Below are 72,089 nucleotides of genomic sequence, written 5' to 3' on the forward strand. Positions count from 1 at the left end.
AAATTAATAAATAATAATAATAATAATAATAATAATAATAATAATAATAATACTCTAAAGTGCTGTGAGGAGGAGGCAGAAAATTGGAACCCTCTTCTGATGGCAGCGGCATGCGGGGGGGGGGGGGAATTTGAGAAGTGCAGGTTTGGAAACAGCACTAATTTTTGTTACTACTCCAGAAGAGAGCCTGATGGGATTTGCATTCTGAGTATCGAGAACCAGTGTGGTGTAGTGCTTAGAGTCTCAGATTAGGACCTGGGAGATCTGGGTTCAAATCCCCACTCGGCCACGAAGCTCACTGGCTGACCGTGGGCCAGTTGCATTCTCTCAGCCTAGCCTACCTCCCAGGGCTGTTGTGCGGATTAAATGTCATCCTATATGCTTCTCTCTCTTCTTGAGTAGCTCCATGCACAGCTAGCCAAGCACTGCAGAGGTGGCTCTGGTGCCAGGTTTGCCATTTCCTCTGTTCCTGTGGACCTAGGGAAGATGCTGGAAGTACGGGTCACAGACTTTGGGCTTTCAAATTTCAGCAGCGCCTTGGGCGATGCCAATGTTTGGTGCCCCCCACCTCTCACCTTCCGTTCTAAGTCCTTGTTGTGCCCCCCCCCCGTGTCACCTACTTGGATTGGCGCTTAGTCCAGGCTCATTGTTGTTTAGTTGTTTAGTCGTTTAGTCGTGTCTGACTCTTCGTGACCCCATGGACCAGAGCACGCCAGGCACTTCTGTCTTCCACTGCCTCCCGCAGTTTGGTCAAACTCATGCTGGTAGCTTCGAGAACACTGTCCAACCATCTCGTCCTCTGTCGTCCCCTTCTCCTTGTGCCCTCCATCTTTCCCAACATCAAGGTCTTTTCCAGGGAGTCTTCTCTTCTCATGAGGTGGCCAAAGTATTGGAGCCTCAGCTTCAGGATCTGTCCTTCCAGTGAGCACTCAGGGCTGATTTCCTTCAGAATGGATAGGTTTGATCTTCTTGCAGTCCATGGGACTCTCAAGTGTCTCCTCCCCTAAATCCACCTCTGAAAACTGGGGTGGTGAGCTCCTGGTGTGGGGCAGGGATATGTGGTTCCATCAACCTTTCAGGGTCACTGCCAGTGTAGAGATCTGCTTTCCTTTCTGAGCAGATCTCTGGTTTGAGGTGCAGACAAGACTGAATCCTGACACCTATCTTTATGGAAAAATAAGCAGACAGAAGTAGCAATTAAAGCTCGTCTCCATCTCTTGACAGGCATGTTTTTGTAGCTTAAGCAGACTGCAAAGTGATTTGCATTCCAGCGGCTGAGTCACCAGAATGGCATTGTATCCTTAGTCAACAAGAAACATGGCTTGAATATTGGAGAAAACCCCTTCCATTCCCTCTGCCTCTCCCCACCCTCCACCCCACACTTCCTCTCTCCTGGAAGATAAATCCTAGTGGGTAGAAGAAGAGTTTGGATTTGATATCCTGCTTTATCATTACCCGAAGGAGTCTCAAAGCGGCTAACATTCTCCTTTCCCTTCCTCCCCCACAACAAACACTCTGTGGGGTGAGTGGGGCTGAGAGACTTCAAAGAAGTGTGACTGGCCCAAAGTCACCCAGCAGCTGCATGTGGAGGAGCGGAGACGCAAACCCGGTTCCCCAGATTACAAGTCTACCACTCTTAACCACTACACCACACTGGGTAAAAAGAGGCACCCACCCATCCCATGATCTACATCAACATAGTACAGGTTCCCACATATACAGTGGTACCTCAGGTTAAGTATTTAATTTGTTCCGGAGGTCCGTTCTTAACCTGAAACTGTTCTTAACCTGAAGCACCACTTTAGCTAATGGGGCCTTCCGCTGCTGCTGCACCGCTGGAGCACGATTACTGTTATCATCCTGAAGCAAAGTTCTTAACCTGGGTTAGCGGAGTCTGTAACCTGAAGCGTATGTAACCTGAAGCGTATATAACCCGAGGTACCACTGTACACACATCGTGGGGGACCTTTGTGAAGGAGGTATCACAAATCAAATACAGCACCTCCCATCACCTCAGATGGGGGCTAGGAACCAAAATGGCAAGCTATATGGTTGCAGCAGTGTCTCAGGGCATATCTGTGATGGGGAAAATAGCACTTAATAGCAGCTCTTAAAGGTATAGGAGCTTCTCAGAGTTTGGACTGGCATCCCCGTAGCCCAATGATGGAAGCAGCATATTGGTTCCCCTCCCAGGGATAGCTTTGCGGAGCTCACCATGAAAAGGGAGACAAGAGGAATCCACGTTGCCTTTCTCAAACAGAACCCAGAATAAATTTGCAAGCCCTCCTGCCGGGCAGCTCACCTGGCGCTCAGATATTTTCTTAATCAGTTCAGGTGCCACTCACTGGGGAGCAGTTTCAAGCAGAGAAGCAGCAGGGTGTTTGTTCGTGTGTGTGTGTGTGTGTGTGTGTGTGTGTGTGTGTGTGCAGGCGTGTGCTTAACCCTTTCATCACCAGTTGCTCTAGACATATGTCTATCCTCAGAAACAGAGAAGTCCTTCTGGAAACTTGTAGGGAGAAATCAAGGAGGGGAGCTGCAGATAGAGACGGGTGAATCTGCCAGCTCAGTTCTCTCGGTTTCTGATTTTTCCAATCATAAATTCGGTTTTCCACATTTACACAGCAATCTGCATTTTCCCCCCTGTTCTCGTGAAAATCCACCAACATTTTAGTACAAATGTCTCCTAATAAAATACATTTTGTATGCAGTTTTGACTAATTTATGCAAGCCATTTTCCCTGATATAATGCATTTTGTATACTGTTTTAATGCGGCTTCATGCATATTTCCCCCAAATACAAACGTTTCTTGTACTTTCTGTTTGGTTGGAGAACTGCATCACAAAATTAGGAGCGGTGCAAATTTTAAAGGAGGGCTGGGTTTCAGATCACATACTGTTTTGAAAAGCGCATCGTTTGCATTTCGCAATGAAATGCAAACAAAATTCGTTTTTGCCTCCTTCCTTTGCTGCAGTAGAAAAGCAATGTGCAGGGAAAGGGTTAAACCCTTCCCTTCCACCACTCCCAGAGCAACTTTTCTCTAACAAAATTTTGCCCTAGGGCTTTGCAATGTGTGTTTTCCTGGACTTTGGGGGAAACTGTGTCATGGGCTGTGGGGACGCCGGTGGCGCTGTGGGTTAAACCACAGAGCCCAGGACTTGTAGATCAGAAGGTTGGTGGTTCGAATCCCCGTGATGGGGTGAGCTCCCGTTGTTCAGTCCCTGCTCCTGCCAACCTAGCAGTTTGAAAGCACACCAGTGCGAGTAGATAAATAGGTACCACTCTGGCAGGAAGGTAAACGGCATTTCCGTGCACTGCTCTGGTTCGCTAGAAGCGGCTTAGTCATGCTGGCCACATGACCCGGAAGCTGTACGCTGGCTCCCTCGGCCAATAAAGCGAGATGAGCGCCGCAACCCCAGAGTCGGTCATGACTGGACCTAATGGTCAGGGGTGTCATGGGCTTCTTTCTCCATGGAGACTCTCCTGGCACCAACTCTGTTTGTATTTTGTTTTACAGTGCTGGGTGAGGATCCTTCTTACTTTCCAAGTTTTTAAAATACAGACCACCCCCTGATTTGCACGGGGGTTCCTGGCCCCCGTGTGCGTCGTAAGAGTGTGCATATGGACCCCCACCTGTTATGCCCCATTATACCCCCAATTACACCCTCAGCCCACTCTCTTTCAGGTCCAAAAAGACCCACACATCAGCCGCTGTGTGTCGCTTGAAAGCACACAAAAATGTTCGACGCTCGTAGTTTCTCACAACCATTTAAATTCATGTTGTGATTTTTTAATTATGGCTGCCGGTTTGTACCAATAAAAGATTTTCAGTCCACTTGTTGTTATTTTAATATTGATTTATTGATTTATTATTTGACTTATACACTGCCCTATACCCGGAGGTCTCAGGGCGGTTCACAATAAGACTACGACATATAAAATCAAACCAAAAGCATTAACCCAATAACCCGCCCCCCCCAAAAAGAAAATTCTAAAAGGGTGTTGGTTGTCAATAAGATCAACCAAAGGCCTGGATAAAAAGGAACATTTTTGCTTGGTGCCTAAAGATGTATAATGAAGGCGCCAGGCGAACTTCCCTGGGGAGAGCATTCCACAGACAAGGAGCCACTGCAGAGAAGGCCCTGTTCTTGTCTTGCCAACCTCCGGACTTCTCCAGGAGGAGACACACGAAGGAGGGCCTCAGAAGATGATCTCAGGAACTGGGTAGGTTCATATGGGAAGTGACGGTCCTTGAGGCATTGTGGTCCTGATTTGACTGGGTGAAATGACATGAGAATATTCACCACAAAGGGAGAGACAGAAATGAGAACGACAATAATCAACAACATTAATAGTGGCTGAGAATGCAGGGTATTTCTTATTTTGCTGGGACAGTTTCTTGTTGTAAAGTGAAAGGTCCTGTTGAAGAAAATTCTTGTTTTGTGTATGAGAATGATGACAGGGAGGACATGTCCTTTAGGAAGGGGTATGTATTGCATTGTTACAGTAGACCTCAACTCTTTTGTTTCAGAACACACCAGCATTGCCATTGTTGGCATTTATGAACAAATGATCACTCTGCCGGTGTTCAGGAATCCAACTTTCATCAGGCCCTGAGAGAATTTCCAGGTTAGTGTACTTCTATAGGTTTGTGTGTTTCAAAATGGAAAAATGTGGTAGAAGGAACATAAGCCTCTTTCATTTTAACTCCTGTTTCTGCAGCTTCCCACTTCTGAGAGCTGTTTTTCTTTGGCTTTTAGTCACTTGAAATTCAAATTCTAGCAATGATCTAGTCTGAGGACAAGTTCTGCATGACTTGAAAATTTACATGCCACATTGGCTGGTCCTAATTAGAGTTGGGTCAAAGTTGCTAATAGGATTTATTTGTTTTTGCAAACATTTTTGTTTATGCTGAACAGTTTTTCCCCTTTTGAGGATTCTTTTTTGCATTCCTGACTAAAACGTTATCACCATCGTCATCATCAGCATTGCTAAATTTAGGGTTGCCATATGTCCAGGTTGACAGCAGTGTCCGGGTAGAAATCTGTTAAATGTCTGGGAAAAACTGGATGTATAGCAGCCCAGGTCAATAACTTTGGCCAAAAAGTTGTCTGGATTTTCACTGTTTGAAATATGGCAACCCTAGCTAAATCACTCTTCCTTGGCCTCTCAGTGGTGTCAAACAGTCAAATCCAATTGGCAGTATAATGTCACAACCATACACAATGTCATCCAACCAGGAAGAAGTACGAGCCAGGGCACTGAACTTGGTCCAATGGGAACACAGAGAATGGCTCAAAGGGTGCTTATATGTTTTTACTGCTATCCATAGGGGATTTTTTTTCAGCTGGAGCTCACAAGAACTCATTCCCGGCAGCTCTCAGATGTGCGCCATTGCTGTTCTAAGTTCTGCCAGGAAGAGTTGCTGTGCTCACTAGGACTGACCGCTTGAGCTGTCTTGTTTCTTCGAATAAAGAGTTAACTTCACTGACGCCACGTGAGTTCTTGCTAACCTGCTGCTGACAGGGCTGTGGCTGAGGAGAGTCCAGAGGAAAGAGAGTTTCAGAGGGCTGCATTTGACCCCTAAATCTGAGCTTCCCAACCCCAGAATCTGGTGTTCATCATGTAATGGCAATGGCCAAAGTTCTTCCATCTTGACTTTGTTAAAATGAATTATTCCCCACCAAAATTCGAAAACAAGCCCCCAAGCCCAGTTCTAAAATGTGGATACTGTTGCACCTACAATGATGAGACTGTCATTTTATTATCTCATGCTCCATCATTTTTGTGAGTTTCGTTGTCAATGCAAGTATCCAACCAAGTGGTTTCCAAATGCCCCTTCTAGCTGGCTGTGGTCCCCTGCCCTGTTGTTGCTCCCCTCCCTTTCCCAAAACTTACCTAGCAGTGGCAGGAATAGCAGTATCAGAGAGACTTCCATTCTTCCCTCCTTCCCTGATGTTTGGAATGTTGCTACAACATCAATGCCCCAGGGTGTAAGGAAATACGGAGACACAAGGGACATGAATCCTCAATATGGCCATCAGATACCCAGAAAACAACATCTCCCAGAATCCTCGGTGTCTAGACTGCTGCCATTGCCAAGCGGAAATGGAAGGGGGTTGTGGTATCCACCAGTTGATTACAAGTTACGCTTGAACTTCCTTGGGGTTTGGTCTTTGCTCATAATTAGTTGAGAAGCAAACTTCGACCTCAAACTTTATGATGCCCCCCCCCCAATTTCTGAACTTAGGCACCATGACTAAGGCCACAATAGATACATATAATAGAAACTAGAGCAACTGGCATTTCTTGACTCGATTGATCCTACAAAGAGATTGCTGCTCTTTCTCTGCACAATGGCCACCTTGCCCTGCCTGAGCAGGGGGAAGCATATTGCTGTTGCTAGGCAACCTCAGGACTCATCCTCCAATCATCAACAATGGGAAGTTGCTGGATGCTGTGGGCTCTGCAGTTGCCTAGCAGCAGCAACAACTTGTTTTTCTTCATCCCCTGGACCTGACAGTAGCCAAGAAGATTGAAAGTGCCGGTCTACCAGAGGCGATATCTGTAGCATGCTGGGTAAGTAATGAGAAAGGGGGCAGTGAATGCTCTGAGACGAGTTGGTGCTGCAGAGTGCTCTTTTTAAAAGTAAGGAGGAAGGGGCAGTGGCAACACTGGATCATGCTCAGGAGACGGTGCAGAATAATGGCATGTGGTGTGCAGAGCATCCCTAATGGGTAAGGTTGGACTTGGCACTGTAAAGAATTGCAATTAAGGCATTCAGCTGATCTTTCCCTCCTATCATCTTACAGAACTGACTCCCAGAGTAATTCCTCTATCTTTCTCTTCTCTTCTCTCTCTTTTAAATATAGAAACACAAATAAAACCTTATTCAATCAGGAAAGTATTCAAAACTCATAACAAATAATTGCTGCATGACAAAGTGAAATTGTTCTCCAAAGTGAGTCCCTCAACAGCAGTCTGTCTCCCCTCCTCCAACTTTCTTTCTTTTTTTACAGCCAAATAAAAGGAACAGATGTTAACATACTTCTGCCAAAATTTCCATGAGCCCCATAGGCAGAGGGAGCAACTGAGTTGAGATGTCGCCATGGCAGAGTTTAATTCCAAAACTAATAAACAAACACAGGAAAACAATTAAAAAATGAAGTCCACAGGATGAATGCTGTGAAAATTGGCAGAGGGGATTTTTTTTTACATCTTTTTTTTTTGTTTCAGCAATACCTTCCAAGGTCCTCTCTGTTATAATGCTTTGAAAAGAGAAATAATTATCGCCCCCCCCCCCAATGAAATTCACTCTTACCTTTAGTGGAGATTTATAATTATTTCAAGGTGTTCTTTGCATAGCCAGTGGCTACTCAGCCTGATTGCTATGTTCTACCTCCACTGTTGGAGACTGTATGCTTCTGAATGCCAGTTTCTGGAAACCAGAGAAGGGGGAGCATTCTTGGGCCTAGGTCCTGCTTGTGGGCTCCCCACACACATCTGGTTGGCCACTGTGCAAACAGGAAGCTGGACTAGATGGGCTACTAGCTAGATCCAGCATGACTCTTCTTGACGCTCTTACGTTTTTAGAAATAACAAGGCAGGGCTGGCCCAAGACATTTTAGCACCCGAGGTGGACCAGGGAAGAAGGGGTGAGGGAAGAGCTACATGTGACTCATGTGAGTGAAAAGCTGCATAGAAATATAATAAATGAACATGAATGAATTGGGAACAAGGTGGTGAAGGAAGATTGACCTTGGAATCTGCTACCCCAGTGAATCACGCTGCCTGAGGCAGTTACCTCACCTTGCCTCATAGGTGGGCTGGCCCTTCACCACCCCCTGTCCTCTCTCTGTTGTGTGTGCACATGTGTATGGTGTCTCTAGAATAAAAAGCTGCACAGGATAAAAGCCCCAAATGAATAAATAGAGTGGATGGTGACCATAGCTGTCAACCGTCCCTTATTTGGTGGGAAACTCCCTTATCCCAGCGCCATTTCCTGCTGCTGTCCCAGATTGATGATGTCCCGTAAATTTCCCAGGTTTCAAAGGAAGCAGCTCCTCTCCCTCCCTCCCTGCCGGCCAGGGAGGAGGGAGGCTCCAACTGTGTTGCTTGGCTGCGTTGCTCACCCAATAAGGAGTCTAAGAACGACTGGGGGCTGGAGCTTGCATACCTTGTGCCCGGCCGCGTTGCCTGGGGACTCACCTTTGCTCCGCGCTTCCCAGCGTAGAGGTGACGGTGGTTTTCCTTGCTGCATCCCCTTTGCCGGGTTGCTGCGCTGTGGGAACCACCGCTTGAGGCTTCGTTTGGCTGCTGGCTGGGCTTTCTGCCTTTGGCTTGGAGGGGCTCAGAAGTTAAACATACCTGTGCTCGGAGTCGGATGGATACGTCATTGACGGCCCACTCAGCCTTGCCGGGGAAAAGGTTTGTCTGGAGCAGGGGCACATGGTGGAGGGAAAGGAAAGGCGATCTCGTGGGGGAAAGGAAAGGAGCTGGTAGCTGGTTAACTAAAATGGTGGGTGACGATCTCATGGCGAGGGGGGGAGGCTGTGTGTGTGTGGCTATGCAAACTGATCCCTTATTTTTGAGGCTGCTGGTCCCTTATTTTCAAATCTGTAAGTTGACAGCTATGTTGGTGACCCTTAGAATTGGTGGTGCTACCGGCCACTCCCACCAGGAAGACCTGCTGCTTTACTACAAGAGAAGTGGCCTTCACAGCTAGTAATACTCCTGAAATGTGGCAAAGGACTGTAAGAAGGGCTATGGCAATGAGGGAACTTGCCTCTAATTGCCCCAGGCTGTGCTTTCCAACCTATTCCTAGTCACTCCCTCCCTGTGTTTCCTTCCTTCCTTCCAGCTCTCGGTACAACACACAGCGAATGGAAACCAGTAAACCGTTCCCTTTATGATTTCCTTCTCCATGTCTCTCCCCTGCCCCTCCAACCCCAGGTCACTTTTACTTGCCAAACAGCACCCACTTTCTGTCCAATAGCGCTCTTGAGAGAAAATGGCCAAGTTGACTTGTAGGAAGCAGAACTGACCATCAGACAGTGAGCGAGAATGGTGTTGAGCAAGGAAAGGATGAAGCAGATACAAAACACTGCCCCATGATGCTGCCATTATTTCACATGCATGTGCGCTGAAGATCGGGCATTAAAGTTCATTCCTTCGGCCAGTAAAGGGTTGCAGAAATCAACAAATGAGCCTGTGCAAAAATGAATGTGTTTGGTGCTTGGCGCATTCAAATTGAGATTCCCCTTCCCCTTTATGCAGTCATTCCCCTCCATACCAGCTTCCTCACTTATCCCTTAATTCCTTTTTCTCTTTGCACACACAGACATTTGTGTACACATTTCATTCTCTTTCCTTTTTCTCGATATACACACCCACATTAATCTCTTTACACAATTAATGTTGTAATCTTCCTTTCTGTCCCTTCCAGCATAATCCTATGCATGTTTACTCAGAAGTATGTACTTTTAAGTTCAACGATAATCTCTCCGGAGCAAGAATATATAGTACTGGGGGCAAACAGGGACAGTATCTCACATGTCTTTATTTTATTACATTTACATTCCAGCTAGGGTTAGAGGATAAGCAAACTGCTCAAATTCATACCTCTTGGTCTGGGACATAACTATCATTCAGATATTGCGTTTCTTTAAATTTTACAAAACTGTATTCAGCTTAAATATATATATATATCTCAATGCCAAAATGCATTAGAAGTGTGTATATTAGGATAAAATACATTAAGAAATGCATACGTTGCTATTAAATAGGAAGTTAAATGTGAATTTTCATGTAGGTTTTTCAAGTTAACATATTACCTGGTTAATACAGAAACATGGTAGAATTGATTTATGAATGAATTCATGCAAAACTGACACAGGCTTGAAATAAACTGGTCCATTCATCCCTAATCCTATCTCCCCCCCCCCCAAGAAAGTGGTATACATGATGTGTGCCCCCTTTCCCCAATTTATCCTCAGAACAATGCATTGAGGTAGGTTAGGCTAGGATATATTACATAGACTTGAGGTGGGTGAGTCTCACTATTTAGCCACCATAGCTGAATGGCATGATAGGGAAGGGGCAGAGAAGAGAAACTGGTACCCACTCTTGCCCACAAGTTATGACAGGGCTCCTGAGACTGTGCAGTGGAGGCAGGAGACTGGGGAGTGACCCAGGATAGGGGACCAGTAATTGATGGGGTTTGGCACTGCCTGCAAAGGTGGGGGAGGGAGGGAGAGTTGGGGCAGGGGGAGGGAGGGAGAGTTGGGGCAGTCCGAGACAGAGGGAGGCACACAGGATGTGGCAGAGGAAGAAGGGATGGCTCAGGTGGGGAATGGGTCCGTAGCTTCCCCACTTTTCCCTAGAACCAGGAGGGGCTTGAAACGTGAAGAGCAGTGTCGACTTTTGTGTAGGAGAAGTCTCAGCTTGTGGGGGAAGGTATATAAAGTACATAAGCCGGCAGAGAGGGGAGGTCTCCCTGTTGCTGCATGTACTCCACAGGGTGGAGGACTAAGGGACAGCTGCCTAGTGCCTAAAAGTGCATACCCTCCAATATTTCCATGGACCAGCACAAAGCATTTCTCCAATGAAAATAAGGTAAAGGTAAAGGGACCCCTGACCATTAGATCCAGTCGTGGCCAACTCTGGGGTTGTGGCGCTCATCTCGCTTTATTGGCCAAGGGAGCCGGCGTACAGCTTCCGGGTCATGTGGCCAGCATGACTAAGCCGCTTCTGGCAAACCAGAGCAGTGCACAGAAATGCCGTTTACCTTTCCGCCAGAGTGGTACCTATTTATCTACTTACACTTTGACATACTTTCGGACTGCTAGGTTGGCAGGAGCAGGGACCCAACAATGGGAGCTCACCCCGTTGCGTGGATTCGAACCACCGACCTTCTGATCGGCAAGTCCTAGGCTCTGTGGTTTAACCCACAGCGCCACCCGCGTCCCTCTTAATGAAAATAGGGACATCCTAAGAAATAGTGGGACATTCTGGGATCAAGTCAGAAACTGGCACAGCTTTTCTACATCAGGGACTTCCCGGAGGGGCGGGGTCATGCAAAGTAACACAGGAGTTGCCGCAAGTGCTTCTTTTGTCAATAAAGACTTTGCTATCCTTCCTAAGCTGGGGTGGCTCAGCGCATGCATGGAAACAGTCCGTAATAACCAGTCAAGCTTCCCCACAACACCCACTCAAACGAAAAGAAAGAGAACTATTCATCATCTCTAATGGGAACTGTATAAGTACAGCTTCATTTCATTCACGGATCTGTAGACAAGCCTGGAAATCTAACAATGGCACAGACGGTTCTCGGTGTCTGCAGAGACAGCCTTTACATGCAGACATTTGACGCACTTGAAGGGAGTCTATGCGAGAAATGAAGTGGTTGCGCCCTCGAGCTCTGTGCCCGCTCCTTCCCATTCCCCTCGACACGCACACACCTCAAACCAGATGTTCTCCACCCTCACTGATACCCTTTTTCCTCCCCTTCCCGCAAACTACATCCTGTTTCAGTGTTTACTATCCATATGGGCAAAACACACACACACATAAATACTAGGCATAAATCTTTATATATACAGCATAATATCGAGATCTCTCCAAGGAAGGCATCCTGTTAGCCTCTAAATCTATTTCTTTTAATCTAATCTTCATCTGTAATGGTTTTTCTGGCTGCAACCCGAACGGAAACATCTTGGCAGGTGGGAAAGAATGAAAATATTCGAGGTTTGTTTCGAAAGGTTTTCCCAGGGAAGGCTGGCGTTTCTAGTTTCCACCAGCATGGCAGCACCTGCAAAGCCCATGAAATACGGCAGGCGCCTGGGACTTGACCCCGCGATGCGAGCCAAGAATCATACAGATGGGAACTCACTAAAACCCGAACATAAAGATGTCAGGAGCACCTTAAAACCATTTAAAATGGCAGGATTGAGAGCTGGATTAGATACAATAGCAGGCAATCAGATGGGGGAAGGGACAGCAAGCTTTTTAAAAGCAAAAATGGGGTGTGCAGAAGTAGGGAGATGCACCCTTTTCACCCCCAAGAGAAAATGCATGGAGCTATTTATACCCTATGCATCTGACTGGGTTTTCCCAGCCACTCTGGGTGGCTTACAGCACATAAAAAATTGTAAAACATTAGACATTTAAATTTTTTCAATACAGGGTTGCCTTCAGATGTCTTCTAAAAGTCAGATAGTTGTTTATTTCCTTGACATCTGATCATGTCAGTGGTCAAAAAGAACTATGAAACATTTAGTAGTCAGCACATACTTCACCGCTTCATAGTTCTCCTTCAGTGTACTCGAGTGAGCCAGGGGTATAGAGGCAAACTGGTTGCCGTTGTGTAGCAGAACACATTTCAGTGATCGCTTGCTGCTGTCAATGAATAGTCTCCAATCTTTGGGTTTGTACTGTGGCACTCCAAGCTTGAGCAGAAGCTGCGCAATATCTGCACAGTACACCAAGTCCTTCTCTTCCGAGAAAAAACGGAGGTACTCTTGATGCCTGTTGCGGAAGAAGCTGATGTGAGCACTGTCAGAGAGGAGGTTTTTTCCCCTTCAATCTGGATGCCAACAGTTCGGCAGAGTCCTTTGACAACCTGAGGTCATGAACTAGATCATTCAACTCCTTTTGGGAAAATGGATGTGGAGCATCATCTTCAAGAACCACTTCTTCTTCATGTCCTTCAACACTGGAGGCATCTCCATCACTAATGTCAGGAAGTTCTCCGAAGATTGGCACTGGAATTTCATCACAATGAGCAACAGGATGATGTGCTGATTGAAGATCAGGATACTTTGTGGGGCGGCTGCCCCATTAACTTAGTTTTGATCCCCCAACTTTATGCTTTGCTGCACCAATTTATGGAAGATTTTGAGGTTTTATGACTTCAAACCGATCTCTTTTCGATATAATCACCCAGAACTATCTGAATACTTCTTCTCATTAAAATAATCATTTCCAAACAAAACAATTATTCGACATGGCATTTTACCCCCCCCCCAACTTCTTCTAAAATGCTCCACACAAGCGTACATGTGAACAAAAACGTAAAAAATGGGGGGGGGGGGAAACACATTTGGCCATAGCTCAAAAACTTGACCTGATTGAGCAAAACCAATGTGATTTTGGGATTCAGCGCATCAGATTAGTCCTAAATCAACTGAAAAAAATGCAGACAACAAATTTGTTGTTGACTAGTGTAATTCACTCCCACCAAATGCCAGTGTCACTCCACACAGAGGAAGGTCATGGTGATGGGGTAGATGTAAACATGCTGTTTTCCTCCCCACTTTGCATTAGCTGGATCCATAAGAGAAGCAGCATCTACACATCTGCAAGTATTGGAAAAAATTGTTTAGGGTCTGCATTGGCTCCAAACATCCATTTCCCACGTGTCCCAATGCTCTTACTCAGTGCTTTTTCGGGGGGGCGCAGGGGGAAGCATACCCTTAAACATTTTGTGAATCTAAGTTTGGCCTCATTGAGGGGCAATATTTCAATATGAGTAGGAAAATGAGAGTACCCCTAAACATTTTTTTTGGGGGGGAGCACTGTTCTTTCTGCTTCACAGGGTTGCTCTGAGAAGAAACTAGGTGCACAGGTCAAAAGTAGTTTGCATGCTAACATGCGGCATCAATGGAGCAAGGCAGATCCAGCACCCAGTGGCCTTACTAAATGTTAAATAAGCTACAGTGAAATTGATGTTTCCCATGAATAAGTAATCCTTCATAGAAAAACGGTCCCCCCCCCTGCATTAAAAGCTCTAGCAGGCCAACTCCACCGTTCTCTCCCCGCCATCTAGCACCCTTGACTTCCCATCAATTCTGGAAGTTAGAGAGCAATAGTCCTTGTGGGGCCATTTTGTTGGTTTTTAGTAGTTTTAGTTAAAGAATAAAAGCAGAATTCCCTGGATGACTTGATTCACGTTTGGGGGGACTTGATTCACTTTTTTGTTGAGAGAGACCCACCAGAGATTTAAGATTACAAAACATAGAGCAAAGTAAAGCATGGGAATATAGACTGATAGGGCTTTAAAATATTCCCTTCTAAGTTTCTTCCAAAGTTTTCCACTTCACTTAGCGTGGAAAGAGAAGAACTCTTCAAAGGTCAGATTGGTGTGCTTTTCCATACAGTAGCCAAAAAGACAGGCAGTATAACTTAGTTTCAAAAATGGTAAGAGTTTCTAAATTATTTGCATAGAAACACAAAGATGGCTTGCTAAAACCATGCAGTCTGGGCTTGGAGCAACCAACACAGACAGCCTTACTGGTTGGTTCACATGGTGGGAAAGTGGGAGAACAAAGAGTTTGGAAACTGTTCCTCCCACGGTGAGGGTGTGTGACTTAGCTACGCCTGGCAGGACAACTTACTCTATGGTCTTAACCCCTTCATGCATTAAATAGAAGCAAGCATGTTGGTTATATGATGCCCAAAGAATCCTGGGAACTGTAATTTATTCCTTGCAGCGCTATCAGCACACTTCATAAACTACCATTCCTAGGATTCTTGAGGTCCATGCTTTAAATGCATGGTGTCTATACAGCTTCTTACTAAATGTTTCATAGTTCTTTTTGACCACTGCACATGATCAGTTCTTGATGGGCTGCTTGGAGAAGGGTTGCAAATTTTGATATTTTGGGGAGGGTGGCATTCACCATCTGAATTCATTATCGCAGGGTGTTGTTGGTTAGATTATAATTCAGGGTGTGTGTTCTGTAACTGTACATCCCTTCTTGCTTGATGGTCCCAACTGTATTATAGAGCTCAACCATTCAGAATAAGTTCGGTTTTGCAGCAAAACACATTGGTCCATGAAACATGGATGTTGATTGTCCTCAATATTAAAGATTAACCTTTTTTTATTGAAAAATTGGGCACAATCTAGCTAAAGGGAAGCAATTTCCAGTCTCATTGTTTTCATTGCACGAAATATATGTATTTGCTGAACTTTCCACTTGAAAACATTCAGCCTACATAACTCCAGCAGAATTGTGCCTGGAATTTTCTTTTAAGGTTGGAAAGTTGGGACATAATGTGTTAAATGACGTGTGATGACCGGACATAAAGCAGCATCCCAGTCCAAGGATTTTCAGTCAAGCTTCTCTAATTGCGAGTGACAGAGATAAATTTTGCTGTTGTTCTCCTCTCCGCCACTGAAGCATATTCTCCCTCTAGGTATGAACATTGTGGTCAGTGTCAGAATCATCCACCTCTGCTTGCGAGATGACTTCTAGCTTTCCCTCTGAATCAGGGACACAGCAATTAAGTGGGGAGCTGTGCTAGTTTTCTCGTGGAAATAGAACAGAGCTTTTTACAACCGGCTTTTTGCCGGCATTTATTGCTGTTGTCGTTTAGTCCTTTAGTCGTGTCCGACTCTTCGTGACCCCATGGACCAGAGCACGCCAGGCACTCCTGTCTTCCACTGCCTCCCGCATTTTGGTCAGACTCATGCTGGTAGCTTCAAGAACACTGTCCAACCATCTCGTCCTCTGTCGTCCCCTTCTCCTTGTGCCCTCCATCTTTCCCAGCATCAGGGTCTTTCCCAGGGAGACTTCTCTTCTCAGGAGGTGGCTAAAGTATTGGAGCCTCAGCTTCAGGATCTGTCCTTCCAGTGAGCACTCAGGGCTGATTTCCTTCAGAATGGATAGGTTTGATCTCCTTGCAGTCCATGGGACTCTCAAGAGTTTCCTCCAGGACCATAATTCAAGAGTATCAATTCTTCAGCGATCAGCCTTCTTTATGGTCCAGTTCTCACTTCCATACATCACTACTGGGAAAACCATAGCTTTAACTATACGGACCTTTGTTGGCAAGGTGATGTCTCTCCTTTTTAAGATGCTGTCTCCATGGACAAAGACAACAGGCTGGCATTTATACCAGCATTCTAATATAAGCCTGGTTTGTATGTTCCCTTCAAAGTTTAATCAGAGACAAAGTTCATCTCTCCCCAGCTCACTAAACGAAAAAGGAGATGTCAACACATTGACATGGATGTTCACTTTCTGGTGCACTGCTGGAGAACCTGTGGTCCCCCAGAAGTGTAGGTCATTCAGGACCAGTGTTACTTGGTCCTGGTGGCCTCTCCCAGTCACCAGTCTTGCTGCCGCATTCTGGATAAGTTGTAGTTTCCAAGTCACCTTCAGAGGTAGCCCCTGTTGGAATCAGGCTTCGTCAGAGGAATGTGCCACTCTTCAGGCACCCGGCTGATTTCCTTGTTGACCTCCCCGTCTGCGACTCCCGGCAGGAAACAGGCGAGGTCTCTCTATCGGCGATCCTTCTCAAACGTGAGAAGAACACACCACTCCTTCACTCTCCTCCCTGCTATCCCCAGGGAGGGGAAAGAGACAGACAGAAATGTATTTACATGCCTTTATTTCTGTCTTTTGCAGCAGTACAGAGAAACATGTCTGCACTCTCTTAACATTAACAGCAGAGGGAATAGACTCCACCCATGTACTTCCAGTACAGGTCAGATGACACACTGAGCTAACATCCGGTGCTCAGTACAGTGAATGGACTGCCCCTTTCTTCCCACGGTAACAGTCACAAACATCAACATCCTGTTTGGCTTTCCAGCCAGCTAAAGAAGCTGCTGCTCGCTGCTGCATTGCTCCTTTTTGGTAACAGCCCCATGTAGAGTGCATTGCAGTATTCCAAACTAGAAATAACCATAGCATGTATCAGAGCAAGGATGTGAAGAAGGAGCAGGCAGAAGAGCAGTCAGGCAGAACAAGATGTCGGTACTATACAAAGTCTGGCTGTTGGCCAAGCAAAAAGCCAGGTCTGATTTGGAAGTATTTGTAAGGCCTGGTGAATAAGAACTAATGTAGGGAATACTGCAGTCGGCAGCAGTGTCTGGATGGAAATTGTTAAAAATGTCCAGGAAAATATGGATGTATGGTAGCCCATGCTATTTTTGCTGATTTTCCATAAAAAATAGCTCAAAAATGCAATTATTGGTTTTTTGCAATTTTGCTCAGAAAGCACAAGTCCCTAAACTGTATAGAAACTTCTTCATGTATGCTACTACAGCAGCAAGGACGTTACTCTCCCCAAAATGGAAAGAAGCAGAAGTCCCAGCAAAGGAAGAATGGATACAAAAAACTTATGGAATATGCAGAAGTGGCGAAACTTACCAGAAAAATAAGAAATCAAGATAAACTTTTTTTAATATTAAATAATGGAAATGGTTTACTGAATATTTACAAACAAACTGTAAACAGATAATAACATTGACAAGATTACTGCAATAACCTGTGTTTATAAGAGTACATATTTAAAGTAGGTGAATAAATGAGCAAATTAAGTTAATTTGGATATGCAGAAATATTAAAAATTAATTTAAGGAAACGCAGAAAGAGGGGGAAAGAAGTCAAGTCTTGAAATGTTCAAATGACTGTAAAAGTGAAATGTATGGATCTGAAAAGCATTTTTTTAAAAAAAAGCACAAAAATGTAAAAAAGCTCAACAACTTTGCCAAAGAAAGCTCAACAACTTTTCTGTCCGGATTTTTACTGTTTGAAGCATAGCAACCCTATAATAAGGTGGGATAGAAACACCAAATATAACAGTGTCTTATCCTGTTTGGACATTGATAGCACTAGCTCAGTGGGGCTTTTTTAATATACCAGGGTACACCAGCTTGAATCATAAAACTAGTAAAGGTAGATATACCACTATCAGAATGGATATGGGGAAGCTTTCAGGATCAGTGTATTTGAGCAGGATCCAAAAATAATAATACCTAAGATTTGGGTTATGTACAGGTCAGATATCCCTTTGTTAGTACCAGTAACAAATGGAACTAGAGCTCAGAAAACAAAGAATTAGACTTCAATAACTGAACAAGAGGCAGCATTACCAAGTTCAAAGTTTTTATTTTTTAGGAATATAATCTTATCACATGATCGGTTAAACCACAAAATCCCAATGCTCAGCTACCATTGTTTCAGTACTTTAAATTAGGAACGATTGTTGATATCCAAGTGGGTCATATTCAGAAGTGTGTACAGAGGGGAGTGTGTGTACGAACTTAATAGCATTTAGCTTATTTATTTTTTTGTTGCCATATTGTTAATATTGTTTTATAGATTATAATTTCCTTATTGGTTTGTTAATCATATAATAGGACTTGCACGTTCAGAACTTTAAGCCTCCCCCTTAAATAAATTCAGACAAGACTCAAATTTTGGTTTGGTTTTTGGCAGAATTTAGGCCACAGCTTTATTGATCACAACAAGTGACTGGTTGTATAGGCTCTGGTTCGACTAGCTCCCTGCACTGTTGCAGGTAGCACTGACCCAGGGCACCCGCAGAGGTCAGCCTAGGGTGAACACCTGGATAAGCGGAAAGCCGGGAACAGGCTATCTCTGCCACCCAAATGCCCTCCTGGACTCAGGCATGGGCACAACCCCCTCACAGGGGTTGATCAAACCATCAGGTCCCTGGATTCCTTTAACAGAATACCCCTAACATAGGGATGGCGAGAGCGTTCCTCCCATCCCTATCACATGAACCAGAGCCTATCCGCAACCTTATATGTTGTGATGATTTGCTATGTGGCAGTCAAAACCCAAATGGCACCAGCCAATCAGCCAAGTGGGGAAAATTCCTGCCGTGCCCCTGCCCCAATGACAGACGACACACGATGGCATAGCAAGGTCAAGCGCACAGCTCTAAATATAGGGAGAGGTGGGCGGGTGTTCCGATGCATGCACCGAAAGAGGAAGCTCTGGGTCACGTGCATAGGTATATATAGGTCCCTCAATTCGTTTAGCTTGCATCCCATTGGCCTGATTAAACCCAGCATCAAGGGACCTACCAATTGGGTGTTGTGGCTATCCAATCTTACCCACCCACAACACAGGGTTTGGTTGCCAGGTCTCACCACAACACATGCCCTCTTTAAGGGAGGACCCGATTTATGCTGTAATTACAATCTTTAGCTTGTTTTCTTAGTTGCTGGTTTGCTAACATTGTAACTATTTTACTGGTGATTTATTAATTATATGATTTACGCTGTTCTTATGATCTTCTACTATGTTCTTATAATGTGAACCACCCTGAGATCTTTGCATGAAGGGCAGTATGAAAAGTTAATAAATAATAAATATATATTCAGAAGAGACCAATTGAAATTCATGACTTAAGTTCAGTGATTTTAATGGATGAGTATAAGTAATGCTGGATATCACTCTACATTCAGAAATAAATGCAGAGAGGCATTAGCACTTTCTGAAAAGCTATCATACTAGAGAAAGACAAAGGGCTGCTGTCTAAAATATACAAAATACTGTCGGACCCAACTAATCCAAAAGACTCTGTAAAATGAAACTGGGGAAGATAATTGAATATTGCAATAACGGAAGACAAGTGGAAATATGTATGTGCGAAACAAACAAACATCTGGCAGGTGTTGCATCAATGGAGAATTTCTATAAAATATTGTATAGACAGTATTACAAACCAGTATGAATAGCAAGTATGTCTTCAGATCTGTCAAATAAATGCTGGAGAGTTAACAGAGGAAGAAGCATATTAGCTCACATCTGGCAGGAACGCCCTCAGGTCAAAAAATATTGGTCAGACATCAGAAGCAGTATCAGAGATATAGTGCGATATATGATTCAATTGAATCCCTCAACCATTTTACTGGGAAGGATGAAAGGACAACAGGAAAGAGCATGTTTTGTGTGTTGTAAATATGCGAACTGCAGTCTTTATGTTATTAGGCAAAGAGTGGAAAGAGGCCCTTACCATCTATTGGTCAAGAAAGGACTGACATGTGGAATATCATTTTTTATCAAGAAGATGATGGCCTGGAAATAAATAAATAAATGTGTTGGGAAAGGAAGAAATAAGGAAACTGCTCAGCCCTTTGTACAATTTTGGAATGGAGACTGGCCAACAGAATCCACTCCTGTGGACGACTTTACAATCAGATGTGGAGTGAATATATTTGTAATGATTTAAATATGTGACCTTCTCCCCCCACCCCATCCCAGTCTCTCTTTTGCTGGAGTGGCAAACGAGATATGAAGCCAAGAAATCCGAATCCTTGTATAAATTTTAAATTGGAACCTTTCCTCACTTTCTGTGTAAATAATCTGATACACGTTTCATACTTCTCTCATTTTATTGGGGTGGGTTTGGGGGGGAATCAAATGAACTGCCATATTGGGACTTGGAAGAAGAATACTACCTCTTCTCCCTTCCCTCTGAAGCGGGGATGCGAGGTATTGTTGGACTCCAATTCCCGTTAGGACCCATCAATTTGGCCAATGGCTAGGGATGATGGGAGTCGTTGTCCTGCAACCTCTAGAGGGTTGTAAGTTCCACATCCCTGGTATTCAGTATTTATTTATTTATTTATTTATTTATTTATTTATTTATACCCCACCCATCTGGCTGGGTTTCCCCAGCCACTCTGGGCGACTCCCAACAGAATATCAACAATAAAAGCGATAAAACATCAAACATTAAAAACTTCCCTAAACAGGGCTGCCTTCAGATGTCTTCTAAAAATCAGGTAGTTGTTTATTTCTTTGACATTTAGTGGGAGGGCATTCCACAGGGTGGGCGCCACTACCGAGAAGGCCCTCTGCCTGGTACTGAATATTTATGCCCCCCACCCAAGAGTGCAGCTCTGGAGGTCTCCACTTTACAGTGATCCTCCTCTGTTTAGGGAAGCTTTTAATGTTTAATAGATTATTGTATTTTAATATTTTGTTGGAAGCCACCCAGAGTGGCTGGGGAAACCCATCCAGATGGGCAGGGTATAAATAATATTATTATTATTATTATTATTATTATTATTATTATTATTATTATTATTATCTACTATTACTATTACTATTACTTACATGTTGCATCCAGAGGACCAGGACTCTTAGAAATAAGAACCTGGACTCCAGGACTCTTATGTTTACTAGATGAGCAGGTTTATTTTAGAGCTCCTTGCTTGCTTGCTTACTGTAACATAAAACCTAGTGTTCTTTTTCCCCAGAGTTCCTCCTACCACTGTCTGCTTACTGGAAGTCTGTGGTGGACTGCTTCATCCTAAGCCCAGAAAATCTGGAACCCTGTTCTGGATCATGGAATGGACCTACAATAACCATGTCAACACCTGAAGAAGCCATGTCAGCAAAAAAACCTCCCAGATTCGAACATAGGTAGGCATTTGATGAATCAAGCTGCACTTCAGAAGTCATGGAGAAGGAAAACCCAGGGAATGTGGCTCTCAGGCAGACTTTACACTCAGCTCTTCTCATTTCTATAAATGAAGCACTGAAATACACTTCGACTTTCATCAAGTCAGGAGACCTGGCACATTAAAGATAATGCTAGAGACCCGCTTTCAAACGACAGAAAATAGCTCCAAAGACCAGAGAAGTGGTGAGTGCGTGGAAAGCATCCACGATGATTTCCCACGAGGCGTTTGTGTTTCAATAACAATATTAAAGGATTTGGAAGCAAGTTGGGAAACAACTACTTTTGTTCTGAAGCCATCAATTATGAGTCATACCCTTCATGGAAAGAAAAACAGCCAGATATTCAAACACGAGCAATGTTTTCAAGTAAATACAGAGGCACCAAAAAAAAACAAGAGGAGGAAACCAGGAAGGATCATTGCAGGATTTTAAGATTGTTGTGTGTTTGTTTGGATTTTTTAAAAAAGAAGAAGGCTGGAACAGCTTCCTTTTCAGGCCTAGTAGAGGTAAAACGGTCTGTTTTTGACCCATATGCTGTAGTTTGGCTAAAGAAACAGTACAGGGAGATCCCAGAACTTCTTGGTTCTATTCCTGATGAATTATGTTGTGTGCTGTGTTGTTCCTCAACACATTTCTTCACAGTCACAGTTTGCCTTCTGCGAAACACACACACACACACAGTGCAGTGCCTTGATCTCACCTTCTTTTGTATTGATTAAAATTCAACCTCAGACCATAGCTGTCAACTTACAGATTTGAAAATAAGGGACCAGCAGCCTTGAAAATAAGGGAGCAGCAGCCAAAATAAGGGACCTGCAGCCTCACTTGTTCCAGGCACTCCAGTCTTCCTGTCCTCCTGCAGTCTGGTCAAACTCATGCTGGGTAGCTTCGAGAACACTGTCCAACCAACTTTGTAACCAGAGGTTCAACTGAATAGAATCTGAATCACATGCACCACAAGGCCTATGCAGCCTCAACTTAAGATGGCTCCCTGGCCTGGCTTTGCACTGCAAAGTTTGCAGCAGCACGTGCAACAAAATGGCATCCAGCATTCAAAAAGCCCCTCAGCTTGCATTAACTAGCCACACACAAGGCATGCAAGCTCCACCCCCCCAGTCGTTCTTAGACTTCTTATTGGGTGAGCAACACAGCCAAGCAACACAGTTGGAGCCTCCCTCCTCCCTGGCTGGCAGGGAGGGAGGGAGAGAAGCTGCTTCCTTTGAAATTTAAGGGACATCATTTAAGGGACATTTAAGGGACATCCATCAACAAGGGACAACAGCGGGACATGGTGCTGGAATAAGGGACTGTCCCTTCAAATAAGGGACACTTGACAGCTATGCCTCAGACACCTTAAATGTGGCTAAACCACAAAGCAAAGAAATCTCTTAATCAGTGTGGGTTTGCAATATTGTGATTCAGCTGTTATGTGCCTGGCTTAAATTTTCTATTTACTTGTGGCCTATAGATGTGACCACCCAGCAGCCAACTGCCTCTAGCCCAGTTAAAAGCAGCTGTGCTGTCAATAATCTTCTTCCAAATTTTGCTCTTAGGGACTCAGAGGTTCCATGGAAGCTGACCAGAGCTTGCTCAATGAAAAATTCAGCAACAGTGAGCAAGGTCACTTCCCACTCTGTGGAGTCAAAACATACACCATCATGTGATAGACAACAATCCCATGACTACAGTCATGGAGCAGGAATTCTAACAGGTACAATGACATGGAGGGGAAGCATGGGCATGGGAGGTTGAAGGTTAGTGCAGAGCAGGGCCGCAGAATAGAAAATAGAAGTGGCTTCAGAAATGGGGTTGGAGAGGTGAGCTTAGTTTATATAATAGAACAGGTGATTGATGAACAGAGCAAGCAGGAGTGTAGCCCCTGATGATGATGAAGATGAAGATGATAATGATAGTTAACTTTATACAGAAACAAACCCTCCACATTAAAAAGTGTGAAACCAATACAAGGTTAAAAATAAAACAGCAAGCTACAGCTTCTTTTCCACTACCCTAAGAGAGATGTGCAAGCCTTTAGGTGGAACTTGATGTACTGATATAGAAAGGCTTGCTTTAAAAGAATGAGAAAGGCAACCCTGTGGCAAGTATCTCCTCTTGCTATAAAGTGTAGCTGTGGAAACACATGATGTAATGTCAACACATTGTGTTTCACCCCCTCAATGGCCATTGGCTACTTCTGGAAGTGGGGGAATACACAGTTGCATGTTCCCACACCTATATGCTACAGGGGAATGGTTGTTGATCCAGTCTGCATCCTAACAAGCAGCTCTAGAGAATTCAAGCATTGCCCTAACAACCAGAGGCATAGCAAGGTCAGGTGGTACCAACTGTGATTTTTTTTCTCACGTCCCCTTTTTTTAGGGTACCCCCTTTTTTTAAGGGAGGGTTGGCCACAGAAAAGATACACCTGCAGGTCGCGCAAATCTGACCGACAATCACATAAAATTGTGCCAGAGGGTGCCAGCGCCAACCGCCAATCGTGAAAATCCGACCGACTGCCAATCGCATAAAACCACCCGCCGGGGATGTGAGCGCTACCTGCTGGGGGGGTGAGCGCAGCCTGCCAGGGTATACCAAGCTGATCACCAGGCATATTTGCGCAATCAGAGGGTGGGTTTTTACAATGAAGATCGTGCCAATCACGAAAATGTGCCCGCTGGGTGTGCAAGCACCGCCACGCCGATCCGCCTGGGTGAATTTTGTCACAAACACACAGGCATGACACCCGGGGTGGACCTGCTCACAACACCCTGTTGGGTAGGTTAACAGAGGCTTAAGTTCATTTCCTTTACTATATTTCAAGGTGGACGCCATGGACATTTTGCAGGTACACTCGGAAACATAATTATAAAAACGCACAACTTTCTCCCTCACCCTAAACAGGTAGCATTACAACAAGCAATAGTTAAGGATGCGATGAATAGTGAATTGCAGCATGTTTCCGTCTCATAGGCACTCCAATGTTGGTCCATTCTGTCTTGTTCCATTCTACTATATCCATTTTCTGCAGACTTTGCATGTAAAATATGCACATTTCAACACTTTTAAATGCATTTTTGTGTATCTTTTACATATGACACATATTTTTGTCCTCAGTTTCTGTGCACTGCAAAATCCAGAGAAGTGCGTAATCAGACTGGGAGCGGCATTCCAATTCCACAAGAGAATTTGTGAATATTGGACTGGGCAGATAGATCTCTCCTCTCCCCCCACCCCAAACCCCTAGCAATCGTTCAGTCTAGCTCTAAATGCAGTCTACTCTGTGCTTCTTGCACCTCACCAGCTCCCTCCTAGACCTTGAGGGGAAAGTGTCTACAGTAAAAGAGAGCTCATATGGAAAATGACCAAAATCATTCATGTGTATAGCTGCTGGAAATGTACGAGCAAGTTTGGAATAATGGTGAGCCTGGAAAGGGTTCGACAAAAAAAGATTTTGCCAGATATCTTCACATAAAATTATTCCCTGAGATAGGAATAAAGAAAGATATATATACAACCCATAAAGACATCTGTATTAGTTCTCAGTACCTACACATCTACAAACCTTGTCTGTTTGTCTGCCTTCGCCTCCCCAGCTACTTTATCTCACTCAACTATGGACTCAGCTACATTGGCAAAGAAAAAGTACTTTATATGCGTTGTTTATGCATTCTAACACTGTGACACCAGATGGCATTGTTGAGTTCCGGTTTTGCCAACCCGATTTCTCATACAAAGTTTGTAATTCGTTTAACTGAACAGCCTCTTTGATGTGTCTAGGTGCAGCCTATCTGAAAGTTTAGAGGGAAGATAAGGTGTTTGGGGAACCTACAGTCTTTCCATTAGGAAAGAGCCTTCCACAAAGTTCCTTCCTCCTAAGAACTGCATAAGGAAGAAAACACCTCTTTTCTGCTTCAGTTCAGGTCTAAAGGCAAGCCCACTGAATTTACACTTTCTGAAACAATGCGGGAACAGAAACCAATTCATACCTCTGTATTTTCATTGCAGTTCTTCAGCCCAGTAATAGGTACAGAAATGCATACACTGGTAAAGTGAGTATAAAAATGCACATATTAGTGAAACTAATATTAAAAAATGCATTATATTATGGGAAATTCCTGAGCAAAAATGTCTACATTGGGCACAAGCACATACCAATATGTGTATATTTTTAAAAATTCACGGAAAATACTAGTGGATTTTTCTCGAGGCAGTAGGCATCCCTGATACATCTCCACTGGTGAACAGATGAGATTCTGGAAATCAAGGGGATCTGGTCAATATTAGTCATGAGGCATAGGCAGTGCTTCTAGAAAAAATGTTGCCGGTACTCACCATGAAGTTGTTACAGTAAGTGCCACACCTTTAACCAGTGCTTTTCTTCTAGAAAAAAAAGATGTCGGTTCTGCGTACACTTGAGTACCCCCAGGGCACTGGCCATAGGTAGCCAAGGCAGAGCCAAATGTGTAGGATGAGGGACTAACATCCTCAGGGAGCTCCCAGGGAACTTGGCCATCAAGACAAAATGCAGGGCTGTCACATCATTCACTGGTCAGAGTCAAAGGGAACTGGATGCAAAAAAAGGCAAAAAAGGCAACTGATAAGCTGGCTGGAGGTGGATATAAGAAAACATTGAGACACAAAGGCGTGAGCTAGTATGCCCAAGCAACAATCTATCCCAGGGGTCAACAAACATTTTTAGCAGGGGGCCGGGTTCACTGTCCCTCAGACCTTGTGGGGAGCCGGACTATATATTTTGGGGGGGGGGTATGAATGAATTCTTGTGCCCCACAAATAACCCAGAGATGCATTTTAAATAAAAGCACACATTCTACTCGTGTAAAAACACACTGATTCCCGGACCATACATGGGCCGGATTTAGAAGGCGATTGGGCCAGATCTGGCCCCCGGGCCTTAGTTTGCCTACCGATGAGCTACCCCATATTCAGAGATATTTATGGATCGGCCATTTCGGGAGGCTGTCTGGGATATTTAAGCTGGAGGTGGATAGCCTCAAGTGGTTCACCACAAGGGACACAGTCATGCTGATGGGTCTGGGGATGCTGCTTCAAGGCACAGCAGATCCTAGCAGTCATAATATATACTGGCAGTGGTGGGTTTCTACTACATAGTGGTATTTCCATCAATTAAGTGTTTGAGAGGTTATTGCTTCAAAATATGCAGGTAGCTGCACCATTTCATATTTAGAAAGAAGGTGGCATGTCCTGAGCTAGCAACACACACGCAATAAACCAGCCCCATGCTTATTTGCACTTTAACAGTTGTGACAGAAAGAACCGGAGTAAGTCTTTGTGGCTATTAACTCTGAAGGCTGCTTTAATTTAGAGGCTGCGTTTATTACCCCCAAAGCCCTTAACCAAATGAATTCTTCCCATTATGACAATATAGCAATAAGCCATTTCTGAGCCTGCCATCCCTCTCGAGCTCTTTTCTCTGTCCTTGTTCCATTTAAAATAAAAATGAGAACAAATCTTCAGCAGCACTTAAAACATTTTTCAGCGAAATGACAGGATCATTAGAAAAGTGTCGGGAATCAACACCTTTCGGAGCCTTCCTTTGGTTAACGGTGCCTCGAAAAGTCAAAAAGCAAAAAGAGTGTCTGGCTTAGGAGCTGACCCATTTGTTTTGCCAGTAATTCATTTCATAGTAAACTAGCCCTATTCACTAGTCCATGAACATCACATACATTTACACTCCCATTTTGTGCTGCAGTACATCAATCTGACACCTCCTCTCAGGGGGAAAAGGTCTATGTGCTCTCCAAATGGCTTTTCAAATGAAAAATATGTGCAATAGCCTTTCATCTTAGGACACTTGGGTTCAAAGCCTTGATTAGGTCACCAGCGAAAATGAGTTTCAGGGGTCTCATCCTACCACACCTTCATGAGGAAAAGGAACAACTCAGCAGGGACACTGCTGGAACAAAAGAAAGGGGGGAAGCATGGTAAGGATGCTTAAGTAAAGATGTGCCATTGCCCCTTGAGAAATTCCAGGCTATGACTCTCTCTTGCAAGAAGAGGCAACCAGTGGTCCAAGGGGATAATCTGAAATTCCCAGAAATCCTGATGTGAAATTTCACAGAAGACGTTTTCTCCCTGAGAAAATTTCTGAGGTTTCTCCTCACGCCTTTTGCAGGTTTTGAACCAAATATTCGGAACCATTATTTGTAGCACTACAGAGAGAGAGAGAGAGAGAGAGAGAGAGAGAGAGAGAGAGAGAGAGAGAGAGAGAGAGAGAGAGAGACTCAGAATGATTCTAGGCCTAGGGCACTGTGGAATCAATCAAAATTTTGGCCAGGCTCGAATGGCACCCAGTTCCGCTACTTGTAATAGCAACAGCCTCCCCCCACGAAACCTTAGGAAAAAAGAAATAAGTTGTGCTACAGCAACCACAGCTCACAGTGAGCCCCACACCTGAGAAACTGTTGGAGAGTTTTGTGGAATTATTTGCATAGCGTTCTAGTTGCATAGGCCCTGACCCCAGAACCTAAAGAATTAGCATCTGTGTTGCATAAAAAAAGAACTAATTTAGAGCTTTGCTTGCGGCTAGCCAACTGCCCTTTGTCTTTGCTTCAGAGCTAAAGCAGATGAATAGGTCAGCTACTGTGATTGCAGACCCTTCAAGTGTCCCTATTTCCCAGGGACAGTCACAGATTTACAGAAGGCACCCCAGTTTCTGATCTGATCCCAGAGTGCCCTGCTTTTCCTTAGGATGTCCCTATTTCCATCACAGAAATGTTGGCGGTTATGGTAGGACCTCCCTATTTTCGTTGGAGAAATGTTGGAGTTATGTGATCCCCAAGCCAAGGAGATAAGTAACGATGATGAAGAAGAAGAGTTTGGATTTGATATCCTGCTTTATCACTACCCGAGGGAGTCTCAAAGCTGCTAACATTCTCCTTTCCCTTCCTCACCCACAACAAACACTGTGAGGTGAGTGGGGCTGAGAGAATTCAAAGAAGTGTGACTGGCCCAAGGTCACCCAGCAGCTGCATGTGGAGGAGCGGAGACGCAAACCCGGTTCACCAGAGTTTACCGCTCTTAACCACTACACCACACCAATCTTTAGAAGACATCTGAAGGCAGCCCTGTGTAGGGAAGTTTTTTAAAAAAATGTTTAATGTTTGATTATGTTTCTATATATGTTGGAAGCTGCCCAGAGTGGCTGGGGCAACTCTGTCACGACAACGATGATGGAATAGGATGCCCCTATTTTCATCGGAGAAATGTTGGAAGGTATGTGATTTATCTGCACCCAGTTTATATTATTTCAGACAAGAGGCAATGATGGGTTGAATCTTTGAAATCCTCCCCTTGAAGAAAAGACTGCCTACACATACAATACTAGCATTTCAGGACAAATGCTAGCTTAGAACTTTGTAGACTGAACCAATGCTCCATCAAATCCAGTACTCTGTTTCCAACTGTGCTGAAAATGTTTTCCCAACAATAAGCACCAATCCCTTACTTAAACCTAAGATGACCCTTTCTGTTCTCTGCCTGCATCCTTTTCAACTTGCAGCTCCCTGACCCTGGAATGCCCTTGTACCTGTGTTATGTACTGAGTTGAATAGGATCCAAACTGCAGCAGTCTGATTGGTCCTAGAACAATAGGATTCAGAATGCAGCAGTCTGATTGGTCCTAGAACAATGCAGCAGTATGATTGGTCAGCAGGAGCCACCCAATCCAGCTCCAGATAGAAGTGAATCCACAACCTGATTGGCCTACAGGAGAATTCCAGAATTAGCCAATCACATGCAGCCCATTGTGTAAATAATGTATATAAAGCAGATACTTTGAGGGGACTTCCATTCCCTCCTCACCACTATGAGCTGAATAAAGAGCATGAAATAACTTTGCGACTCTGAGTATACTTCAACCTGATATCGAACACACTTCCTCTGTTACTATGTTCAAGAGCCTCCTTAAGACATTGGTTCACCGTGGCTCTTCTGGACTTGGGTTTCCTTTCTGTTTCCTACAACCCAATTTTGCACTCAATCCTACCACATGGTCAGAATAAGGACCAGTCTTACAATTGGGCAGAGTGAGGCAGTTGCCTTGGGCAGCTGATTCTGAATGTCACTAAAAGGCGGCGCATTGTTGTTCCAGGGAAGGTGCTTGGCTTTTTTTCTACCTCAGTACCGAAATAACTTGGCCAGCCTTGGGGACTATGCACCTTGATTGGGGGAGCAAGCTGTGCCTAGCCATTATAATAATTATAATTATTTCTAATTACCCACCCTGCAGTCTAAGGTTCCAGGGCTGGTTGCAACAATTAAAAAACACCATTAAATGCAATTCAACGCAACATTAAAATTAGTGAAATTAGATGTGTCTTGCTTCTGAGGGCAGAGGACTGACGTCCCCTATATATATAACATCCCGGGTATATATATAGTTTTACAATTTAGAATATTCATTTAAACAACCTTAAAATATCAATGACTCCCCTTCCTCTCTTTCCCTGGTTCATTTTGCATAGCATAAATCCCTGCGTATTTTATATAAACTAAACCATTCAGTATTCCATTATTACTTCCATCAAAACTTATTTACACTGTTGAATTTATCTTAATGCTGCCAAAGTTTTCAAGTGTACACAATTTCCCCCCATATATTCAATAAACATTTTCCAATCTTCTTTAAATGAATGTTGTTCTCGTATTCTATAAGTTAGGTCCTCAGTTTAAGTTGCCATTTTTCTTTGGCTGGGACCTCACTTGTTTTCCGTTTTGGGGCTAACAAAACACGGGTCACCATAGTGGCATACATAAATAATCTTTTTTGACACCTGGGAATTTCCATCTGAATTATCCCCAACAAAAAGGACTCAGCACATTGCCACTCTTCCTAGTACAATTCGAATTGCAATGGGTAATCAATCCCTGAACAGGGCTCCTGGTACCCTTGTAGCTTCATATCTGCCTCATATACTCCTACTATAATGGCATCTGCACAGTAATGCACTTGTGTGAAAGTTGGACTGCGGGAGGGTCTGTGTGAAATTGCCCTCAGAAAAACACACTATTTGGATCAGCTGCAAGCATAAAGACCTCTTGCCGAAGTGTCACTTATTTGATATTGCCCAAGACATGAATAGCTGTTTCACACATTCGCTGATATCTAATTAATTTGATACAGCAATGGCACTTAATTGATAAGTAGAATACTCATCGCCAGTCTGCTGAGCTACCACTAGCAAATGCATTGATTTGAATGTGTAATGTGCAATTAATTACACAAAGAGCTAGATGCACCTCTTAAGATAATTAGACTTCAATAGATGCTTTATTTACAGGCCATGGGTACTTAACATGCAACAACTGCTTTATTAAATATAAATGGTCCACTTTGTTCAAGATCCTCGCTGAGGCCCTTAGTTGTGCTGCAGTTTATATATTTTTATTTATTTATTTATTAAATTTGAATACTGCCCTTCATCCGAAGATCACAGGGCAGTTCACAGCACATATCAGAAGAACTTCCCCTTTTGGGTGAGCCTTTCAAGGCTGGGGGAATGCCTAGTGACCTGAAACAACAACAACTCCAATGCAGGACCCACAAAAGCTTTTGCTTTTGTGGCACCTTGGGTTAATAACTTAATTTGTTCTAGAGATCCGTTCTTAACCTGAAACTGTTCTTAACCTGAGGTACCATTTTAGCTAATGGGGCCTACCGCTGCTGCCGTGCCGCCGCAGTGCAATTTCTGTTCTCATCCTGAAGTAAAGTTCTTAACCCGAAGTACTACTTCCAGGTTAGCGGAGTCTGTAACCTGAAGCGTTTGTAAACCAAAGCGTTTGTAACCCAAGGTACCACTGTATAGCCTTGTATCACCTTTGTTCCTTTTATCCTGCTCTGCTCAAGGAATCAAACCATTTCTCCTAACTGCAACTGTAGCAGGTCAAATTCATCCCTTGTCACCATTCCCTCTTTCCCGAGTCTTCCTCATTTCAGGAGGAGGGATCAGTGCCAGATTTATGTATAGGCTAAGTAGGATGCAGGTGGCGCTGTGGGATGCAGGTGACACTGTGGGTTAAACCACAGAGCCTAGGACTTGCCGATCAGAAGGTTGGCGGTTCAAATCCCTGCGACGGGGTTAGCTCCCGTTGCTCGGTCCCAACTCCTGCCAACCTAGCAGTTCGAAAGCACGTCAAAGTGCAAGTAGATTAATAGGTACCGCTCAGGCAGGAAGGTAAACAGTGTTTCCGTGTGCTGCTCTGGTTCGCCAGAAGTGGCTTAGTCAGGCTGGCCACATGATCCGGAAGCTGTATGCTGGCTCCCTCGGCCAATAAAGCGAGATGAGCACCGCAACCCCAGAGTCGGTCACGACTGAACCTAATGGTCAGGGGTCCCTTGACCTTTACCTTTAAGTAGGCTGATGCCTAGGGCCTCTAAATCTAGGGGGGGCCTCACCAGCCTGCCCGCTCCCCAGTGTCGAAGACTCCCCTCTCCCAAAATTGCAAACCCAAGACTTCATGCAAGGGTAAGGCAACTCAGGCCTCTAAATCTAGGGGGCCTCACCAGCCTGCCCGCTCCCCAATGCCACAGTCTCCCCTCTCCCAAAATTGCAAACCCAAGACTTCATGCAAGGACAGGGCAACTCAGGCCCAGCAACTATGAGACTCAGGGATAGCCAGTCGGGCCCAAATTGAAGCAGTGAGGCGCACCTTTTTTTTTTTTTTTTTTGTAGGGCCACAGTTCACAACCAAAGTCTGCAAAATTTGTATCCCTTCTGGAATCCTAGCTAACTCTATTATGCTGGTGTAAACCCTGGTGCGCCAGAAGCCCAGACTAGCAGCAAATAAAATCTGTTCATATGTTAGCGACTGATAAGATTTGTAAACCAGTTCATCCTAAATTATAAACCTCCAAAATGCAGGCCAAAAGAGAACAGGTCTGGGAAGAGCAAGGCATACAATGGGCACCACCAGTGAAAAGGCCCTACTCCATGTAGTTTATATTCTAGATTAAAATTGATTACTTAATTGAGATGGGGATTGTAACAAAAACACTGGGGCCTAATTTGAATAGTAGAGTGCCTGGTATCTGGTGGGCAATCTCATCCTTTATTTCCACACTGTGGCTGCAGACCAAATAACCTGTCAGGAGAGTTATGAGATTCAGGTGAGGATCAGATGCCTTGTCAATCCCAGCAGGTATATAAGAGGATGGCTGCCTTTGCCCTGGCCAGGCAAAGCAATGGCAGGGAAACAGACACTACTCAGGTTACATCAAGATTGGCCTGTGGTGTGCAGCCATCGAATCCCTGGTTCAACTGGTCTTGCACGCCCAAATCTCCAACAGCTCACTTTTGTGGGGTGGGGTTCTCCCCCCACTGAAAAATGTATTTTCCTGGATGTGATTGGATGCAGTAAATGACAAAGTCAAAATCTTTCTGTTTCCCCTCTTATATTTCATATGCAAGAAACAGTCAGCTCGACGCATTACACATTACATATTGTAAAGCAGTAATCATTCTAATAGGTGGCTGCTGAGGTTGATTACTAGCCGAGAATAAATGGACTAGGAAAAAGCTAAAAGCAAGGCAGGATACTCAGAATATATCAGATTTAATCAGGCAAATGTATCCCTCCAGGCTACTTTTGCCTGACCTAAGCTTTCCGTTGGGAAACGGGAGTTCAAAATACTATTTCTGCAATGTAATTTCAGGTGCAATGAAGTCACATTAGGAAAGAAGCATGGAAGCTATTTCTCATGCTGGGATTTGCATGGCCAGTAAAGTTAACACCTTGCAACCTGACTGCCTTGAATATGATTTCCAAACGTCCAATGGCTTTTAGTTCCGTAGCTGCTGAATGGACCCCCTCAAGCCGAGTCAAATTGAGCTGCAACTCTGAACAGGCATGAGAATGAGCAGGTTGAAAAAATGTATCCCCCCCCCCCAATGTTTGTTCAAAACTGCAGTGATTCTGTTAGGGTAACTCCATGTGTTCCCAGCTGAATATGGCACAGTATGAACCAATCATCTCTGGGGAAGACAGTTATGCAGGACTATTAGACTGGTTATTCTAATGGCTCTTTATAGTTCAGTAGTTTCACTTGTGGCAGCCCCAATTTTGTGGTCCCATCCCCAGGTAAATTATTGGCTTTGTGGTGCTTTGAGTGGGGTAATATTTCTGAATTGCCATTTTAAAAAAGTGTGAGTGTGAGCACACACACTGCAACTACAGCGGTTAACCTTCAAGTATCCAATTCATTTCTTGCCTTTCTTGGAATCTTGTTAAATCTGGTGGGGAGGGGAAGAGCCCAGGCATATCTCTCGTCTAGTTGCATATGCAGGTCACATAACGCATGCTTGAGCGCTAAAGCACTGCATAGTGCACAACCCACCATTTGATAGGACATTATGAGGTCAGTTGTTTCAGAATGAATAAATATGCATTCTGCAGCAGGCACACATAATGTGTGGGGTGTCATCCTTACTAGGAATGTAACAAGGCAGCAATTTCCATCCCATCCTGTTTTTGTCAAATTCAGCGCTGTTTCTCTTCTACTACAGTTCAGCTTCTGCTAAAATGTATACAGTCATACCTTGGGATGAATACGCTTCAAGTTAAGCATTTTCAGGTTGCACTCTGCGGCAACCCGGAAGTAACGGAGCATGTTACTTCTGGGTTTCATCGCTCGCACATGCACAGACGCTCAAAATTCCATCACGCGCATGCGCGGAAGCAGTGAAACGCAACCCGCGCATGCGCAGATGCGCAGTCACGTGTTACGTTCTCTTCAGGATGTGAATAGGGCTCCGGAACGGATCCCGTTCGCATCCAGAGATACCACTGTACTATTTGTGTTGCTACCAGCTTACATAATTAGTTTCAGTGCATTTCAACAGAAGGGAAACGTCAACAACAATGTAAAAAACAATGAGATTATTTACATAATGTTTGCAGATTGATAATAATAATAATACCACGCATATTGGCTTGTCTGATTTTTGTCCTGCACCTCAGACGAACATGCAAATTGCAGCAATTTCTGCTCCAATTTCCATTTCCAGTAGAATTCCATGGCATGCCAAAGGCTATCTATGGAAATAGGGCTGTAACATCTCAAACAGACAAGTGTCCCTAATGGAGTAGAGCTGAAATTTCAAGGAAGTTTTTTTTTTCTTAGAAAAAATCTGATTTCCCCCCATTTTTCTCACCTCCTCACCCCTTAGAAAAAGGCCAGTTTGCATACCCCCCCCCTATGAATATTTGCCACTATAGAGGGGTGGGGGAGAGAAGAAGGGAGGGAGCCAACATTTCGTCCCCAGAGTGCCCTGGAATGACACATGTTGCCATAGTAGCTAAAGGTCAGGGATGTCATTTGGAAGGAGTAACATCAGCATACCGTACACTATGTCGTTACATTATGAATAACAATTCCCTTTTATGCAGAGCCAAACACCACTCATTAATTTGCCATGAAAACTGATGGAACACCCAGGGTGAGCTGTGGAGTGCTGGAACACCCTAGATGCATGCATAACTGTGAATTTGGAGATCTGTGTTTATATTGACATTCATCGGTGCTTGCTAATTCTCCCAAGCAAGCAAGACTACACCAGCATTTCTAAATTGGTAGCTACATAGTGCAACAAGCCTGGGACATGCAACTGTCTCTAGATTAGAGATCCCCCAATGCCGTGCTTTCCTTGAATACATGTGTAACATGCAAGTTTGCACATGAGTAAAATAGAAACACAAGCATATCCATTACCAGCACTATCAAGCTCTTATCAGTATGCATTATTGCATTTTTGAATCTCGTTGTCTCTTTTAGTTTACACTAAAATAAAGAAATATATTTATTTACACTACAGGCATACCTCGGGTTGAATGCGCTTCGGGTTGAGCGCGTTTGAGTTGCGCTCTGCGGCAACCCGGAAGTAACAGAGCGCGTTACTTCCAGGTTTCGCCACTTGTGCATGTGCTCAAAATGACGTCACGCACATGCGCAGAAGCAGCGAAAAGTGACGTGTGTGTGCACAGGCGTGCCGTCGCTAGTTACGTTTGCTTCTGGATGCGAACGGGGCTCCAGAATGGATCCCGTTCATATCCAGAGGTACCACTGTGCACTAAAATAAATCAATATGTTCATTTATTTACATTATATAAACAATGTAAATAAATAAAAAACATGTCCAGGACACTGATTGGGGAAAGCAGCAACTTTGTATTTGCACTAAAATTTACAGCCTCCCCAGTCTTCATTTCCTTAGTCTAAGGAAGTCTTAGCCAAACTGGTTCCAAACAGAAATAAACAACTATTTGACTTTTATAAGACATCTGAAGGCAGCCCTGCATAAGGAAGTTTTTAATGTTTGATATGTTATTGTGTTTTTAACATTCTGTTGAGAGCCACCCCAGAGTGGCTGGGGCAACATATAAATAATAATGGGGCAGCATATAAATAATAAATTAAAATAAAATAATCCAGTTATTTAGGACTACAACCCCCATCAGCCCTAGCCAGAATAGCTAGGGTTGATGGGAGTTGTAGTTCAAAACATCTGGAGGGCACTTGGTTGAAGACAGCCACTGCTGTGCTCTGCATAACCCTTGTAAACCAAATAAAAGATAAGGCAGAGCAAAATGAGTCCTTCTTTTAGCACACTGGAGACTAATGTGAAAAAATGCAATAAGCAGAAAGGCAATGCCATTGAAATTTGATGGCATTATATCTAGTGGTATGTAGGGTTTTCTGCTTCAATTTTCCTGCCTCAGATCTGTTTTGAGTTTGCAGTTGGGTTTATTAATGCGAACACATTGTTCATGCAGCCGTGCATTCAGCGACTTGGCATAAATAATTTATCTGCAAGCTGACTTGGCTGGCGATGCTTACATAATTGAAAGCCAATCCCACACAGTTTATTGTGGAAGGTTTATTGGGAGGGAACAGGCACAGCTTCTGGGATGCTGGCTCAAGAGACCAGGTTTTGAGAGCCTGCTTTTCCAGCATGGAAGCAAACAGCCTTTTTCATCCTCCCACTGCTGCGGAAGGAGAAACATCTTGGAAGTGAGGGGCAGAAGAGCCAAAATGAAATTTCGCGTACATTCCCCGTCTGTTTAATTCCTCAAACTGAAGGGTATCAGGAATTTTGATACCCTGATTTCAACATGCCCAAATTCCAAATCTGTATGGAAACTTCCTTCCCCTGCTCTCAAGTCCTAGAGATAGTTAAAAATCGTCGATGGAGCATGAGACGCTTAATAGCAGAATTGTGGGTTCCAGCCCCATGTTGGGCAAAATATTCCTAGGTTGTAGGGGTTCAACTAGACGACCAACTCTACCATTCTATGATTCTATGAAAAAGAAACATGTAAAAATGCTCATTATTTCAGGTTATGCATACAGAAACTCGCACACCCGAAGACCACCAATTTATATTTCCATGCACCCCATTGCAACTGTACTATCCGTTTTCTGCTCAGATTAAGGGCTTGACCCCCTAAGCAGGCACTTTATCGCTATTGCTCAGCAGTTGTAGCTCACGGTTATTTATTCTTATCCTTTTGGGGAGCCCAAAGCTCTGGAAGATTTACTCCTTTCACTGGACAAGCACCAGGTCCTCTACAGAAACAATTTTCTATAGATGAGGTGGGAAAACTTTCTGGGCAAACTTCCCAGTGATGAATGGGGCCAAAGGCAAAAGAAGACAGAGCAATGAATGTGCTGTATGGTATATAGAATGAGCTTTGCATGGTAGGCTAATCTCTACACACTCCCCTCTGTGCCCCCCCCCCCAGGCAGGCAAGAGTAATTGTCAGAGTTCAAGGACACAAGGAGAAACACTCAAGGAGGTTGTGAAGCAATGCTAGTGATGTGAGTTGCCTGGGGAGACCCCCAAGGACCAAAGAGAAAGGCCCAGGGGCCATTTGGCCCCTGGGGCTTGAGGTTCTCCACCCCTGCTGTATCGCAAGAAGCATGGTATACAAATGTAGCAAACCATCAAGAGACCGAATCCCCACACAATTATTTCACTCCACCTCCTAAATCCATTTTGGGTGTTTCTGATAGGAAGCTCCCTCTTTGCTCCTGGTTTCAGTTTACCACATTCCCTGCTTTCCTCCATCTTTCTCACAGTGGGCTGAGTTCCACCAATTGCCAAACTGGGAACAGCTCACCTGCATGAGGTCATTGAGACTGGTATGTTGGATGGAAGACAATAACCACTATCCATGCCTTTGAGTTGGGCTCAGTATCCATGTAAAAGCATAAAAGGCAAAACAACAACAAAAAGAACCTAATGAGCTGAAAAGGTCTCTGGAAAGTCTGGGGGTATGGATGGAAGACTTCATTGGAATGTGGTCTCCAGTGAAGTCTTCCATCCATGGTCCAGGCTTTCCAGAGATGTTTTCAGCTCCTTGATATGTGGTCTCCTTTTACTTACTGGTTATTGACTGATAACAGAATACTCATGCCTGGGCGGTTCCCTTTGGGCTGAAAAAGCAATTCAGTCCTCCCAGCCAATCAGAAACAGGACCTGGAGACTGAGAACCAATCAAAGCCTGGTAAATATCCAATGAGTTAAGGAAATGGGAAGAATCTATCATTATCTGCATAGCACAAAATACTGATTTGTTTACTTTTAATATTTAGCTATCTCCCCACAAGCTGAAGGCAGCTTATAATTTATTTATTTTTCTTAAAAAAAAACCTGTCACGATTAGAGTGAGTGGAAATCTTTTTTTAAAAAAAAAATCTGACCACAAGAAACAATGAACACATAAAGATCCCAGAATGCAGCTAAGAATCTTTGAATCCATCCTTCGACTTGTGATGGTATGGCAAAACAGAGGGGCCACATACATCATAGTGACGTTATGCCGCCTCTGGTCACTCATTCCTGAGCCTTGGTGTTGCTGCTAAGAAGCCCAACCTCCACTTCTGTCTGCCATTGGCTGAAATATAGACTGTTGTTTGCATATGGTTTGCATATGGTGGCTTTCCAGCAAGTTTCCCCCAGACAGGGGTCTTCTAGAGTGACAGCTAATGAGGCACAAGGAGTGGTCAAAAGAAGAAGGCACTATCTGTGTGAGCACAAATGTGGTGCATGGAGGTGTTTGGATCTTGCTTGCTTTCTTTTGAAGATGATATCATTAGCAGGGTCCCACCCAGGGATCTCAATTGGCAAGGGAGTTTAGACAGGGGAGATGTTTTCTCTGGACAAGGGGTGGGAGGAAATCTGTGTTCTGTTCTCTCAGGTGCTGGTACCTGACACCAGATCTCTTGAGACATCCCTGTTCCTGGGATCTGCCCATGGTGGATGGAAAGGGAAGCAGCCGTCTAAATTCCCCCCTCGAGCCGATGTATCAGCATATTTTCCTTTCTCCCAGAAAGGGCTGTGGGATGCTTATTTTTGCACTGAATTGTAATATTGTTTGGGTGGCTTGGATAGAACTTCTCAGATGTTTATTGCTGCAAAAATAAATGTCCTATTATTTGCACAGCTGACAGTTGGCTTTGTTGTTCTTCCAAATGGAAAGAGAATATTTTGCCTAGACCAAAATACAGCTATGTTTTAATCTCCCTGCACGCATGCGCTTGGTTTGATACAAGAGGAGAATTCACAACCAGATGGATTTCTCCAGTATATATGTAATGCATTCCTCAAGAAAGTCCTCCCCTCTCTGGAAGAAAGCCCCTGAAACAGGAGGAGAAATGCAATAATATTTGTAGGGTAAGTGTGTTTTTTAATTCCTGAAAGAGCACCACATACACACAACTACTGATAAGGATATAGCCACTGTTTTGGAAAGTTGTTTGTTCGCTATGTGTTTTCAAAATTTTGCATGAAGATTCCTGACATCAAGGAACAGGTTTTCCTGTTTGTTTGGATGCAACTGGGCACCATTTTGAATGAAGATGGCAGACCAAACTTTTCTTAGAATTCCCAGGCAACGCTGGTTATGAGACTGCAAAACCTGAATTAAAGCAATGGGGTTTGGGGCAGTTACTGTGGACCTGAAAAACAAAACAAAAAAAGGAGGTGGTGAAATGGGGACACAGTGGGACAGAATGGCCCTTCCCATGTCTTGAAGTGCCCTGTTTCAGAAAATTTCCCAGGTCAGCTTTATTGTCAGCACTTTAAAAAGATTTATGGAGATGTTTCTATTTCACTTGGATATTTGACAAGTTTGCCTTTTCTACCAAGGATGGTTTGACTTCAGTCTTGAGGTCTGTAGGTTATTTTGTTGGTTATTAGAATCCCCATGGCCTAATACCTTGTTTTAAATTTACAAAGCAAGGGTGCACATTCAGAATCTCCTAACAGTGAGAAAGATATAAATAATCTATCTGCCTTTAGGGACATTATTTATTAATTGTGTTGGCTTGTTTATATTGTTGTTAGTTGCATGGAGGTCTCAGTGGGTGGAAAAGCAGAATATATATATATTTTCCTTTATAAAAAGAGGTGATAGATTAGATCAGTTTGTTAAAAGGCTGGCAATCAGCTGAAACATTTAAGTTTGCAACATCTCTGTTGTGTGTGTGTGTGTGTGTGTGTGTGTGTGTGTGTGTATATATATATATATATATATATATATATATACACTCATCTCTATGAGCTTAATGCTAATTGGTTTGGAGACATAATCCACTGGGAGGTTTTCCTCTGCAAGCCCAATTTGTTTGCCCACAAAAGGAAAAAATACTATTGAGTTTTAAATACATATATATGGATATTGGTATATAAATATATATACCCCACCTTTCTTTCACAGAACACAAGGTAGTATAGTATACATGGTTCTCCCCCTCCTTAATTATCATTACAACAATTCTGTGAGTTATGCTAGGCTGAGAAAGTGGCTCATGGTGAGCTTCATAGCTTGAACCCTGGTCTCCCAGGGTTATACCATGCTGGCTTTCCACGCCGGCCTGTATATGATCATACAAGTCAGAGAGCACCTGCATCTCTCATCCAGTGCTGAACATCTCTAAAGCTCAGAGCCAAAATGAATAGTTCCAGCTTTGGCAGAGTTCCACAGGCACACTCATATTTCTTCTTGTGCCTGTCGTGACCTAGTTGTGCCATGGATCATTTCCCTATGGTTCGGAGATGTGAATTAAAGCAGGCAAGTCTACATCAGAGCATCAAAGGGGAGGGAGATTTTTGGCTTGATTGGTGGGAGGAAGTATAATCCCATTGCACTCTCAAGACATTTCACAGTTCACCTTCTTGTCATCAAAGGTGTCAGGTTAGATCAGAGGGAAAAAACCTATTAGAGCAGACTGGCAGAACTTTTCCTGATTGGCCTTTTTAGCAGAACAGTATCTGACAAAGAGACAGGAGATGATGGAATCGAGGACCCGAACACTGTTGCCCATGAGACTCTCTTACCCAATACAAAAGTCTTATTGACTTTGACGCATGAGTACAGGAGCCCCTCTTATCAAAGCCACTGTGAAATTGAATCTCCACTTCAAGTAATGAATTTTGCCAGGTCATCCTGGTTGTAACTCATATGTCACAGCTGCACTGGCTACCTAGTTTCACCAAGACCACCTAATCATGTTCAAATATCTCTCTATAAGGCCTAAAAACCCCAACCAACACTGCCCCCATTCTCGCAATTCCAAATTCTGTGTTGGATTCTGTAGTATGGATGCTCTTTGGATATACAAAACAGGGTCCTCTCTCTAGGTTTTTGACTAGTCCAGCTCTTGATAATGGACAATGAAGTCTTTAATTGTCTTTTTTTGCTCGTAACTAGGAAGGACTGCTCTCTCCCATATGAACCCACATGTCCTATTAAACCACAGAACTCACTGGGTGACCTTGGGCCAGTCACAGTCTCTCAGCCTAACCTACCTGACAGAGTTGTTTTGAGGTTAAAAAAAGGAGAGGAACAGAGCCACCTTGAGCTCTTTGGAGGGTGATGGCTATGCTCTGTCTCCAAAGCTGGAGGCTGCAACACTTCTGAATACTAGTTGCCAGAAACCACAGGTGGAGAGAGGGCTCTTGTGTTCGAATCCTTCTTGAGGGTTTTCCACAAGCATCTGGTTAGGCAGTGTGAGAACAGGATGGTAGATGGGCCGCTGGTTTGATCCATCAGGCTCTTATGATGTTCTTAGGTGGGATACATAGGCAATAAACAAATAAATACCCATATATCAAATCAACAACGAGGAAGCAGTGGCCCCGATTCACTCATATGGTATAATCTTCCCTGCTGAGCTTCAGTCCAAATGGCTAACCCTGTAACAGATGGTGTGGATTTAGCAGTGCACATGCCATACTTTTGTACCCTTTGAAACTGCTGGAAAATCATGATGCCAACTGTTGCTTATCCCCTGCACCTCTTGCTCCATGGAATTTTGGAAAGAGGTGACCTCCAGTTAAAATTGAGGTAGCCTTTTAAAGACCATGCTCAGCAGTAGATGTGAGATCACCTAGTAAAACTGGTAGGAACAGAAGTCATTGAACGGTGTGGGTCAAGGAAAACAATGCATTTCCATGAGAATGACATTTATATGGCACTTTTCAGCAGTGCTCCAAAGGGCTGAAGCTGGGCAAGGACTTCTTTTGCGAGGTGTCCTGTGATGGGAGGTGTTGTATAGTGGGAAAGATGGGCGACAGACACAGCTCTTTTAAGCAACAGCTCTTTATTACAGCAGTTTGCAGTGCTCTAAGTCTCTCTGAACAACAGTGAAGCTGGCTGCCTTATATAATGCTCAATAACTTGTAACAGTAACAAATTCCAACTAACTACCCAATCGGTGAAAGCAACTCTCAATCCTTCATTTGCATACTGGTGGCCCAGAGTGAGAACTGCAGCCAGTCTGAATACATAACAGGAGGGATTTGGGAACAGGAGGAGACAAAGAAGCAGGACTATCACAAAAGGTGGCAGACCCCCCTGCATTAGAGGTTTTTTGGGTAGGCTGGTTGACCCCCTCTCTCATGCCTGCCGTACTGGTGAGTTCTTTCAACAGCAGAGGCATAAGAGCCAACTCCTAGGGGCCACGGGGCCTTCAACCTCCCCAATAAAATATTTGAGGGGGCTGCCCCCTAAGTTGATGGGCCTTGCCATTTAAATGGTGTGCATGAACCTTGTCATGTGATCAATTATGTGCCATATTTTATTCAAGTTGGCACCCGTGAGCAGAGGGTTCGTCTTGCTGGCCTTGGACCCTTAATGTATGTATGATTCCAAATGTATGATTCTAAAAGTAATGTTTGTTAGAGAGAAGGACAATGTAGGTCCTTCCCCTTCCCCAAATCGTCATCTCCCAGGGAGGGGCAGTGTTGCTGTTGGGAGGGCCACGCTGTAAAACCTGCCACTACAAGATAATATAGCATGACAGAGGGACTTCGCTGAAAGAGTCCAACTCTTACATGAAGCAGAGTGCCTTCTGTTTTAGCTTATGGTCCTTTACCTTAGCCAGAACAGAAGCCACTCTGCTCCTACTGCCAATCCCTGTAATTATGCATGTAGCCTTCTCATTGCAAAGCTTACCGGCGCAGCCTTGCAGAAGCGCCGGCAACACTTCTCCGTAATGCGGCAGCCAGCCCCGACTTGCAGGTAGCCCTGCTGCAACATCCTCTGAATCGCACTGGGATTGCAGGCTTAGGCGGATTCCTTTTCATTTCCACTGTTTCATGTCAGGCCATTATCTGCTCGAGTTAAATCAATACAACAGGTAAGACAAATTTCCATTGCCTCCACTCTAATCCAATATTGTGGCAGAATTAATATCCCTCTCTCAACCCACCAGAGATTCGGAGCTATTAAATCCTAAATTAAGGGTGTTTTGTTTTGCATGATACAGTGCCGAGTCTTCCAGAGGGGCTTCAGTGTCACTTCCGAACGAGCATCTGCCTCGAGTGCTGCTTGGCTTTCCTTTGTGATTACTCAAGGAAGCTTTCTGCCTTCTATTAACCTTTCATGCCTTGTTCTTTGGGTCTCTTCTGGCTAAAGCCACGTATAGAATCTAGCAGCCAAGGATGAATTACTGCTGATGGGTCTATGGGATTAGTGAAGACTGGGGAGGGGATGACTCTCACCCATAAATGGATGGGCAGACACCTTCAAGAGTCAAAAGTGAAGTGCAGCCTTTCCTAGATGATTCAATCCAATGCAGAAATGTGACAGAGTTACTTGTCCTTCTAGGAGGTCATCTTCTGGGCCTCTTCTTCTCACCTGGGTAAGCTTCCTTTCAAACAGGAGGCACGACTTCCATTGATCACATCGTTTCATATCGGTGGGACAGTGAGTAATGAAGGAGGCATGATCAGAGCATCATGGAAACTCCCCAAAGTGAGTACCAATACTTCTTCTGACCCACCAATTTTAAAGAATCCAACTCAACACAAGCTGTGCACAAACAATTCAGAATACTACAATTTTCAACACTTAGGGAGGAAATCAACGCTTCCAATAGTCCTGTCTGTTTCAGCTTGCCCAATGGATTTATAGATTGCTTAACTGTCACATTGGTTTACATAAAAATATTATTAAAAATACAGGTGAGATACAGATTTAAAATGTATATAAAATATAGATAAAATAGATAATTGAAATACTGATAAAATCAAAAGTTTAAAACAAATTGGCATATAAAACGTAATGATTATAAATAATATCAGTAGTTTTAAAACTAATACACATAATGAAATTACATGTTAAAATTGTGTGTTGTGTGTTGAAATTACATGTCTGTTTAAAGGTAAAGGACCACTAGGTCCAGTCGTGACCAACTCTGGGGTTGCGGTGCTCATCTCGCTTTATTGGTTGAGGGAGCCGGCGTACAGCTTCTGGGTCATGTGGCCAGCATGACTAAGCCGCTTCCGGTGAACCAGAGCAGCACACGGAAACGCCGTTTACCTTCCCGCCAGAGCGGTACCTATTATCTACTTGCACTTTGACGTCCTTTCAAACTGCTAAGTTGACAGGAGCAGGGACCAAACAACGGGAGTGTTATTCTAAAGCAGCAATGCGGCAGCAAGCAAAGGCTATAGCAGCCAAGACTGCTGCTTGTGGCTGGAAAGCCAAACAGGAAGTTTGTGACTGTTGCCATGGAAACAAAGGGGCAGTCCATTCTGTACTGAGCACCGGATGTTAGCTCAGTGGGTTTGTCATATGACCTGTGCTGGAAGTGCATGGGTGGAGTTTCTCTCTGTTTGTTGAAGAGAGCAGACATGTTTACTGTATGACTGCATAAAGACACAAATAAAGACATGTAGATACGTTTCTATATGTGTCTGATTCCCCTCCCTGGGGACATGCAGGGAGCAGGAAGGAGGAGAAGCAGTTGGTGTGTTTTCCTCACAGCCTGAGGAAAATCGCCGGAACGGACCTCGAGTATGTTGTTTCCTGCCGGGAGTCGCCGGAGGGAGGTCTAAGGAATTCAGCCGGTGCCTGAACAGATAGGCACATACCTCTGAGACGGGCTAGAATTCCAACAGTGGTAGCAGAGGATGGTTGCTGTTTTCATCGACCTCTGCATCAAGGAGTGGCCTCCATGGACGCCTGAGGTGAGAAGGCTGATTCTCTGCAGCCAGAAGCTGACCAGAAGAATCTGAAAGCCAAGCAACGGAGCCCAGGTATGAGTTTTTCGGGCTTAGAAGAGTGAATGCAGATTGAGTTATTCTCTGCTTCGAGGGAGAAACGTTTGGCAAAACAGCTCCAGTCAAAAGAGAAACCGCATTCCAAACATTCCTGTGGTTTTTCCTGTCCAAAGAAAAGGAATGCTGTTGCTTAGCAACGAAGGCCAGTTTCACGAGAGGGCTGGACAAGTCAGCCTTTTGCCTCGGAGAGGCAAAAGCAAGGTTTTGTTATGACTAGGCCCTTCCAAAGGAGCTCTTGGAAAATTCCAACGCAGCCAGCGTTGAGAGCTGCCAGGTGCACAGAGTGTAAACAAGCCAGCTATTGGATTTTAGAGGCTTGTGTTTGAGAGTCAATGCAAGGACTCAAAATGGATGCCAAAAAGGGGGGAGGCCTGCCTACTCCAGACCTTCTGACCAGTGACAATTATGCATCTTGGTCTATTAAGATGAAGGCCCTGCTGCAGAATCAGAGACTGTTTGGGGTGATTGAGAACCCCATTCCAGCAGCACCAACGCGTGCTTGGGAGTCACAGGATGTGAAGGCCAGAACTGCTATAATTCTGTGCGTGTCAGATTCGCAGTTGATCCACATACAAGATTTAGACCACGCGAGAGATGTTTGGGACACGCTGAGAAGGACACATCAGAGAGATGCAGGTTCTTCAGCGTTGCTGTATTTTGAGAAGCTGACCAACCTAAGGCTTGCGCCTGATGGAGATGTTCAAGCGCACCTGACGGAAATGAAATTTCTGCGTCAACAGATGGTGGAACGCAATTTCCGTCTGGATGAGGAAGTGTTTTGCTTCATGGTGATCAACAGCCTGAATCGGACTTACAAAACGGTTGCCAGTCAGCTGGGGTCCCTCCCAGCGAATGATTTGACTTCGGAGAGGGTCTTTGCCATGGTTCTTTGTGAACATGACAGACTTTCCGCCCTGGAAGTGAAGGACAGGGGGAGCCAAGAACGGAGTTCTAACGCCCCTACTGCTGTTGCTACTGGAGAAAGCGCTGAAGCTTTAAACGTTGTCCGATGCTACAATTGTGACCAGACTGGGCATCTTCAGTGGTACTGTAAGAAGCCACGTCGGAACAGAGGAGCTAAGGCAACCTCCACAAAGTCTGAGGCGTCAGACAAAGGTCACACCAAGCCAAAGACAAAGACTGCAAAAGCTTTGATGTCGCTAAAAGCCACACCAGAGGTGGGAAACTTCTTTGTCCTAGACACGGGCGCGACGGTTCACATGACAGGACACAGAGGACTATTTTCTACGTTTAAGAAGCAAAGCTTCGCGGTGCAACTAGCCAATGGTCAAGAGCAGGAAGCGACCGGAATTGGGACTGTGTATCTTAAAAGTCTGAACTTGACTATAAGCAATGTTTATTTGGTTCCAGAGTTGAAGTACAATCTGCTCAGCGTTTCGCAGATTGCCAAGAAGGGACTAAAACTGTCCTATGATGATCAGAACTGCGAGATCTACAAAGATGGAGAGTTGTATCTTTCTGCCAAAGAGAAAGATGGACTGTATTTGTTGACTTTTGATCAAAGTGATTACATGGAATGTAATTCTTGTGATTCTAACATGGTCTCTTTTACAGGTGTAGCCAAGAAGAACGCCAAGCAGGTCACCTCGAGGGTCGACAAGGCATTTCAGCGGGTGTATGCTGATGTGATTGGTCCTTTAGCACCTTCTAGAGGCAATGCAAAGTATTACCTAATATGTGTTGATTCTTTTACAGGTTTTGTCTGGATTTATCTTTTGGAGAGACCGAAAGAAGCCTTAGAAAGGTTTAAAGAGTTTTGTGACAAGGTTAAAAATATGCATGATGCTGACATAGATTGTCTTTGCACAGATGAGAAGCCAATTTTTCTTTTACAGGAGTTCCAGAGGTTCCTGAAGAAGAAAGGGATAAGACACAAAGTTGCTAGTTCTGAACAAGCTTGGAACAAATGTGTCTGTAGTGGGGTGAACAAAGAATTGCAAAAGGGAATGGAAGCGCAATTGCTAAGTTCACATTTGCCACATGAGTACTGGGCTGAGTCGCTAATGTCATTCTGTTACACGTGGTTGAGAAAGTTTTCAAAAGAGTTGGGATGTTCTCCTTTTGAGAAACTGTTCCACAGAAAACCTTCTGTTGCCCATTTCAAGGTTTTTGGGTCTCATGTGAGAACAGAAGCTCCAGGTGGAGTAAAGAATGCCAGAGGCATTTTTGTGGGTTATGAAAAGGGTCTCTACAGAGTAATTTTGTCTGAATCTGGAAAGGTGATTCTCACAAAATTTCTAGAGAGTGCTCCTGAAAAGGAGAGAGTGATTGTTCCAACATTTCCCACAGGTGATGATGATTCTGATGATGATGATGATGAGTTTGATCTTATTGAGTTCAGTACTACTGATGATGACAGCGATAGCTCAGACAGCTCAGTTGTCACAGTCATTGAGAGGAAATCTCACACAATGACTAGACCCTCAGAAGAGGAGGATGAACCACTGATTAAGCTTAGTACTGGTTCTCCAGAGAGTTCAAAGGCTGAAACAGAACGCAAAGAGGAGCAGCACCTCTTACGTAGGTCTGAGAGAGCAACGAAGGGTGTACCACCCAAGAGGTATTCACAACAGTTTGCTAACTTATGTGTTGCTGTTGTAAACGACCAAGGTCAAATTGAAGCTGTGTCTGAGTCAGAGACAAAGGCACAACAGAGAGTTGCTAACCAAGGTAATGCAGAAGCACTCATTCCTTGGAAGTCACACAACCAGAGAGGTACATTGGTAAAACCAGTGGCGGGTAGTTCCAAGGGTGGAACTGAAACAACAGGGGAATGTTATAAGTATAACAACTGTTTGTTTTCTTCTCTGGATGACGCTTTGCTCGCAGCACGCATTGATGCTTTAGGGGGAGTATGTTATTCTAAAGCAGCAATGCGGCAGCAAGCAAAGGCTATAGCAGCCAAGACTGCTGCTTGTGGCTGGAAAGCCAAACAGGAAGTTTGTGACTGTTGCCATGGAAACAAAGGGGCAGTCCATTCTGTACTGAGCACCGGATGTTAGCTCAGTGGGTTTGTCATATGACCTGTGCTGGAAGTGCATGGGTGGAGTTTCTCTCTGTTTGTTGAAGAGAGCAGACATGTTTACTGTATGACTGCATAAAGACACAAATAAAGACATGTAGATACGTTTCTATATGTGTCTGATTCCCCTCCCTGGGGACATGCAGGGAGCAGGAAGGAGGAGAAGCAGTTGGTGTGTTTTCCTCACAGCCTGAGGAAAATCGCCGGAACGGACCTCGAGTATGTTGTTTCCTGCCGGGAGTCGCTGGAGGGAGGTCTAAGGAATTCAGCCGGTGCCTGAACAGATAGGCACATACCTCTGAGACGGGCTAGAATTCCAACAGGGAGCTCACATGAGACATGTATCCCACATGTCTGTTTACGCTTCCTTAAACCAAACAAGTGATCATATCCTTGGGTTAGATCTCACCTCCATGTGCACTTTGCAACAGAGAAGTGGCAACCTGGACCTGCTACTGAACATGGGGATGGTCCTTACATTTCTGCTGGCAACGAAATCTGGTTTCTACCTGCCTACAACTTTCCCTGGTTCAGAGAAAATGCACTGCTACCTTTTCCATTTTGCCGGAGAGCAATTTTTCTAGAGGATTTTACTTCCGAGCAAGAAAGCTGAAAGCTGTGAAGTGAAGGAGCTCTTTGAATCGAACTGCTCATCACAAACTTGTATGCGGGGCTGGCAGTGGGGGGCTGGGGTGAAATAAAAATGTTCGTGGAATGCTCTGAAATTCAGAAATCTGGGTGTATTCGATTCCAAGGGATCTCAGAGTATGACATCATGGATTCTAAACAATAAGTAAAACATAAATTGATACAATCCCCTCCCCCTCCCCCCGCACACATATACAAAGCCAGCCATTGGAAAAAAAGCCAAGGAAATTGGGAGGAAAAAACCCAGACGGAATGGCAGACTACATATCCTGGTTTAGGAAATGAGTCTCAGCAGGGATCCGAGACATTTAAATCAGTTGCTAGTTTCTCCCCCCTTTTTATTTCCTTTAAATGATGTGTTCAGTTACTTCCAGACTCCCTCCCCATCTGCATACATAATTGGGTTGCGTTTTTATCCCCTTTAATTCATTGCCATCTTTGCAACTCTACAGCCAAAGTTTATCAGGATGTCTCAGTCCTTGTCTGCTTCCACCAGGGATTGCGTCTCTGACCTTTTTTGTTTATTTATGTCTCCAGAAGCCAAGCGGCAACTGCTTTCCTTGGTTAGGAAGAAGGTGCACTTAATCACGGGGGAGAACAGGAATGGCGTAATGAGAAGAGAAATAGGCTGTCGGATAGGAGAAAGAGCCCGGAGAAGACAGAGAGGAGACGGGGGAGAGGTTTGCTAGGCAGCCTGACTGCTGGAACAAATGCATCTTTCTGGTTTTGCCAACTATTCTTTCCTTTCCTGCTCCTTGCTCTGCTCTGGGAGCCAATAGGATGCTGATGCATCATAATACTCTTCTGGGGCCTTTGCATCACTCCCAGATCTGAAATGATCTTTCAGTCCAATGCAACTGTTTGGCATTTTGAAATAATAATCATAATAATAATTTTTATTTATATCCCACCCTCCCCAGCCGACTTCTGGAACGGATTCTGTTCGACTTCTAAGGTACGACTGTATAAGCAGTGGTATTGGTCTTGCTCTGTTGAGTGAGGCTCAGACCCTGTAGCAGTGGGTGAAGGTTGGTGAATTCAGGAGACAGAGCCAGGCAGACAAAAAAGTAGAGCTGCATGGGTTAGGGGGCAGAGCCCATCAGTGGACTATGGCTAAGGGGCCTAGAGCTGGCACTGTTGGATAACCCACTGATGCAGCCTGGTGGATGGGGAGTCACAGGTGAGAGCAAAATGCTCTCAAAGAAACAGAATGGTCCTTTGGCTCTAACTTGTCATCCTGACATTCTGCTCGGTTTGATCATCTCCTCAAGGCTCCAGAGACTTGGGATCTGTCCCATCATAAGTGCTGAAACAGCATGTGTAGTGACACTCACTATCGTGAATGGGACCAAATCTGCAGGAAGAACTAACATTTCAAGATGGAACCCCGCCTTTCTGTGCACACCTAACCAGAGATTCTTTGTTTTAGCACCTCAAAGGCAGCAGTGTATGCATGAGAGAGAGGCAGAAATCTCACATTGGAATTGGACAGACACAGGAAAGCTTCCTTTCCTAAACCCTTATTACTGCGATATTATTATACACGCAGCCAGCACCTCCTTTAATCAATTTAACATAATATGACCTATGAGTTAATCTTCCCTAATGAGAAGGCCACCTTCACTCCATTAAGAGACAGATATATCATCAACCTCATCTTCCAGATGAAGAAGGCAATTATGAAGAAAGCCTGGAAACGGGAGATACTAACAGGATGCAAAAATGTGACGGGGAGTGCATGTCTGAAGGGAGAACCCAGGGTACCAGAGGAAGGTGAGGGATGCTTAAGGAATTCACTCTTTGCAAATTCTGAAATGGACTGACCTGATTCCACACCTCCTGGGTTTGTATCGCTTAGCTGCATATGGCTGAGTTGTCCACCAACTTGCACACTTCCCAGGTGTTTAATATTTGGCTAAAATAAATAAATCAAAGTATTTTTTAAAATGTATATTTTGAGGAAAAAGCACATTTCAAATTCATATTTGAATGTGAACCTTTATGCAGACTTTTTTTTAAAAAAAAAAAGACAATGAAAATGGGATAGAATGAACATATGTGACAGAAATTGATTGATTCTTCTCTCCCCAGAGGTGTACTCTGTTTCTCTTCTGGACAATGGGGTAACATGCTTGAATGGACCAGTTATAGGCCTTCTTTGTTTCTGCAAAACCCTCGGACTATCTTTGGAAGGAGACATCTCAATTTCTGTAAATGGGCATTTAAGTCACTCTGAAACATATCACAAGACTGATTTGGCATCAAATAAAACCATCTGACAATGACTGGCAAATTTATTTTATTGATCTTATTTATACATTTATGTAACACCTTTCTGCCCTGCAAGGGCCTCCCAAAGCCATTCCCAATACATGTATAAGATGAATACAATATTGAAACCATCCCAGCAATAAAAGTATAAAGAGAATTGGTTTGTAAAGACAGATGGGGCTATGGACTGCATCTTCCAATGGTTGTCAGCTACACACACATGCACTCGTATACCTTAATCCACACATAGTTTCTCCGTTAAATCATAATTTCATCTGGATATTTCACTCCTTAGCTACATCTGGCTTTGTTTAATGTCAGTACATTAAGCAAACCACATTTTGTAACAATTAATGGTACCCTGGTGAAAACTATTGAGGGTTTTTTAAAAGAAGAAAAAATACAGCAGGTCCATATTGGGATCATATGAACAATAAGTAGTGTCATTTAAACAGGGCTTTTGGATGACTGGGGGATGTGAAAATTGTGGAGCCTCTAATGTTAAAATAAAAACATTGGAGAGAGACTCACATATAAACTGTTGAGTGAGAGGAAATGCATATACGGTCGTATTTTTTAAATATATGGGGCAAGGAGGGATGGGTAAAGAATGTGAAGATTTCCTGTCTTCTTCTCTCTGTTAAATGATACCACTCAGTATTATGTATATCCTTCGCTGGGAAGCAGCCAGAAAAATGTTGTTCATAAATCCCTTCCCCTATCCCTGGGCAGATTTGCAGTTTCATATCTTAGAGATACTTAATCGCCTGGTACATAGTGAGCCAAATACTTGGGAAGCATTTAAAGCTGTACCAAGCATTTGGAGATGGTGTCATGAAGGTTTGGGCTACAACTCCCATTAATCCCAACCAGCAAACTATGTTGGCCAAAGCGGTTGGGAGCTGGAATTCAACACATCTGGAGGACCCCAGACTGATGAAGGCTGGTCAACATCAAGAAGGCATATATGATGCACTTGTTTACTTAACTGAGCCATTTATAAACTCGCCTGAGAACTTTCCCTTTAAATAACTGGAATATAAAAACTAGAAGATTAGAAGAAAACTCTGCCAAGAGATACAAAGTTGAGGTTTTCATTTACACATAGGACCAGCACGTTCTCAAATGTATCGCTTTCCTTGAGCTGATCAAGGAAATGAGATTTGTCCGAGCTGAACCATTCCCAGCTTATATTAGGGAATGTTCTTCCCATACAAAAAGTTGCCTACATGCAAAAAATTTGAGAGAAGTCTCACAACTCTTCACTTGGAAAGCTACTTTTGTTTATTAAGTCTGTTCGGCCCCTCTTCAGGCAGCTGGCTTTGCGGGCCGGGATTCCAAGGTTCAATGTCGGATAGCATAAGTCTTTGAGGGCAGCAGCAGCCTGAGCAGTAACCACCTAGAGCAGGGTTTCCCAAATTTGAGTCTCCAGCTGTTTGGGGACTACAATTCCCATCATCCCTGACCACTGTTCCTGCTAGCTAGGGATGGTGGGAGTTGTAGTCCAAAAAAAGGCTGGAGACTCAAATTCGGGAAATGCAATACAGTGGGGGAATAGATATGCAAAAATGTGTATATTAGGCAAAATTGCATACAATGATGTGTTTATTGGGAGAAATTTGCACACACAAAAATGTGATGCATTTTCGTAAAGATGTATTTATTTATCTTTTAAATGCAAACTGATGTGGAAATGTCCAGAACTGAACTCAAGATTGGAAAACTGAAAAACTGAGAGAAACCAAAGTTGACAGATTAGCCTGCCCCTACCCCACCAGGAATTATTGGCTAGTAAGTGAAGTCTCAGTGGACCAGAAGTGGATATGAGAGGTCATATCCTATGCTATGATAATGGCCACAACCTAAGTGGGAGCTGCTGTGGAATATGCGTAGGTGGCTTAACACCCGCTTCTGCTGGAAACGCATCAAAAGCCACCGGGCCATTGAATCTGCTTGAAAAGATGGAGGGAGGGATCATTTGCCAGCTTTGTTTAGCAGTCGCTTGATGCAATGAGCAGAGCATAGATCTGAGCTTGAAAGGTTTGTCTTCAAACAAAAAACGTTAGGATAAGGGCAACAAGTGCCACATACCAGTGATGGGATTTATTTGGAGGGCGTTTGAAAATTGCCTGGGGTTCACATTTCAATTGTGAGCCATCCCTTGAAACGTTTGATCCTTTTCTTCTCATCTCTACCTGCGCTTTGTGGGCTTCTAAAAGCACTTATTTTCCCCACTACACACGACTCTGTCTTTTCTTCTTCCCAGGAACAGCCAACACATGCCTTCAGACTGGCTGATTTTCCATTGTCTGTTAAATAGATTTTTTTTTCCACCCACAAAGCTCTGGTTTCTGGCCAGTGTCCATTGATATGCATATTGCCTCAGTGTAGAATTGCACTTTGCTTCCAGCCAAGCAGATGTATACTCCCTTTCTCTCTCTTAAATTTCAAACTGCAGCCGAATTGCGGATGAAACAGCCATTGCAGATTGATTTCAGAGTCATTAACAAGCACAGAATGTCCATTTTCTTTTTTTTACCTTCAGTGTAATGCTTGCACCAAGGCAAGCCTATATTGAGGAGGGAATGGAATTTGCACTTCAAAAGAAATGCTCATATTATTTCTTGTCACCAGAAAATTCAGACCCACCCAAATATTATGCATGTGGGACATGGCTCTTTGTTTTATTTTTTTAAAAATTTGGGTTTTGTGGGGGTTTTTACATCAGTGTGGGGACCGTGTGCCCCTTCCATATGTTGTCGAACTCCAAATCCCATCAGCTCCAGCCAGTATGACCAATGGCCAAGGATGCTGGGATGTAGTCAAGTAGTCCACAAGTCCCTCCTGCCATGGTTTACATAAATTCCTTTCTCTAAACATTTTAATATGGTGATGGTAGGTATTAATTCAAGTCATTTTGCCACAAATTGGCATAGGTTTGGGGGCTTACAAGAAGCGAAACAAAGGCTAGTACAGTCGTCTTCGATGGCGATCACTCGTAGCCGAGTAAGATTGTCTTCCATAAACACGGTTTTAAAAGTGAAGCAGTAAGTGACTTTGGAGGTCAATTCTGGATCCACACATCCTTCCACAGTGGGTACATAGGTTTCTGGGCAGGAGCTGATCATGGTGAGGGTTTGCCAAGCATGCCTTCCTCTTAGCGTGTTTCTCCCTTTTGTCCCGAATTCGAGCATCTGCAAAACCCATGACACCTATGGTAAAGGCTGTTCTCCAATTGGAGCGCTTGCAGGCCAGTGTTTCCCAGTTGTCTGTATTTATACTACATATTCTAGATTTGCCTTGAGAGAGTCTTTGGACCTCTTTTGTTGGCAGCCAGCATTACGCTTTCCATTTTTAAGTTCCAAATAGAGTGGTTGCTTTGGCAGATGATAATCAGGCATCCGAACAACATGACCAGTCCAACAAAGTTGATATTGAAGAATCATTGCTTTGACAATGGTGATCTTTGCTTTTTTTCAGTACACTGGCATTAGTACAATGCCAGAAACATGGAGCCACCACCAAAAATGATGGCCACTTGCCTTATTCTCTTTCTCCTCTGTACAATTTACCTTGTTTTGTGATACTCCAAATTTCTTTCCATTCCTGTGCCCCCACATCATAGGTTGTCAGGGTGTAGCCAGTGTCCTAACAATGGTAGGCTGTCATGATGCTATGACATCAGATACATGTCACAGAGATAACAGGAAGAGCAAGGCATGCAGCTGCCATTTTCGGGTGGATAACAGATGGCTCATTCAGAAGGATTGGGATTGCAAGGTTCAAGGCAGGATAGCATAAGCCTTTGGGTCTCCAGCTGTTTTGGGACTACAATTGCCATCATCCCTGACCACTGTTCTTGCTAGCTAGGGATGATGGGAGTTGTAGTCCAAAAAAAGAGGCTGGAGACCCAAGTTTGGGCAACCCTGGCCTACAGCCTGTGGCCCACAAAATATTGTTGGGACCTCAACTACCATCAACCCAACCTCGGACAGCCTGGCCAATAGCCAAGGATGATGGGAGTTGTAGTCCAGCAGCATCTAGAGTTACACTGGTTTCCTATCCATCCCTGTTCTCGTGGGAAAAGTCTGCAGTCTTGCCACAATGGGACTCTATTTGTATTTTGGTCGGAAATATACGGATGATGTGGTTTGGGTTAGTGGGCAGTCAGCTCCCTGTTGAAAAGTTAGTTCTAACAGTAGTACTGAAATTACATTGTGGGCTCTGTTCTTTCCCCTTTCATTTGTTCTGCCTTCTTCTACCCACCCGCCCCTCTGCCACCACAGCAGTAAGGGTGAGCACCGCCTGCCACCAGGCCATTGTTTCATCTCATTCCACCTTCGGGGAAGCCTTGAACTATTTCCTCTTTCTTGGTTCAGAGAGGTTCGCTATAAAACCTAAAACTCGTCGCCCAGCAGAAGAAAGATGTGGCTGTCAAGGCACTTTGAAGCCAGGAGGTGAGAATTTAACAGTGCCTACAAACTGTGGAGATTGGCCGTTTAGAAACAGATCAAAAGAGATGGATGACAGACAGATGATTTAACTACTCCATCTACTGGCAAATGGCTAAATGGAGCCTGCACAGATACAGCGAGGGTGGTTGCTTGCTGCTTGCAGGGCCCATTGACTGAAGACACTCTTAGAACTCCACAGTGTCCTCAGAGCCACCCTCTTCCCTTCTCCTCCCCGCAATGGACTGATTGTTCATGTTTTGACGTGTTCCATTTAGGCAGCACAAGTTAAAGCTGAGCTGTGAATAATGGATGGGCCAAATAACCCAAGGGAACAGCGCATTTTCCCAGTTACCTTGTATACAAATCTGAACCCTGTTTGACTCCATCTGCAATGAAGCTACGTAGCTTCTTCAAACTTCATTCTCTTCCTTATTCTCAATTTAGCTTCTCTGGGGATGAGAGCTCCGTTTACAAGAATTACACAGAGGTCCAAAATCAATATGGTTGCACTTTCAAGTCAACTTGGCCTCTCACTTGGTGCAGTTGCCACTGTTGCTGTGTTGTGCTTGGGCCTGTTTCTTTTAATAATAATAATAATAATACCCTTATTGTCATTGTACAACCTGTGTACAATGAAATTAAACGAGCCTCCCCCTCCCAAAAAAAACCCCACTCGATCTCTTATCGAGCAACACATCACCTCGCAAGTCAATTTCACTATGTTATTTTTCGTTCAACAGCCTAACAGCCCACGGATAGAAGCTATTTTTTAGCCTGTTGGTACTGATTCTACTTCTATATCTCCTGGCCAAGAGTATGGAGTTTTGCTGTTACAAAATCGGAGAGCTTTTGCTATTGAAGAACTGGACTGACCAACTGCAGGCCCACTTAACTGACCAACTGACCCCCCCCCCAATTTCTGTTATATTTCCCAAACTACCAGTGAGGACCACAGGTCTTTTTTTTCCCTGAAACAGAATTAGCCAAACACTTCACCCTCATTGCTGAAATAGTGGGCCTTTACATAGTGGAATAATTTATTTTAAAAAATATATTATCGTTACTGTTATTTGTATGCCACCTTTCAAGGAGAAATACCAAGATGGTTCATAAATAAACAAAAGCCAACAGGAAATGAATGAGCCACATTTAGAGGAGGAATCCACTTCCTGTTGCTCTGTATGAGTAATTGATCTAGATATGTTTCTCGATTGGGAGGAGGCCAGCTCAGAGAAATAACCCATTCAACATACCTTGCCAAAAGTAGGCCATACATCTGCATCAGGAGTGGCTGAATGATCCATCTGCACCCATGCAGAGAGACAGAATGAATCTGCCTCCCCAAAGAGCCAGACTGGAAGGAAGAAAATCAAGAACAGTACATCATGCAGAGACGCAGTGGCAACCTCCTTTGTGGGTAAGCATTTGGGGCTCACTGTACTTCTTTTCCATGGCACCCTAAATGCTCTCTTACGGCACCACAACATACTCCGTCACACAGTTTGGGAACGAATGCTTTGCATTCAAAATGCTCAGACTAGGGGCTGTGATCCAGAAACAACATTCATACCTGCCTTGAAGTTTTTTCAAAGAGCAACAACAAAAATGAAATCCCATCAGGATCAATTCACACTTGTTTATAAGAGATTCAAGGAAAGTCTATAAACCTTTGACTTCTGGCTCCGTGGTCGTTGTTTAGGAAAACTATATGTCAAAAATCCTCTCCAACTTGAGTTATAAAGCCACGTGCATGGTGAATACCCTTGGTCTCAAGTGGGACTAGCCTACTTCTGTATTCTCAAGGGCTGTTTTATTCTCTTGACAGAGGTCATGGAGCCAGAATTGCTTTGTTTGTTTTGCTGCATGACTCTGCCTGCCTTGTGACTGCCAGGCTCCATAATAAACTCAACACTGTCTAGCAATACTGGAGCTCTCAGGCAAGGAACTACATACAGATGTTTGTATTTACATAGAATCGTAGAATTGTAGAGTTACAAGGGACTCTACAAGGGAGTCATCTAGTCCAACCCCCTGCAATGCAGGAATCTCAGCTAAGGCATCCATGAGAGATGGCCACCCAAACTCCAAGGAAGGAGAGTCCACAACCTCCCGAGGGAGACCATTCCTCTGTTGAACAGCTCTTACTGTTAGAAAGCTTTCCCTGATGTTTAGTCGGAATCTCCTTTCTTGTAATGTGGAGCCATTGGTTTGACTCCAACCCTCCAGAGCAGGAGAAAACAAGCTTGCTCCATCTTCCATGTGACATATTTGAAGATGGCTGTCACATGCGACATGCATGCGACATACAGCACTGTCACATCAAAGTGTGGAATCCTTCTTTGTGGAAAACATGTATTTTCCTTATCAGTGGTTAGCAAACATTTGATCACACCCCAAATTTAATTGTTGTACCTAGAAACATAGGAAGCTGCCTTTACTTAATTCGACCATTGGCCCATCCAGCTAGAGCTACCCACTCTGACTGGCAGTGACTGCCTGGAGATGCCGAGAATTGAACTCAGGACATTCTGCATGCAACATTGATGCTCTACCTCTGAGCTTTGGTCCTTCCCAAAGTAAAAGCTTGGAGGCACAATCCATTCTTCCAGCTGGCAGTTTGCTATCCATTAAACATTTCCCTAGATCCTGGATTGTAAGGTAATTAAAAAATTTTGGGAAATGATACATAACAAATTGAAGAAAATGTTCCATTTAACATTTGTTAAAAAACCTGAAGCATTTTTATTAGGGACTGTAGGGAAAGATCTGCCAAAAAAGCTGAAAAACATCTTCATGTATGCGACAACAGCCGCGAGAGTTTTAGTAGCACAAGGATGGAAGACTGAAGAAACCCCAACTAAAGAATCATGGCAAGAAAAATTGATGGACTATGCAGAACTGGCAAAACTGACATACAAACTATGGGACAAGGATAACTGTGACTTTAAAGATGAATGGGAACCCTTTACAAAGTATTTGAAGACGCAACAAAGCGAACTGGACTCCTTGGCTGGTTTTGAATAAACATACACAAACTTTTTATTGATAATTATTACTTAAATAGTTTGAGGATCTATACAACCATGTAACATGCAGAAAACAGGATTTTTAGAGAAATCAAAGACTGGAACTGAGGGAAGTTGGGGGTGGGGGTAGGTGGGTTCTGTGGGGGAGGGAGGGAGGGGAAAAGGGGAAAATAAGGATGATATGTTTCTAGATAATATGTTTTGTTTTAATTTTGAATTAAAAGGTAATTTAAAAAAACAACCATTTCCCTAGATCCTAAAGTAAATATAATATAAAATTACCAAAGAGTCTTGTGGCACCTTACAGACTTACATGTTTATTAATAATTTTTAATCTTTAAGATGACATGCCCCCTGCTTTTGCTTCAAAAGACTAACACAGCTACTTCTCTGGAAATAATACAAATTGTAGTTCTATGAGCAATTTTCACCCCAAACTTTCTTCTCCATTTTTGAATAGCAGTATCCAAAGACACCCATACTTAAATTACACAGTTTTCATAATTCACTACCGAAAGACTGAAAATATATGCCGTCAAATGTCATTGTCAGCTGGACTACCTTAAAAAAAAAGAGAGAAAGTGCCTTCTTGAGATTTCTGTCAGCCCCTGGAGTATTTCTGATATTCAGCCTTTGTTTGTTTTCGTCAATACATCATTGTCTAAAATTTGTAATTCTCTAGCTCACAGCTAGAAAAATCCCCAGTTGCCAGGGTACTGTTTGAAAACAAGAGCATCTTAATTCTTTTCTTTTCATATCAGGAAATCTCTGCTATTACAGATTATTTATTCATGATGGTCTCTCACCTTTTCTGCATTTTATAAATGTTTCGGGTGATATGGAACATGGGGAATAGTTTAAGCCTAAGAAGGAGGTTCATTTGGCAGGAATACCACTTTTGAAAAGAAGCCCTTTCCCCCCATTTCAGCTTCTGGAAACCTCCCAATTTTACTGTATGCCTGGATCTTTAAAAATAAAACCAGGGAAACTCTCAAGTATCCAGCAGGTCCCAATCCATGGGTGGAAGTTGAGGGAGTGTGTGAAAATTAGCATCCTATAGTGTCACTCTCATTGCCAGTTGGAACCTGATTTGAGACTAAGGGTTTCATCCACCAATAATAACATGCATCTATGATATCTTCCAAGTGGGGTTTATACTGTTGAGATGTGGTCCAATTATAAATACATTGCTTTTGAGTATGGAAGTCCCATGATTAATAGCCAAGTGAAAATGTGAATGCAGCGAGACACGTTTTCTTAGCATTCTGCTGTACTACTGAGTCTTCCTCTTTTTTAAGAGCTACTATAATTTTTGCTGCGAGGTCTCCAGTGCCTGTGAAGTTACATTAAAAATAATAATCGTATCAAGCTTTTCTCAGGATGCAAATTAAAACAGAGCCAAAACCTGGGATGAGTTTCGCATCCATCCATCCACCCCATTTCTTGGGAACTACTTGCAAGTTTATGTCCTTGGGGGAATTTCCGGTTTGTTTTGTTTTTAAGTACAGGTATTGAAGTGCTTCAACAAACAATAATGGGGCTGGGTCAGAGAGCATGGGCAACGCTGCTTCCTTTGTCCTCCAAGATACCACCATCAAATCTAATTGGTTACATAGGTCTATGATGTCATCATATCTACATAATTCCAGACCTGCTGAGTTAATGCAGTGAAGGCCTTTTATGAAAAAAATAAGGCAATGGGAATAACCTTGTGAAGTGAAAGGACATGAAAGAAGGATTTATATCTAGATGTTAGGATAGAGAGGATAAAGAAAACAGGAAAACAGGAAGACAGAATGAGAGATAAAGGAGGTGCTGTGGGATTGGTGGAAGTCAATGTCTTGTTGTTGTTTTAGTGTTTATAATATTAACTTGTAAGATATGGATTTGTTTTGTTTTGTTTGTTTGTTTGTTTGTTTGGTCTTTTTTAGTTTTTGAATGTTGATTTTTGTGTGTTGTGTATTGTTATCTTTTGATATCTTGTGTGTTTTTGTTGTTGTGTGGGAAATATTAATAAAATTCATTATTAAAAAAAATAAGGCAATGAAGCAGCAGCATTTTGGAGAACAATGTGAACATTTCATTCACACACACACACACACACACACAAAATCATAGAAGGCAGGAGAGTGCATCTTCTTGCATCCTTCAAAAGGCAACTTTCCCCTAAAAAAAATACAGTACAGCACTAATGAAGATGCAGTGATGGGAAAAGTGATATATATTGAACTTTGGGCATGCGGTTGTTAAAGGTACCAGACCCTACCTATAAAAGAAACTGTTTTCCCCAACTTTGTCTCCAGTTTTCTTTCATCTCTGTCCCATCACAAGCACAGTGAATTTTCAAATCAAGGGAATCCCTAGAGCTAAAACTACCACATTTATTCTCGTTTTTTTACCTAAGGCAAAGAAGATGCTCAAGTATCAGCTCCGATTTGCATCACATTTAGACAAAGTCCAAAAAAAATGCACTTAAATACACTCAAGTCAAGTAATCCAAATTTAGAACATCCCAGGGTTCAACTTAGGGACAATTCACACATTACGGTTTTTGTATCCACCTAAGGGGAATACGAGACATTCAGCTGCAAATCTGAGATTGCTGTGCCCATGTTTACCTCATATGCGCAAAGAGAGAGGGGGGACATTTGTGGAGGGTGGAAGGTCCCTCGATTCCCACACACACACCTTTGGACTATCAGTCCCCACCCAGCCCCCAGATATTTTCCATCTAGTCTGCCTCCCAGTCCCCATTTTCCTGGTCCTAAGGCCCAGATAGATTGTCTTGGGTGGGGAGAGTTCCATTTTGCACCCAGGCCTGAGGTTCCACATCCTCGGGTTACATACGCTTCAGGTTACAGACGCGTCAGGTTACAGACTCCGCTAACCCAAAAATAGTACCTCGGTTTAAGAACAGAAATCGTGCTCCGGCAGCGCAGCAGCAGCAGGAGGCCCCATTAGCTAAAGTGGTGCTTCAGGTTAAGAACAGTTTCATGTTAAGAACGGACCTCCAGAACAAATTATCCTGAGGTACCACTGTACAGGTCCTTCAGACCACTGGCAAATTGCAAGTAGGGGTTTTAAGAGAATTCTGATGGAAATGGGAACAGAAATGGCGGGTGTTTCAGTCTCCAATGATAGGCAATTGATTACAACCTCCTTCCTTTCTGCAGCACTGTGTTTCCTTTGCATTGAAATGAATGGGGTAAATGGAAAGAAGCAGAAGACCCAGCAAAGGAAGAATGTCTACTAAAACCTATGGAATATGCAGAAATGGCGACACTTACCAGAAGAATATGAAATCAAGATAACAAACTTTTTATAAAAGAACGGAAATGATTTATTGAATATTTACAGTTAAACTGCAAACAGATAAAAACAATGGCAGGATTATCGTAATAACCTGCAAGTTCATAAGAGTATATGTTTAAAGTAAATAATTAAATGAGTAAATTAATTGAATTTGGATATGCAGAATAGATATCAAAAAATTAATTTAAGGAACCTCAGAAAGAGGGGGAAGGAAGTCAAACAGGGAGAGGGAGATAAATAACGTAGTTTGGGGCAGAGGATAAAGTGCAGCAGATAGGAAAAGGAAGCACGAAGCACTTCTCTTGCAAAACAACGTCCAAGATATTGCATTATATTAAGGCGCCCATTTCATGCACCAGCCCAGGCTATGTCCAGGGCAAGTGCCCATTGCCCAACCATCGCTACAGTGCTAACTGTTGGCTCTGAAATAATGGCATATATTGCAAGAGGAGTGTCGACAAAAGGCGACAAGCTCTGAAATAATAGTGCTGCAGCAGATATTGCATTATAAAACATGTGTCACATTTTCCCGTGCTCACAGTAAGATTTCAAATATTTATAAAGCTTCACCTTTCTCCAGAAGCTTTCTTGCTGCAGACCTGAGTTCATATGTAGGTGAATCATCTCGCTACAGCTAAGCCACAGTGCATGGGCGTTTCATTGTTCTACAAGAAAATGGGTGGTGGAGAAGATAAAACGGTCTTGGAGGAAAGAACCAACCAATAACCACTCCCCATCCCACTTTGAACAGGAGTAAAACCCTAGCAAGTGGGCACTTGTGGTAAAGACCCCTTTATCCAGCTGGGAAAACCTGTCGGAACAAAAATGTCTTCAACTGTTTCCGGAAATTGGAGGTTAAACCACAATTGTTTGTCTGAGGGAGATGCTGTCATGGAAGCTTGCAGACAAAAGTGGTGAGGGTCAATACAGCTAAATGGATTAAACAACAGTGTATCCCAATGAGTCTGAAAATAAGCGTGAGGAAAGATGAGGGAAATTGTGCCACACACACACACACAAAAGCTGAGGGACCCCTGAGAAGCATTTAATTGGAAATGTTCAGCAAGTTTAGGGGTTGTTTTGGGTACGGGGTGTTATTTGTTCAGATGCACAAAATATGGTGATTTTGAGCTGAATAGAAAAAAGAAGAAAATATTCAATAGAAACCTAGTCAAGACGACTCATCTTGGACAGCAAAGTATTTCTTTCATTGTAGCTTCCCACCTTTTATTTTTAATAGACTAAATCCCCCCTCTCCTTATTTCTCCAATGTCACATCAAGGTCTGAGCATGTTCTTTCCCTGCGTGATGAACACAATATTTGCCAGGGAGCCATAATCTAGCATTCTGAAATGGCAAAGAGAAATACACAACCCTTTTCCACTTGGCTGCATGTATTCCTTTCAGCTTTGCTCTGGAAGGGAGAGAGAAAAGAATTCATTTCTTATGTCAATCTTAGTTTTCCATCTCTCTCTGCAAGCGAATGCTCTTGCACACAGCCCCGACAATGAATGCCCCACCAGAGATTTCACCTGAGATGAACAACTCACTCCCCGCCCCAACTGAGCTTTCTCTTCCCTTGGGTCTTCTCCTCCCCCCACCACAGACATGAATCCCAGCTCAAGATGTATTTACTTTTTGTGTGCTGGTTTTATACTGCTATAGAGATCTCAAAGGAGAAAGTCAATACTAGATTAAAGATGTGTTGAATCATACGCTGGGTTTACTCATCAGCACCCTGTTTGCTACACACACACACACACAAACACACAATCATACAGACATGGAGGCAAGCAGCCTTGAAATCCCCCATTCACCTATTGTATAAGCATAGGAATTCTCCTCTCTTCATTGTGGGGGGATTAATCTTCTTCAATAATGTGCTCTCCTTGCTTTCTCTGTCTAGCTATAAATGGGAGATAAACCATTTGGAAGCTGAGGAGAGGTGCCTTTAGGGAATCTGTGACCTCTGTCCTAAGCGAGAGATGGATTTAGGGGAGAAGGACTGGTTTGTTCGCACTGGGTACAGTGCCCCGGGGGTGCTGTAGAAGGTGCCACAACTATGATGTAGATGGCGAGAGGTGGGGGGGCACCAAATATTAGCACCACACAGGGTGCCACTGAAATTTGAGACCCCAATGTCCGCCATTGAAACCAGCCTTGTCCACATCCCCTTTAAGGCAGCTGTTGGTGCCTTTGTGACCTCAGCATGCTGTTACCCCTATCCCCATTCTCATCTCAGGCCTATTTAAAGCACACTTGCAGGGTATATGTCCAGCTCAGAACTCAGAAGCAAGCCAGGTTAGAGTTGTGTGTGTTTGTGTGTCTGTGCTTGAAGAGAAGGTTTGTGTACAGTATACCCAATGGGTGTGTTGCATCACAATCCCCTGTGGATTCCTGTTGCTAAGGGCTAGGCTATTAGGTGGTGGGTGGTGGTGGTTGAGGCCCAGAAGAGAGAGAGGCCAAGCATTATGCCGTTCACTTATGAAAGACCATCTCCTTTGCTAGCGTCTTGCCAAATGCAAGGTGGTTCTTTTAATGAGATTCAGAAGAAACACAAACACGAGTGAGTAAGAAGATTAAAGATTTTATTCTAAACAGCAAGCATTATATAAATTGCCAAGCAAGCACCTCGATCTGGCACTGGGAAGTCCTCAAGAAGTGGTGAAGTGACCCCGAGGTAGTCTCAGGTTGCACGAGCTTCTGAGAGCTATGTCCCAAAACCATTTGATTTATAGAGAGCTGAATTGTTAGCCTATGTGCCTTGCCCAACTAGCTAGTGCAGATTATTAATTAGCTAGCCCCTCTTCCAATACTGCACGTTCCTCCAAACAATGTCTAACATCAAAGAAGGTCAGAAGGTGCCCTGCATTATCACTTCTTCCTTCCGCCAGATTATACATTAAAGGCTGCTCTCAGCCATCAAAGAGTAGAACAAGAGATAGAGGGGAAATAAACAGAAGCAGGAAGAGCTGACCATGTCTGGTCACTTATCTCCTCGAAATACAATTGTCTTCCAGATAGATTGCCCCTACAACTAGACCCTCTCAGACATTTAGATCCTCATTAGGTCCCTCTTGCCAGTTCCATTACCCTCAAGAGTGGAAGCCCCTAAGCTGTGGAATTTCCTTCCCACAGAAGAAGAAAAAGAAGAGGAAGAGTTTGGATTTGATATCCCATTTTATCACTACCTTAAGGAGTCTCAAAGCGGCTAACATTCTCCTTTCCCTTCCTCCCCCCACAACAAACACTCTGTGAGGTGAGTGGGGCTGAGAGACTTCAGAGAAGTGTGACTAGCCCAAGGTCACCCAGCAGCTGCATGTGAAGGAGTGGAGACACGAACCCGGTTCACCAGATTACAAGTCTACCACTCTTAACCACTACACCACACTGGCTCTCCCACAGAGATGTGTGTGGCATCTTTAATTCTCTCTCTCTCTCTCTCTCTCTCTCTCTCTCTCTCTCTCTCTCTCTCTCTCTCTCTCACACACACACACACACACACACACACACACACACACACACCAACCTATTTTCCTGATTATGAATCATTTTATTTTATTTTTATTTTTATTTTCAGATTGTAAGCTGCCCTGGATCTTATGGTGCAAGGTAATAAGAAATCCAAAGAATATATATATTTCAGTGGTCTTACATGGGAGAAAATAACGAGTGCAGTTGGTACACCTCTGGGATGGGAGCTAAGCTACTTCTGGCCTCTTAGCAGCATCCCGGGTAGCCTCTTGAAGACGAAGGCTATCTGCATGGTCTCATCATTGTGTTTATGTTTTCCCCTGGTAGTGCTACAGCAATGTTTCAAACTGGCAGAGAGAGGGAAGGAGAGAGAGAGAGAGAGAGAGAGAGAGAGAGAGAGAGAGAGAGAGAGAGAGAGAGAGAGAGAGATGTCAATGCAGATGCTTGTCCATTTTAACACTACATTGTGCGGGTCTGCAAAAATACCTGGACCACATCTTACCTTTACTCTGGTAAGCGATTAGAGATGCACCTGCTACAACCCTCCATAAACATTTCCCCTTGATTTTCTTTGCTCTCTTCTGCCTCTCTGAAACTGGTATCAATTTTTTTTGTTATGCTGCTTCCAAAATCCATTATATTGAACCATCTGTGAATAACAAGTACAGGATGACCCACTTCTGCTGTATAGCCGTTCTGCTAATTATCTACAAAAATATGGATGGGTCGCCTGCTGTTGAAATTGTTATCAGGCACCAGAAGGTAATTCTCAGTAGTAAGGAGGAAATGGTTGGGAGACATTAAAGAGCCAGCTACTTAAAAACATCGCCGGGTACTTCATCTTTCAGCAGAGTCTAAAAGGATGTAACTATGCAAAAGGAGAAGCAGACCTGTGGGCTTGTTGCACCGATGGCTTCATTGTGGAGCCTCTACTTTACACTGCCAAAGGCAAACACCCAAAGCAAACTTCCCCACACAAACTGTGGTTACTGAACAATGTTGGTTACCTAAACATGATTCATGTACAAGTTACATCTAGCTGCTAGGTGAGAAACAATGTGATTCCCCCCCTTTCTGTCCTTTATATTTCATAGTATCATAGAGTTGGAAGAGTCATCTAGTCCAACCCCCTGCAATGCAGGAATCTTTTGCCCAATGTAGGACTCAAACCCAGGACCCTGAAATTAAGAGTCTCATGCTCTACCAACTGAGCTAGAACCTATTCCAAAATGTAGCAGTGCCATTCATATAACACTGACATAATATGTAGTAGAAAGGTTATTGAGCTACACCTGAAACAATTTCACTTCAGAGATTTCCTTTGAAAATTTGGATACCAAATGTTCTTGTTCAGATTCCTGCATTGAAGGAATTCGATTTGAAATAGTCTGAACGACTGTGCGTCAACATCTGGTATCCTTATCATGGACTCTGAACATGTTTGTATTTGTATTTTTTCCTTTATTGTTCAAGTTCTGAAATGTTCGAAAACCGAAAACTCAATGCGGAAGCCTCAAAACGAAAAATTCAATACGGAAAACTCAATACAGAAGCTGTGTGGCATGTTCGACTTCCGATACATTTTGAAAACTGAAGCATATACTTCTGGGTTTATGCCGTTCGAAAACCGAAATTTTCATCAATGGATACGTTCGAAAACAGGTATTTTGTTTTCTTTAGTCATCCTATAATTTTATCTCTTTGTCATTATTATTTAATATTATTCTTTAAAATACCCCATGATATTTGAGTACCTGATATCTGATAGTGTTTTACAGTTGGCAAGAAATGGTACTAGTATCTGACAGCATTTGATAGATGATATTTGCTTGGTACCCAACTATATATGGGAACTGGTATTTAATGACATTTAGTGGTTGACAGCATTTGATGATTGGCAGGAAGAAGTATTTAATATTTGAAAAACGAACATGGAATGGTATTAGTATCAGGCAGGAGTTGATAACACACAATGGTATTTAGTATTTGACAGCTTCTGGGACCTCAAGCTGGATGCTGCAAAAACAGATATCAAAGCACTCAAAGTTTTGTTAAAATTTCATATTCTAAATGTGAATCTGAACAATGAATTCAAAATTTCACATTCAGTTGCACATGTTAGAAAGTTTTGGATATCTGTGAATATTGATTTCTGCTCTGTTGGAGCAGAAACAACAGGCTTCAAATCGCTTTGTAACTCAGTGGATGACCTTGAGCCAACCACCATGTCTCAGTCTAACCTGACTCCCAGGGTCACTGTGAGGATGAACTGGAAATAAGGCATGGCGGTTCTGTTAGCTCTTTATAGGAAGGGTAGACTACAATTGTGATAAAGAGATTCTGTGTGCATACTACTGACATACAAGGTATGACCCTAAGGCTGTGTACATATGACCTTTGTATTCTAGAATTCTTCCAGTGGAAGACTGTGTACTTGTTTTTTCTATCTTGTCCACACACAATCTAGATCCCAGCATATTTTTTGCCCCTGAAAAGCAGTTCTTGAGAAACCAGCTCCGTTCTAAAAATAAAAGCTCGTTGCAGATTGATTCTACATTACCCCACAGTGTGTCTATTTGAAAACAGATGCAAGCAGTCCCAGAAATGAGCAATGTATCCACGTGTGCCCAATGGTGTTGTGGGTGGGTGTATATTAAGGTCGCAATCATCGCTTCCTTTTTCATTCACCCAAGGCATGTGCAGGGAGGAAAAGGCATGGATAACACAACCAAGGGGAGGTTTCAAATGCATATCAAGTCACCGCACCCACCGTTGCCAATGAGCAGGATCTAGAATCAATCTAGATTGAAAGCCGCATGTTGCGGACAAGCACAGATGGGAAAAGCTACCTTTTTGTGCTGCAAGCAGCCAAGTGCGTATGCAGCCTAAATTAATCTAACCGGCTTCCACTAAAGAGAGAGCGTACCCCTGAGCAAGCGAGAGAGATAAATGGAATTTAACTAAGGCAAAAAAAAAATGGAAGAGAATGTGGAGGGGTGCTATTTAGATGAATTACCTGAAGGAATGTCAAAGCAAGTTCAAATAAAAGGAACTTATAGAAGAGCAGCAAAATTTCTCTATCACGTGTGTGTGTGTGTGTGTGTGTGTGTGTCACACGTGTCAAATCGGCAGACATTACTTAGAGCAAACTCTGATGCACATTTTGAGCGTCAGAATGGTCCTGCTACGCAAAGAGAGTTCTCAAATAGCAACTGAGAGTGTCCAACTGAGAGTTGTCCCTTCAATCCTTCGCTGAGTATACAGACGTCTGAGGAGGTGACATTTGTGTTGGGGGTCCTGCTGCTAAACCTGGTGACAGCAACGCTGCCTCCCTTCATTTTGGCGCAGGTGAGGAAAGCAAAAAAGGCACCTGTTAATGTCTGGGAGTGCAAGTCACTGTTTCCACCAACACACAAAAACAGTTTGAAGGAATCACAGAACTGTAGAGCTGGAAGGGAAAATGGGGTCATCTAGTCCAGCCACTTGCAATCCTTCGCTCAGGGGTGCAGTATTGAATAAAATATTGTGTGTGAGGGGGTGCTCAAGTAATCAATCACATGATGCAGTGCACGCTCACCATTTGAATGTCAATGCCCATCCACCAGGGTAGCAGCCCCCTCAAAAAAACTATACGGGGGCTGGAGAGGCCCTAACCCCTAGCTGTTGACTCCTATGCTTTTGCTCAAGCCCACAACCCTGAAATTAAACAAGCTGAAGGATTTTTTTTTCCCCTGAGGGGGTTAGTCCAGCTTTTTTAGCTGTGTGTCGGTCCACGGTCCCTCAGACCATGTGGTGGGCCGGACTATATTTTGAAGGGAAAAAATGAACGAATTCCTATGCCCCACAAATAAACCCAGAGATTCATTTTAAATAAAAGCACACATTCTACTCATGTAAAAACACCAGGCAGGCCCCACAAATAACCCAGAGATGCATTTTAAATAAAAGGACACATTCTACTCATGTAAAAACATGCTGATTTCCAGACCGTCTGTGGGCCAGGTTGAGAAGGCGAATGGGCCGCATCTGGCTCCTGGGCCTTAGGTTGCCAACCCCTGGGTTAGTCCTACCTTTTGAGCTCAAAATGCCTGTTCCTGAACATTCAGCTCAACTCTGTTTTGAAAATTCACCCTATGCAGCACAAATCTGAAATGGCACAATAACACCACAGGATTAGACCCTGCAAAAGCTCCTATTTCCATAACGGACAAAAGTCCACAAGTCTCTCTCCAAGGCTCCTGCTCCTGCTGCAGTCACAGCATCTCCATTAAGCCTTTTAACTGCAACAGAATCATCACGGAAGCCTCTTCTTTAATGGCTTAATCTCACTAAAATAGGAGTCTCATTCCCACACCTTCTCTTCCCCCCACCTAAATGTTTTAAATGGCAAGGGTTAAAAACAGGCAATAAAGGATGGAATGCCCTTCCCGGCCATCTATTGCAATCACGGGGCCAGAATGGCGAGCTTTGGAAGTCCTCGGAAATACAGCAACACATTTAAAAATCTATAACCGGCGATTTAACAAACCGCTAAATAAAGGAGGCATCTGATTATATAAAATTGCCAGGTAGATACCAGGAATGCTATTACAGCTTCCAATCATTTGCAGCCTACGTTTCACTCCAATAGCCTCTCTTTTTTTCTCTCCTTCCCAATTACTCTTTCAGCACTCATAAGGACAGAAGAACTAAGCCTTGAGTGGATGAGGCAGGAAGAGGGAGAAAGTGTTCCTTATTTGTAATTATCTTCATTATTTTACACCCCATAAAATGAAGTGTTTTAGTACTCCAACAATCTCAAAAGGCGTTCTGGTGGACCCCAGTCCAGAGCTCACGGCATTCAGGGGATTCCTCGTTCCCCTTTGAGAAAGGAATTTTCAGCGTACACAGAGAAAATTTTATTTCATTTCACTTTTAATTTGTATACTGCCTTCCTATATTACTATGCACAAGGCAGTTTACAAGCTGAAAGAGCAACAGAATAGACAGCAGAGATCACATGCATAATAACAATCTGATCCAATATGCAAAAGTCACAAAAGCTTTAAACACTTATATCAAATAAAGCAATATTCAATAACCCATTAGAATATAATAGTAAACAGTAAAATTAAATATTAAATAATTAAACAGTTTACACTTATCAGTTACAAGAAATTATTACTAAAATATAATGAATAAAAAGAACAGCTAGTCACAATGCATAAAATGCCACAAAACATACAAAAACATATAAAATGAGGCAAACCTCACTGCTCATAAAAGAAGGCCCTATATGCAACATGGTTTCTTTAGATTGTGGCCATAGGGCTAGCATAATTGGCAGTCCTTCCAGTAAAAGCCCTTCGTATTTGCTTCTAAGGCTGAGTGAAAGCTCACCCTCCATCTTGTGTCCTCATTCAACATGAGAGCTGTTGTCTATCTGGTTAGTGGCTGCCATTTTAGATTGCTCAGAACATTCCATATTGAAGGGCATTTGGAGGGAAAGAAAAATGGGAGTCCTTCTCAGTGAAGAATGCCGCTTTTACCTAAAATGTCCCTTATAATGCGACACTCAGGGAAAAGCAACATGGTGGCTACCAGCTTTAAAGAGCGCCAGTAAGTAAACAGAGCTGACTCCCAGGCAAGAGTATTGCAGATATTAATATTGTGCAGCCTGAAGCAACTGGATGCATAAAAACCGACTCGTTTTGAAATAAAACATTGCCCAGACCATTAAGTATTGTTCAAAACTTTACTTGCACAACTTACTTCAAAACAGAGCAAAAACAATCAAAGATTTCTCCAAAAAATTCCATACCATATCTTGTGCATGTCCAGCACAGACTCAGCATCTTACAAGAAAAAAGTTTACTTCTTCCATAAATCAAAACTGTTATCTCTCTGTCATTCCAACCTGCATCCTGGAGAGCCATTATCACATCCTTTGTTGTCTCTGTGGCGTCCAGAGAAAGACTAAAGAGGCAACTTCCTTCAAGATGGAGTTTTACAATTGAATACCCTCAGTGATTTTAGGTTAAACACTCACATGTAAAGAGCAGAGAACAACAGCTAACTCAGAGGAACCCATCTAACATTAAGCACTTTAATACCATGGATTTCAATGGGATAGGGTTTTGTTTTGTTTTTTGCTTTGGATTATGCCACTTATATGTTATCTGAACACTTTTACAGACAATGCACCATGTGTTTTTTGAGCTATGCAGAATTCTTAATTCTGATGAATGGTTCTATGTAAGTAAAGTGATATGTTGAAATGTATCCTGCAATTTCTCAAAAGTGTTTGTTCCTTAGAAAGAAGCTTTCATTTGTCTTCCTCATATTTTGGATGTTTTAAAATTTCAGTGGGTGTAGGACTCAGTTTACCATATAATTGTGAGGTGGCTGAGGGGTGTTTTCCCCCCATTAAGCATCTGTGGAGCATTCTGCAGCCTTCCCAGCTGCCTAATCTGAAAAAGACCCATTGCAGGAATTACCTCATTATGTCTTTCCCTAGGTTTTAATTGAAGCTGGGGAAGCCAAGCAGTCTCTCTACTGAGCATCTGAGATCAAAATGCCCACTAACTTTGTTTTATGTATGTTTTGTGTATGAATTTCTTTAAAGGTAAAAGTTTTGAAATCCAAAACTTTGCTCAGGAAAAAGGGGTACCAGCCAGGTCAGAAATGCTCCATGTTCTACCCTCTTACATCAAGTTTACTGCCCCAAACCCAGTACACATCTGGTGTATGGTGAAACAACTTACATTTACAAATGGTGCCGAATTTACCAGGTTTGCATCTTCTCTGCTGAATAGGGAAAAAACTCCCCTTTCACCTAAGAATACAAATCCAAAATTCCTGGAAATGCAGAAATAAAGTGGGGAAAACAAACATTCTGCAAGCTACTTTACCAGCTGGCCAAAGCAACAGCAACAGCCTGGCCATTCCTTGGCACCTAAACAGTGGCTATTTCTTTTTGAAACCATGACATTCTGCTCCAAATGATTGCTTTGCTCAATGCTGAAATCAATTAAGCACAATAAAA

The 72,089-nt window shown here is 43.4% G+C and overlaps 1 protein-coding gene across 3 annotated transcripts; it reads left to right on the top strand.

Annotated features, from left to right (window-relative positions):
* Positions 1-6,473: 6,473 nt before the first annotated feature.
* Positions 6,474-50,821, top strand: LOC309371160 (uncharacterized protein). Of its 3 annotated transcripts, XM_081913837.1 has the most exons (6): positions 6,474-6,577; positions 21,027-21,192; positions 22,785-22,842; positions 43,381-43,527; positions 50,193-50,301; positions 50,620-50,821. In XM_081913837.1, the coding sequence occupies exons 1-6, from the start codon at positions 6,571-6,573 to the stop codon at positions 50,805-50,807; spliced, it is 675 nt and encodes a 224-aa protein (XP_081769963.1). In that variant the 5' UTR covers positions 6,474-6,570; the 3' UTR covers positions 50,808-50,821. The 3 variants fall into 3 exon arrangements, 1 of the variants encoding a protein (XP_081769963.1); XR_014168834.1 differs by lacking the exons at positions 22,785-22,842; positions 43,381-43,527; positions 50,193-50,301; positions 50,620-50,821 and adding an exon at positions 7,592-7,680 and having other exon boundaries at positions 21,027-21,208; XR_014168835.1 differs by lacking the exons at positions 21,027-21,192; positions 22,785-22,842; positions 43,381-43,527; positions 50,193-50,301; positions 50,620-50,821 and adding exons at positions 7,592-7,680; positions 8,951-9,554.
* The last annotated feature ends 21,268 nt before the right edge of the window (positions 50,822-72,089 follow it).

The sequence above is a fragment of the Podarcis melisellensis genome (assembly GCF_964234715.1).
Source record: "Podarcis melisellensis genome assembly, chromosome: 5".
NCBI classification, from domain to species: domain Eukaryota; kingdom Metazoa; phylum Chordata; class Lepidosauria; order Squamata; family Lacertidae; genus Podarcis; species Podarcis melisellensis.

What these genes read in the sequence shown, in the direction of transcription:
- LOC309371160 (XM_081913837.1), top strand. An exon ending in CATCATGGAAACTCCCCAAA is followed by an intron (nt 43,528 to 50,192) that starts GTGAGTACCAAT and finishes CTCATCTTCCAG; the next exon opens with ATGAAGAAGGCAATTATGAA. An exon ending in ACCCAGGGTACCAGAGGAAG is followed by an intron (nt 50,302 to 50,619) that starts GTGAGGGATGCT and finishes TTCTCTCCCCAG; the next exon opens with AGGTGTACTCTGTTTCTCTT.